At 46.0% G+C, this 72,089-nt stretch overlaps 1 protein-coding gene and 1 long non-coding RNA gene across 4 annotated transcripts in view; both read left to right on the top strand.

Moving 5' to 3' along the window:
- Positions 1-5,851, top strand: part of LOC120518798 — an 11,708-nt gene extending 5,857 nt beyond the window's left edge. The window contains exons 2-3 of one of the 2 annotated variants that reach the window (XR_005631304.1): positions 5,508-5,618; positions 5,752-5,851. This is a non-coding gene — a long non-coding RNA (uncharacterized LOC120518798). Of the gene's footprint in view, positions 1-5,507; positions 5,619-5,748 lie in introns of both variants that reach the window. The other variant, XR_005631303.1, reaches the window with a different exon arrangement.
- Positions 5,852-36,845: 30,994 nt separating this feature from the next.
- egln3 (egl-9 family hypoxia-inducible factor 3) lies at positions 36,846-66,332 on the top strand. 2 transcript variants are annotated; one of them, XM_039741368.1, is made up of 5 exons: positions 36,846-37,537; positions 59,942-60,061; positions 61,881-62,017; positions 64,758-64,831; positions 64,950-66,331. In XM_039741368.1, the coding sequence occupies exons 1-5, from the start codon at positions 36,977-36,979 to the stop codon at positions 64,979-64,981; spliced, it is 924 nt and encodes a 307-aa protein (XP_039597302.1). In that variant the 5' UTR covers positions 36,846-36,976; the 3' UTR covers positions 64,982-66,331. The 2 variants fall into 2 exon arrangements, with proteins under 2 accessions (XP_039597302.1, XP_039597303.1); XM_039741369.1 differs by lacking the exon at positions 36,846-37,537 and adding an exon at positions 38,370-39,258 and having other exon boundaries at positions 64,950-66,332.
- The last annotated feature ends 5,757 nt before the right edge of the window (positions 66,333-72,089 follow it).

Raw genomic sequence — 72,089 nt, 5'->3', positions numbered from 1 at the left:
ATTCATTGTATTTGAACAATTATGCATAAAATATTCCCAGACATTTTAACACTGACTTGATGTTAACACACTGTACACGCATGTATCGGTTCAAACACTTTATAAACATTAATCGCATTGCAATTTTTTACAGTGCTAATTAATACAAAGTGAAAATCTGGAGTTTTCGGAAATTGGTCAGTCCGGATTTTCCGATTTCATGCTCGGGTGTCGGTGGACTGTCTGAGGGGGCTGGAATACCATAAAGTGACCCCATGAACGGCGGGGTGGTGCAGCACTTACAGAACACTTCGGACGTGCTTCTCCTGGCTGCTAAAGCCCACCAACCGACTCGCGAAGCAGACCGTGGAGCTCACAGAACCAAGGAGAAGGGTGGCACGTGGGTTGACCCCAAGTGAAAGGCGTGGGGTTCGCGTCTCCACTTGAACATCCGAGCGGCGGGCGGCTGAATCGCTGGAGAAACCCAAGGTCCTTTTCTGGGCGCCTCTCCTGCGATCGGCCTAAAGAGGCCAATTCCATTCCTCCGTCTCCTGCACGCACCCCCCGGGGTCGTTACAGTATTATTTATTCGTTCCTTTCCACGGCTTCTGTTGTGGGTGGAGCACTAGTTTGATATGCAGACGCTTCTATTGTTTTCTTTAATAACTTTCCATGTATCGTCGTATTTATGGCTTTGTCATTTCTTTGCGTACGTGTGGTCCGTGCTGTTGCTGGTGGCAGATGCGCATCTGTAGCGAGCATCCGCGTGAGCGCGCGCGCGCGCCCTCTCGCACACAAAAGCTGTATTAGAAAGCAAAACAAATGTTAAAGAATGACTAACCGAGTCAGAGTAAGGCTCTCGTCACTCGCAGTTCAAAGTCTATTTTTACAAATGAGCATAGAGCCAAGTATTTCACGTACTGCAGTTTAAAATACGGACAGACTCGTCCTAATACCAATGGAGTAACGTTAAAGAGTCCATATCACCCACGGAGCCAGGGAGGAGAGAAACGGGCCCGGAAAAAGAAGTTGAGAGAACATAAGAAATGTGACAAATCAGAAGAGAGCAGTCAATCCGTCGAGCTCGTCTGTTCAGCTAAAACTTCTTCAAACTTCTTCTTTGTCTTCATCTTTTGCCACTTCTATGTGGGGTCGTTGTCCCTGATCAGCCTTCTCCATACAGGTCGATCGCAGCATCTCCTCCCCAGTTAGCCTCTTTTCCTTCAAATCCTCTCTTACTTTATCCATCCATCTCCACTTTCTTGTACTTCCATTCCCATCACTATCTTGCCCACAAATTGTCTCTCGTCATCACCTGTCTGTACCACTTGAACGACTTTCCGGTACTTTCTCAGATGTCTCTCTCCCTCTTTTGTTGAACCTCTGATTTTCTCCTTTCTTCTTTCTTTTCTGGCCCTTTCTTTTGTAATTCCACACATCCATCTCGACAGTCTCATTTCTGCCACATCCGACGTCTTCTCCTGTGCTCCTTTACTGGCTAGCTCATTTTACTGTGGCACAAGTACCAAGTCACTTTTCATAACCTACACTAATAATCTGTATTTAATAATAATCTATTATATTTATATTTTGTATATTTGCACAATTGTCATATGCTTGTTATATGCTGTCGTGTTTTTGTATATTTGCACAATTACTATTTTTCTCTTTTTAAATCTTTATTGTACTATCTTTATTTCTCTTGTTGCACTGAACTTGCCAATGACATAAGAATTTCCCCCGGGATGAATAAAGTTCTTATCTTATCTTATCCAATGTCTCAGCTCCATACATTGTCTTCAAAACCTTTTCATTCACCTTTGCCTTAATTAGTGGGAATACGTGGATAGGTCCGGCGAGCTTTGTTGGGCTGAATGGCCTGTTCTCGTCTAGATTGTTGTAATTTTTCGATCACACGACACTCCTGATACCTTCTTCAAATGATTCCATCCACACTGCCAAAGACGGGTTGTCTCTACATCTAACTCTTCATCTTGGGGCTCCCACTGATCCTTGAACTCCTGAATTCTAATTATCTTTAAACCTCAAACATTCTGTCATCTTCACATTTATCTTCAATTCTATACTGCATCTCTCAAAGTCTTTCTCTATTCTCGCTTCTTCTCCACGTCCTCCTTTCTGGTGTTACACAACAACATCTCATCAGCAAAAATCCGTTACCAGGGTGTTTTATCCCATGAGCTGACACATCATAATCAGATGTAGACCTCCTCTAGCTGGGATCTCGTCTGTTACGCCAACATTGCTCATAACCCAAGTCCTTACTCCCTTATACGTATCCTGGACAGTCCTCACATACTTCTTTGGTACTCCCTCCTTCATCATGCACCTCCAGATCTCTTGACGTGGCACTCCATCATAAACTTTCTCCACCTCGAGCAACACCATATGCTAGCCTTTGTATTATTCTTGATTCTTCTCTATAGGTGGTCTCAATCGCTGGCATAGCAATGGCTTGTGCAGATTGTGCAAAGCACAAGGGTCTACGAGCTTGGGATGCCCAAGCCCAGGGCAGCATAGATTTTTTTAAAACTAGGGGGCTTTGCCCTGTGCTCGCTTCTCTCGCCAACCCTCTGGCGGGTGCTGTGCGTTAGCCTCTTTGTGGTTCAGCCGCTCGCGTATGGTGATGCGGATGTACAATTTAAAGAGGTTTGTTATTTTCAAGGGAATTGTTACATATGCATAATAGAACTATTTTACATTACAGCGAGTAATTAACCATATTAAAAAAAAAAGGAAAATGTAATAATTTGAAAGCAAATTATGTTTCATCTTGCGTTAGAGTTATTCGTTGCGTAATACGATTTCATTCGGTTTGGCTATGAAATTAACACACAAATGTTTTAAACTTACACTTTTACTGTAAAACTTCAGTACAAACAATTTTTTGAATTAAATATTTGTCAATATCGCCTTGAATTTTGATTCTGTGTTTGAACTTTCATCACCATCACCACTTTTGCGTCACCAGTGCACTGCTTTGCCCGGGGGCCTATAAGGCTGTTAAGATGGCCGTGATAGTCGTGTATGCCTGGCGATGGTGTTGTCTACACTGTGAATGGCGCTGTTTTGTGAATCCATCCATTTTTGTGTAAATGTTGTGGTGAGTGGGGCATAAACTGGCAGCATCGGGAAAAAGGCAGGAAACAAACCCTGGGCGTGACACAGTTAAGCACACACCTGCACTGGGCGAAATTTCAAGTTGTCACTTGTCATACTGTCCCCGCATTAGCGTGAGGGGGAAGCACACAGAGATACGCTGACACTGGAGAGCCCACTCACACAGACAGTGATTTCAGCATACTGTGGCCCTGCACCCCTAAACATAAAGGTGCCAAAGGGAAGCCATATTTAGTTCTCAAATGAACCATCTACATCAGTGGTCTCCAACTCCGGTCCTGGAGGGCTGCAGTGGCTGAAGGTTTTCATTCTAACCCTTTTCCTAATTGGTGACCAGTTTTTGCTGCTAATTAACTCCTTTTCCTTTCATTTTAATGGACTTGTTTTTTAAGATTTGAATTTCTTTATCGTTCCTCTGAGTTGTTTCATTTCTTTCCTCAAGTGGCACCCAAACAGAAATGAAATGTGAAGTCAGGGAGCCAACAGAAGACCAACTAAGTCAGGGCCTCAAACTCCAACCAATTTCACCAACCATCCACCAGCATGTTACCTGGTAACGTGACTCTTCTGTTCTGTAGTTGTACTGCCTCGCTCGTCTTTTATCATCGTGTGTGTGTGTGTCTCTCTCTCTCTCTCTCTCTGTCTGTCTCTTTGTCTGTCTGTCTGTCTGTCTCTCTTTCTTTCTGTCTGTCTGTCTGTCTTTCTCTCTCTCTCTCTTTCTTTCTCTCTTTCTGTCTCTCTCTCTTTCTCTCTGTCTGTCTGTCCGTGTCTCTCTCTCTCTTTCTTTCTCTTTGTCTGTCTGTCTGTCTGTCTTTCTCTCTCTCTCTCTTTCTCTCTGTCTGTCTGTCTCTCTCTCTTTCTTTCTCTTTGTCTGTCTGTCTGTCTGTCTTTCTCTCTCTCTCTCTCTTCTGTCTCTCTCTTTCTCTCTGTCTGTCTGTCTCTCTCTCTCTTTCTCTCTGTCTCTGTCTGTCTGTCTGTCTCTTTCTGTCTCTCTCTCTCTTTCTCTCTGTCTGTCTGTCTCTCTCTCTCTTTCTTTCTTTCTCTCTGTCTGTCTTTCTCTCTCTGTCTCTCTCTCTCATGTCCTCAGGCGGGATGGTGAGAAGGCATTACACATATCCTGTACGAGGGTGTTATTTTTATGATAACTGACACAGTTTTGCACTTCGGGGAAGCATTCATTTACATACTGTACATTTAGATCATTTCACAAATGCACAGTTGCGTTTCTTTTTTTGGCAATTCCTCATTTTGCTTGTCCTAAAATAACCTTAAAAAAGGTGCAAGTATTTCAGTTGTTGGTCCAAAAACAACAAAATGCCTTAAAACCAACTACATAACCTTCCCCAAACATCATCTCAACCAGTCGCAGTTGCAGGTCAGGGTCTTGTAGCCCCTGATTACCAATCACCAATAGGCTGGCCCTTGTTTTCCCCCCTTTACCACTTTGATAATGAGTGGCAGCAGCGGTAACACTCCTAGACACAAACCCCCCTCAATCCCCCCCAAACCGACATCAACCACTTTGACACCCACCCTTGTTGGAGTTTCTGGCCGAAGTCCCCTGTACGTGTAGACAGTATCGACTCCCCTGGTCTCAACCGGTCATCAGGTGCCACTCGTATATATGCAAATAGAAAAGCCCAGCGGCTGCACAGCACCTGTGACGAGGCGGTGTATGTGATGACCGACAGAGGGCGCTACTGGCAGCACTTTGTTTAACTTGGCGCATTGACTTGTATTCTTTTATTTGTTACCTGCAAGAATAAGAGCAAACTGTTTAGCCACTCCGGCATTTCCGGAATAGAAAATCCCTTTCATTCGATACGCTTGAGGTAGTTTGTGTTCAGTTAGATGTTAGGATCCTTAAATGGGATTAAGTGCATCCTGCTAAGGGGGGCACAGGGGCCTTTCAGTAAGGAGACCAGGTTTCACATTCTGGTCCTCCCTGAGTGGAGTTTGCATGTTCTCCTTGTGTCTGTGTGGGTCTCCACTGGGTGCTCTGGTGTCACTGGTTTGGTGAACTAGTGTTGCAAAACTGGTCTGAGTGTGTGTTTGCTCTGTCATGGACTGGTACTTTTGTTCAGGGTTTATTTCTACCTTGCACCCTGAGATAGGCTCCAGCACATACTCTGATGCAACCCAGGTCTGGATTAAGCAGATTATTATGTTAAATTAGGGCTGGCAACCGTCCTCATTTTCCCGGGCATGTCCTCATTTTTTAACACGCTATGGACTGTCCGGGAGGAATGTATACAATTTTGGAAATGTCCGGAATTTTTGCACATAAAATTTGAAAATCTCCATATCCTTATCATTGGTAAAAATTGAAAGCCGTACACCCGTCAGCTTTTACAGAAGTGGTCCGCACACTTTTTTTTTTTACCCAGAATCTTCACTTCCATTCTGGTAGTAAACAGCGCAGATATTGACGAGAACAGGCCATGTCTGTCCAACTTGGCCTATTCACTTCATCTCCTGAATTCAGATTTATCTTTTTGGTGAGTAGACGGTTCATTATAACTGTTGTTCCTTTCCTTAATTATTTGTAATCCTAATTCACTGTAACTACAATTGAAATTACAATTTCACGTTTTCTATGTGAGATCTTATTTTCGATTCTTCTTTCAGCAGCTCGGTTAAACAAGAAATGTCACCCATCTGGGTACAGTCCGTCGTATTTAAGTGCGAGGAAGTCCTGCTTTGTAATATTTTAATGGAAAATATTGTTATTACCACCCGTTGTTTCAAAATGGATTTATAATTATAAATGAGTGAGTCAACTATTAAAGTTTCAGTTAATTAAAAAAAAATCACACATGTCTTCTGTCATGTAAATGCAAAATCTTTTTAGCTATCAGTTGATCAAGTAATAAGTCACTTCTTCAAGTCATTTAATAATATTTCCATCATTCTTTCATTTACATAAGTTCAGGAATACCCATTATGCCAAAAAGAAAGTCCGGGATCATAGAATACTTGAACAACAAATCTCTTTGTTTTCGAAAGGGCAGAACAGATTGAGGGGCTAACGCTCCCAACATTCAATTTCAGTAGGTAAAGATCTCTATTCATATTTAGTATCCAAGAACTCAAATTTACTGAGAAAAAAATATTAAAGAATGTAGAGCAGGGGTCTCCAACTCCAGTCCTGGAGGGCTGCAGCGGCTACAGGTTTTCATTCTAACCCTTTTCTTAATTAGTGACCTGGTTTAGCTGCTAATTAACTATTTCACTTTATTTTATCTATCTATCTATCTATCTATCTATCTATTGTAAAAGTCGAATAAGGAGACAGCAAAAAGGTTTGAGGTTTTCCGGCCCCGTATATTGTAAATTCTCCACACTGAAAAAAACTGGTCAAAATATAAACAAAAGTTCATATGCGCGACGCCCTTCAGCGGCGTCGGCGGCCATTTTATAGGGGAGGAGCCGGAAGTGGAGGAATGCTGGGAAGGAACCGTGAGGGATGATGGGACTGCTGACGTCAGGGAAGATGGCGGAGGAAGGGCGGAAGTGGACGTACTGCAGGAAGGTTATGATGGTGAAGCGTCTTTTTTCCTGGAAAACAAAGGAGAAAGGTTAGTACCCCGCCACTCCCTGCTGGCGAATGTCTTTCGAAGCGGTTTAAGCTCCGTCCGCGGCCTCCTACTCGCGCATGCGTGACACGACCCCCCCTCAGCCCAAGACCGTCAGGTCGGGCGGACCTAACCGAGAGGTCGTGGATGCGAGAGGGAGCATCGGCATTGGCCTGAAGGCTGCTGCGGCGATAAGTGACCGTGAACTTATAGGGCTGTAAGTCCAGAAACCACCTGGTGACCCGCGGATTCGACTCTTTGTGGAGGGACATCCACTGAAGTGCAGCGTGATCAGTCACCAGAGTGAATTTGCGACCCAACAGGTAGTACCGGAGATAAGTCACGGCCCACTTAATGGCCAGGGCTTCCCTCTCCACTGCCATGTACCTGGCCTCTCGGTCCAGCAGTTTCCGGCTTAGGTACATCACGGGGTGTTCGACACCATCGATGCTTTGGCTCAACACGGCACCCAGGCCTGTGTCCGAAGCATCGGTCTGGAGGATAAAAGGCAACCCAAAATCAGGGGTCCTTAATACAGGTGCCGACGTTAGGGCCCTTTTAAGGTCATTGAATGCGTGTTCCGCCTTGTTGTTCCATACCACTTGTAAGGGAGCGCCCGTCTTTGTTAAATTAGTCAAGGGTGCTGCCCTTTCGGAGAAACGGGTACGAACGGCGGTAGTACCCGCCAGCCCCAAGAAAGCCTGCACCTGTCTCTTGGTATTCGGACGGGGCCATTCCAGGATGACTTTGACTTTGGAACATTGGGGTCTCACCTGTCCTCGTCCCACAAGGTAGCCTAAATACTTGGCCTCCTTTAAGCCAAAGAAACACTTACGGGGGTTAATGCGGAGGCCGGCTTTAGCCAGTGTCGCGAGGACAGCAGAGACCTGCAATAGATGCTCCTCCCAGCGGCCGGAATAGATGACGACGTCATCCAGGTAGGCGGCACTATAGGACTGGTGGGGCTTCAGCACTCTATCCACCAGACGCTGAAAGGTCGCTGGGGCCCCGTGCAGCCCAAATGGGAGGACCTTGTATTGCCAATGCCCACTAGGGGTGCTAAAGGCCTTTTTTTCTTTTGCAGATGCCGTTAAAGGAATTTGCCAATACCCTTTTGTCATGTCAAGGGTAGTCAAGTATCGAGCCGCACCCAGCCGCTCGAGTAGGTCGTCAATGTGGGGCATCGGGTAGGCGTCGAACTTGGAGACCTGGTTTAGACGTCTAAAGTTGTTGCAGAACCTCCAGGAGCCGTCCGGCTTGGAAATGAGGACGATAGGACTGGACCAAGGGCTATGGCTTTCTTCAATAATGTCCATATCCAACATCCGTTGCACCTCCAGTTCCACTTCGGCGCGTTTTTAGGGCCTCTCCCGGACGATTACTCCGGGGTCCGTGACTATATCGTGCGCAATCAGCGAGGTCTGGCCCGGTTACTCGCTCACTACTTCAGGGATTGCGTAGATAGCCTGGGTTATCTGTCGCCGTATTAAGGGTGTCAGCTCGTCACCGAGGTTAAGGGCAGACGTGCAGGCGAATAGGGAGAGGGATCTGCGAGTGTCGGGAGACTCTTCCCTGTCCTTCCAAGGCTTTAACAAATTGACATGGTAGATCATCTCGCTCGGTCGACGATTAGGTTGATTAACTAAATAGTTGACGAGCCCCTTTCTTTCCTTAACCTCGTATGGCCCTTGCCAGTGAGCTAGCAATTTGGAATGGGAGGTAGGAACGAGCACCATCACTCGATCCCCGGGCGGAACTCCCGGAGGACGGAGTTGCAGTTGTAACACCGGGCCTGTGCTGCCTGCGCACGAGTCATGTGGTCCTTTATTTCTATCTATCTATCTATCTATCTATCTATCTATCTATCTATCTATCTATCTATCTATCTATCTATCTATCTATCTATCTATCTATTATATAGTGCCTTTCACATCTATCTATCTATCTATCTATCTATCTATCTATCTATCTATCTATCTATCTATCCCCGATGTGTGACCTTAATGTTCTTTGTGTAGTGTCTACTTTTCTTGGTGTAATTCTCAGCTGCTGGTACTTACATTTCCCCCAGGATCAATAAAGATCTGTCTATCTATCTAACCTTGTATAAGGAGACATGACGAGTAACAAGTTTATTGTACTACATGTATGTTCACATTATAGTCAGACAGCACTTAAGGTTAGACCTCCAGCGGAGAACGAGATGAAGGGAGGGTTGCCAGGCTCATCTTCTTAACAGTGCGTCCCTCACTACTGTATTAGATAGGATGGCTCCCGCCAGTCATGCCATAGCAATAGATAGAATAATAGAGTTCTTTATTGTCATTATACGTACACATAACAAAATTTTGTTGTTGGTAGGACTCGGCTTCAAGGCAGAATATTTAAAATACACACTACACTATAAATAATAAACATAAGAAGTATAAAAGAGAGGAGTAATAAAACATCATCAAGTCCAGACTTTTCCTGAGGTGGTACGCCTGCAGAGACCAGTGATCTGTGTGCAGGGGTCTACAGGCGAGGAATACGAGTGTGCGTATCTACAGGGGGGCAGGTTAGGTGGTAGATGTACAGTAGATGTATGTGTGTGTATCAGCAGGGGCAGATGGACTTCACAGCTCTGCTGCTACGTGTTTTTATGTTTCTGTACCGCTTTCCTGAAGGCAGTGGTACAAACAGTCCATTTACCAGATGGGTGAGAACCGCAGCTATACATTTGGCCCTCTTCTGCACCCTTCCAGCATATACAGAGTCCAGGTCTAGGAGAGGACTTCCCATGATCCCCTATGCTGTCCTCACCACCTGTGCCAAGTCCTTCCCGTCCTGTGCTGTGCAGCTGCCATACCACACTGTCATACTGTGACAGAGAACGCTTTCTATAGCGGATCTGTAGAGGTTTGTGAGCAACCGAGAGGAGAATCCAGCACGTCTCACCTTCTTGAGGAAGAAGAGTCTTTGTTGGGCCTTCTTTACCAGGTGAGATGTGTTCAAAGACCAGGTCAGATCCGATGTGATTTGGATACCCATCCATCCATTATCTAACCCCTGCCACATCCCAACTACAGGGTCACGGGGGTCTGTTGGAGCCAATCCCAGCCAGCACAGGGTGCAAGGCAGGAACAAATCCCCAGGCAGGGCACACACCACACACTAGGGACAAGTTAGAATCGCCAATGCACCTGACCTGTGGGAGGAAACCCACGCAGACACGGGGAGAACATACAAACTCCACGCAGGGAGGACCCAGGACACGAACCCAGGTCTCCTAACTGCGAGGCAGCTGCACTACCCACTGTGCCACCGTGCCGCCCCATGTGGATACCCAAAAACTTGATATTGTCCACACACATTACAGCCTCCTCATGTTCTGTTCTTCTGGACCTCCTACAGTCCACAATGGCCTCTTTGGTCTTGCTGGTGTTCAAGATGAGGTTGTTGGCTGAGCACCATAGTGCTAGGTGTTGTACCTCCTCTCTGTAGTCTGATATGAGACCCACCACGGTCGTATCATCCATATTTGTGGCATGGATGGCAGAGCAATCGTGCGTAAATAACGTGAAGAGTGCTGGGCTGAGCACACAACCCTGTGGCGTGGCTGATGTACGATCTCCAGTTCTAGCCACCTGAGGCCTGTTGGTGAGAAAGTCCCTGGTCCAGAGACACAACGATGTGGACAGACTCAGATTATGAAGCTTTTGTACCAGCTTGTCTGGGATTACAGTGTTAAACGCTGAACTAAAATTGACAAATAACATTCATAACATAAGCGTTAGGACACTGCAGATGATTTGGATACTGACATCATTTTCAACTTAGAGACATAAGAAAATGTCCAGATATGAAAAGGCAAATAATTCTAAACCAACAGAAAAAAAAAATCATACATGTTGTGAACAGTAGAGGGCGCAACTGAACACCCAATCCCAGACACACAAGACCCAACACAACTCCGGGTTCAAAATAAAAGATTTTTAATCCAGCTAATTCAATTCTAACAATTCACACAGCCAATGCAGAGACTTTAGAGACTTTAAGTGCTCTGTCTCTCTGTCTGTCTGTCTGTCTCTCCTCCAGTTGAGTGACTCCATGAGGTATGACAGCGGGCTCCTTTTAAGGAGTACTCCCCACGGCACCTTGTGTGGCTTGGACTTCTAGGTTCATATGGAAATCAGGCAGGTCCTCCCCAGGAAGCAAACTCTATCATCGCCCAAGGACCCCTGCAGGGCTGCACTTCCGGACTCCAATGCCCATGCATCCCTGTGGGTATTCAAACTGGGACCACTGACGAGGAACACTGCCATCTATTAATCTGGGGGGTGAACTGCTCCCAGCTTCTAGGTCTCATTAGTCTGTTATTCCTCCCGGTTTTGGAATTGTAAAAACCGCTTCGGCCATGGATTTTCTGTTTTTATGAGGAAAAAATTTTTTTGTGGGATCGTCTACCCTTGGGCTGTCTAGGAAGCTCAAAAATGAAAAAACAACAAAAAAAAAATGATCACTATTATTAGACAAAAGCTGCCAGATACTTCAGTCTTGTTGAGGAAATAAAATTGAAAGTGGAGGTACTTACTATGTGGTGCGTCCATTTTCACTTGCGTGTTTCATGAACTGTATGCCAGTCTCTCCAGTCTGGCATAGTACCAGTCATAGTAGCACGTCTGATTCCAACGGCTGCAAACGTATCTGTGCTTTACAAAATGGCTGCATATGTATGTAATAGTAATAGGATGTCAGGGCCAAAAGGGATATTATTATTATTATTATTATTATTATTATTATTATTATTATTGAGCATAGGAAAGGAGTGATATAAATAAAATGTATTATTATTAAGACGCCCCGGCCAGGTAAAGTCTGTAACAAGGCCATCCTCCCATTATGGCTTCCCATTCGTCCTCCTAGGCACTTACAATGTCTACACATATACTCAGCACATAGGAGCAATGGTGGTGGTGCCCACTGCGGCCGCTAGGCTGCTACTGCCCAGCAAAAAAAAAAAAACAAAACATCATCACCTTACTTAAAAGTAAATCATTTTTTTATTTAATTAATTCTGCTTTAATTGTTTTTCAACAAAAGAGTCCAATTGTATAGATTACTGATACAGTCACACATAGTGTGCTACTCGGACAGTGGTGGCGAAGCTATGGCATGCATGCCAGAGGGGGCACTCGGAGTCCTGTCACCCCAGCACAGAGTTTGTTACTAGAAAGCCAGAGGGACGCGGGGTCGTGCTGCTCCCCTCCACCTCTCCACGTGCGCCGGCAGACATTTCTCACATCACCTGCCCAATGGGCGCGCTTTCTCCGTCTCCAGTCTGGGATAAGGCGGGCGGCTCACATGTGGCATGAGGGTGCGACGCGGGCGGCAGCCTGTTGAGTCTGTGGTGAAGGTGATTCCCGTGGTGGGGTTGGAGGGGATGTGGCATAGCGGGTCCACAGCTCAAAATTGAAAAGGCCAGTTTTAATAGATAATCGCCACACTCGCGGCTTAGAGGGGGGCGTGGTAGTGCGGCCGGGGCGGATCCCGGGAGCTTCGTGATGCGGGTGGTTCTCTTTTTAAGTGCACAGGGGGAGGAGTCGTCCGCATCTGTAATTTTTGCCGGAAGCTGCTAATCGCCACACCTGATCCACGTCCCTGTAATAAATAATAGAAGCGCGAGGAGGATGGAAAGGGGGAAAAAAACGAGCAAGAACGGGAACGAAGGTGAATGAGGAAGACCTGCGTGAAACACTTGAGAAGATAGAAGGGATGACCAAGGACAGCACAGTTAGTTCTGAAAAACGAAATCCTTAAAGCGTGGAATTCTCTGCCAAATAATTTTGAAGTCAATGACAGCACCTGGGATTGCTTTCCTTACTTATGCTTGTGAGCAGCGATTTTCAGCTTTGAATTCCATCAAATGTGACAGCAGAAACGGACTAAGAGATGACCGGAGTGCTGCCTGTGCTGCTGTCAGACTTACAAAGTATGAGCCACGGTTAGACAAATGATCAGCATGCATACAACAGCAAAAATCACATTCATTGTTGAAAAGCACGCCAACTTTTACCTTCTGAATAAAACGTTGTTTGTATCATTGAAAGCTCTGTTATTGTGCTTTTCTTTTAAGACAAAAGGTGTTAACGTAGGAGTTGTTTATTTTCTAAACTAAACCTCAATATTCAGGTTAAACTGCCGTGTTGGCACTTTGCGATAAATAAGTGGGTTTTGGGTTGCAGTTTGGGCACTCGGTCTCTAAGACGTTCGCCATCACTGATGTAGGAGATCTGTGTGTCTGCTAGCAGCGCCCCCTGGGGTCGCTTTGACTTGCTGCACTTTTCATTAGCCAGTGAGCAGCTTGTCATTACTTTACATTACATTACATTAGGCAGTAAGGAGAACGCTGTTGTCCAGTTGAGAGGGTGTCGCTACGCGTCATGAAAATCTCACGATAAAAACTAAGCGTTGACGAAGTTCTCATAAAGCAGCAGTTGGGTGAGTTTATTTGAGAATATTGTGCCTGTCTGTGGGCGCAGTGGTAGCGCTGCTGCCTCGCAGTTAGGAGACCCGGGTTCGCTTCCCAGGTCCTCCCTGCATGGGTTTCCTCCCACAGTCCAAAGACATGCAGGTTAGGTGCATTGGCCATCCTAAATTGTCCCGTGTGTGTGTTTGCCCTGTGGTGGGCTGGCACCCTGCCCAGGATTTGTTCCTACCTTGCGCCTTGTGGTGGGTGGGCTGGGCCCTGCCCGGGATTTGTTCCTACCTTGTGCCCTGTGGTGGGCTGCCCGGGATTTGTTCCTGCCTTGTGCCCTGTGGTGCCCTGCCCGGGATTTGTTCCTACCTTGTGCCCTGTGGTGGGCTGGTGCCCTGCCCGGGGTTTGTTCCTGCCTTGCGCCATGTGGTGGGCTGGGATTGGCCCCAGCAGACCCCCGTGATCCTGTGTTAGGATATAGCAGGTTGGATGATGACTGAGTGAGTGACTGACTGACAAACAGGTGAAGTTAATATAAATGTGGTAATAATAATAATAAATAATAATAAAAAACAGGTTAGAATGAAATCCTGCAGCCACGGCGGTCCTGGCGACCCCTGACCTAGAACATTCCTCTCTCTGTATTTCAGCAGTTTCTTTGTGCTACTTCTAAGATAAATGCTATATTTTAATGTAGAACTATATTACCCCGTGGTCTCCTTCATTTTCTTCCAGCGTATGAGTCTTTCATTGCCAGTCACAGCCGGTGGGTTTTGTATTCCCATCTTTGATTGCGTGTATTTCTAATAATGAATTGTTGACCCCTCTTAGTTTAAAAGACCCCCCGTCCTGTGCTCAGTGGTGTCCGCTATACTGTATATATCAGCCGGCATAATTTTTTGTTCAACAAAATAAACACAAACATTAATAAAAGGGCTAACGTGACCGAGAAGGCGTTTGTGCCGAGACGTTTCTGCTTGCACTCCCAGTTTTGTACCATTGCAGGGCTGAGCACATCACAACAGCAGCACTTCACTGGCTTCTTATTTTTATTTTTATTCCAAACAAACTGGTCTCTTTTTCCGACAACAGGATATATTATTTTTTCCTTCCCCTGTCAAGTCGGCGCAGGTGCAACGCAAATGAATGCCAAGCAGGAAACAATTAAATTCATAATAGTAGTTTAGGAAGAGCTGTACATGTACAGCGTACCCAGCAGCACCCTTACATGGCGAGGGGTATTTGACTGTTTCATTTTTGGTTACATTTATCTGAAAATATTTACAAGCCCAAATCGGAAATAGTTGGGAAGGTTTGGAAAATGTAAAAATAAAAAACCAAAACCGCAGTGATTCTTCAATGTACTTTGCCTTTGAATTCATCGCAGACACTATGAGCCACGCTTTATCTTGTCAGCTTCATTTAATTTGCTGATATCCATCCATCCATCCCTGCATTTCACTCCTGCAACACATTCTGAAAAAAAACAAAAAAACCAGCTGGGACGGCAGACAAATTAGGGCCAGTAATGAGGTCAAGTAATTCAATGATGATGGGATTTCAAACGGCTGATGTCAGCAGGTGATTGTAATCAGGATTTGGTGTAATACTAATAATACATTTTATTTATATAGCACCTTTCCATGCTCAAGGCACTTACAGAATTTAGGAAAGAATGGCAGGGTATACAGTATATAGCATTGTACTAAACCAGATAAATAAATAAAGAAGATTACGACAGTGAATTCAGAGAATAGCCTAACAGACAACATCATTGGTGGTCTGCACACACACACAGGTGACGAGCATCTTGACATGGAGGTAAACTGAGAGAAGGGGAATAAAGTCAAGTCGAGCTAAATGCCTTCCTGAACAGATGAGTTTTAAAAGAATTCATGGAGTCAGCTGACCGGATTCATTTCGGGAGGTCATTCCAGAGTCTGAAGGCCCTGCTGTCACCCATGGAGTGTAGATTAGTGTGGGGACAGAATCAGAGGACCTTAGTGGGCAGACAGGCACATAGTGATGGAGAAGGGCACTGATGTACAGTTCGGTCCATAAATATTTAGAACTTTTTTCTAATTTTGGTTCTGTACATTACCACAATGATTTTTTTTTTTCACATGACCACAAAGTGCAGACTTTCAGCTTTAATTCAGTGGGTTGAACAATAAGATTACATAAAAATGTGAGGCAACTAAAGTATTTTTTTAACACAATCCCTTCAACCAATTTTGGCCAGATGGACTCGCCTGCCTGCCTATCATTTTTTCCCTTTGATTTTCGGGGGGTCTTTGAGTTCAGCCCTCTGTCAGTTGATCATCGTCATTTCCATCAAGTGATGTGGTTGCCATCCTTTCGTTCCTAACAAACACATCACCATACCAGCCCATAGCAGTAGAGATGGCCAGCCTTGATGTCTGATGTGTTTTCAAAGTGTGCCTTTAATTTTTTTACGCAGTTTATTTTTTGTGTTCGCCCCTTATGACTCTGAAGTGCTTGCTGGGAAGCTACTGCTTATACTGTACTGGGCCTTGACACACTCCTGAGAATCAGTGTCACTGCGATTGTGTGACATCCTGCGTCTGTAAAAAGCAGCACTTGATCACAGGAAGCCAACTCCTGATTCATACAAGGCCCAGAACACCACGAGGAGCCTGTAAATCTCCCTTTCCTTCATTTTGACTGCCTTTAGATGAAATCGGGGTTGGAAATGAGCAACCAAACCTTAGGTAAGAAGACATTCTTCGTCCTCAAAAGAGAAGTCGGCGCAGAGCATGCCAAGCAGAGGCTCAGGACAGTCCCTCATACGGCCAGTGGCCCGGTAGCCCCTTGGCTTCAGTCCCAGTGCTTCCTGCTCAGGTCAGCACATAGACAGCTGTGTCCTACTGAGGGCCGGGCTTTTGACACATCGAGCCATCACTCCGTGACTACTCCCGCCAGCTGCTCTGCCAAACTCTTGGCAGGTTTTCCACAAGAAAAATAGAAGCAGCTTACAGTTTTAGTCCTCGAGTGAGCACAATCTCACGTACGCACGCACTAAAGAGGAGATTCATCAGCAACTGCCAAATGGAAAGCAGCTGCTGTGTCCACCTCTTCTGATAAACTCCTCCGGAGTCCTGCTGGAGAGCGCTGGGTCACCACGAAGAAATGGCATTAAATACTCTTGACTTCAATGAGAGGAGGACACCTGCAGGGATCAGGAGCGTAGTCGGCGGGACACCCGGTGAGCAGTGAAAGTAACAAAGGCTGGACTGGAAAACAATGAGCGTAGATATCCTGTCCTACAAAAACGCTTATCAGGAGTGCAGCTGTGCTTCGTCCCGGCTGACTTACTATTGTTCCGCTTTTGTTTTGCTTTGTATTTGAAGTTTCACTCAAGTCCCTCAAGTTCCTTATTGTGCCGATTTGGCAGGGGCCAGGCCAGCGCCCCCAGAATCGGACCTGTCGGGTGCAGCAATCGCTTGAGAGGAGGTGTTGCACTTTACAGAGACAAGGCAGAGATTTTTAAGTTCTGGAGATAACAACACGCAAGTCAAAAATCAAAAGAGTCCACTTTATCTTTTACCAATACTAAACTCGGGGGGTGGCATTCAGTTGGGTTATTAACACAAAAATGCATTTTAAAAAATAATAACGAAAATTCTGCAACCTCATCTAAAGTAACAAACGTGCACGGTGGTGAACTGCTGGTGGCCAGTCGCAGACCTGTAACGTCTGGCTCTGAAGTGCTCTCTGAGCAGCGTGAGCGATTAGGCGAACTCCTCTAGCTGGCCGCGCAGAGACCGAGTTCTAATCGCCGCAAGCAGAGCACTTCCCGGTGATGTCTGCTAAATTCTCTCTTTGTCAGCCCCCAGCTTTTACTGCCTAATCTTGCCAGTACAGCCCACCCATCCACAGTGCGAATCCTATCCTCGTCGCCAATGTTGTGCATGAATGAGTTCAAACGAGCGCCTTCATTCAACAAGCTCATTTTTCTCAGAACGGTGAACTTAACGTGACGTATTTGCAAGTGAAGACCTTGAACGTGAGCTCGTTCAGTTTTAGGTGACATTCTGGATCTGTTTTAGGTCCACATTAAACGTTTCGCCTAACCCTGTAATGTCAGGGTGGAGCCGAATCCAAATACGGTATTCAGATAAACACAAATAGTGTTTTTTTACGAATATTTATTTCGCATGAATGTTTTGCCATTTTTATTCGGAAAAAATAACGTCAAATCAGATCGGCGCCGTCTGTGTCTGCCTGCTTGTGCTTAAGTTGCACCCCCGCTGACACGAGCACCCGGTGAAGCTCCACTTTCGCTTTTAGGAAAACGTTGGACTTCGCCAGGCCACTTTATATTTTTCCCCATTGGACGTGCAATATGTGACTTGAATTTTGACCGGCAGCGTAATAAGTTAGTTCACGTACACACGGGTTCCACAGTCATGGTTGGAAACAGAGCGGTAATTAATTTGTATACTTGCATCTATTTAATTTCTTTTTTGACCAGGAGGATATTAACATACCGGTATATGGTTCTATGTGTTTGTTGCTGGTTATAACTCAATGAACTGTATTTAAATAAAAAAGTTTTCATAATTATTGTATTTTATTTAAGAAGGTCACTGTAATAGCCTAATGTAAGACATGCAAAATTGAAATGACATGGGTCATTTATTGTCACTCCTTAAAAAATACAAAATGAACCGAACGTGAACGAGTTCAAAACTGAAATGTGAACTGTGAGTGTGAATGTGTTCATTTTAATCTGTGAACTGAACTTTGAGTGAGTGAGGTGTGAGGTGTGAACGTGCACAACACTGCCATGTCAGTTGCCATGTTCTGTCACCACAAAGCGTCTCAGTTCGCAGATTTCTCTCCATGGTGAGCTGCCGGTGGTCAGCTGTGATCCTTTATAGTCTGACGATTGGATTACAGTGTGTGCTAATCGGAGAAATCGGCCATGTTACAGGACCACAGCTCATTGGAGAAATCAACCATAGTTGGCTATAGTCAGCTGTGCAGAAACCATTTCTGAACTGCTTCCTCGTCTTCTAGAGAGTCAAGGCTGTCAAAAAACTGGGCCTGTTAAAGCCCATTGAGGGACTCCCATGTGATTCTGGGCTGCTCATGAAATGTTGTTATTGGTGATGTCATCCGACCCCTCTCTCTCTCTCTCTCTCTCTCTCTCTTCTGCACCACCTTACCACTACTTGCCAGCTGATTCTGCCCCCCACTACTACTCCCTGTCTCTCCTGCACCACCTCATCTTACCACTACACACACACACACTGGCATCTATATGTGGGACGCCCTAATGATGTCACTCATCGTGCCTTCCCAGAGCATTCCAAATAAAATCACCATAGCAACAGAATATGCTAACATCTGAAGTTGGTGGCACCCATGGCAAAACAAAAATGGCGTCGCAGAAAAACGTGAAATCGTATTCAACTGCTCAGAACGGAGCTTTGTGCTTAAAAGAATTCTTGTCATGATTTGTTTCACTTCTTAATATTAATTTTCATTCTAACCCTTTTCTTAATTAGTGACCTGCTTTTTTGCTGCCAATTAACTTCCTTTATATTCATTTTAATTGAGTTGCTCTTGAAGACTCAGATCCCTTAATTATTTCCTTTTCCTTAATTAGCAGCCAAATAAGCATGAGATACAAAATGATTTTCCCTACAAGTGTGTTTTTTTTTGGGGGGGAGTTTTTTCATGTCTTCTTAGGGAGTTGAGGCAGGAGAGCTGTAAAAAAAAAAGAGGGTACATTAGAGCCCTCCTTGAGTGCTTTGTGCAAGAGAGTCCAGCTGCAGACGAGACAGTCTGACGCCTCAGACCGATTCAGCAATCTGAGACATGCTGAGGCCTGTAAGATGACGCCCCTGTTTGACTCCGCCCACTTTCCATGAGCCACTCCCAGTGTGGCGCCTGTGTGCTACCGCCTGTATCGCATGTCCGTCATATCTATTTCAATTCCCTTTAGTTCCTGTTCTCAAACCTGTAGAGTCGGTAGTTTAGAGGCCTGTGTATTGAAAATTTATTAAAATAAAACTATTGCGTTCTCTCAGTTCTGCAACCAAAGCAAAACCACAGAATAGATGTGTCTTTTATATTTGGTTTTATATAAATATATACCGTGTGTGTGCCATTGTCCTTTGTGACACTCCTCCTCCTCCTCTAACCCTAACCACTTCACATCTCAGTCCCGTCCCGTGTCGTTTTCTCTTTACTTTCCAGAACAATCTGCCAGCTCACACTCCTTTACCAGTTAGATCTCTTTTCTCAATTTTCATGAAGGAGTCTGATCAATAGAGCACATTAATTCACAGCTTCTGATGACTCATAGTGCAAATGAAAGGAAACCCTAGAAGGAAAGATGTGCTTCTAATTTTAGAGTGCTTATTCAGAGCGAAGGTATTCATAATCTGTAAAGCTCATGGGGGCAAGCGTGGCTTTCGCACCAAAGGGTTGTAGCCCAGCCTACGAGAGCTCTTGGTGACACGTGTGTCTGATGGCAGTGGATGCCCTGCAGGTGACCTCGCCGCACAAATGAACAGACATTCGCCTCTCCTACCGTGTACTCCATTATATAAGGTAGGAACAAACCCCGGATGGGACTGCATTCATGTTTTTGAAGAGCAGTCCCCGTTCTTTAGAAACTTGGCTTTAAAACATTCATCTCATCACCACCTACTCGTTTGTCTCTGAATCAACGCCATGCAGTTCAAAGTCAACAGGATCAGAAATCCACAGCGCATGATGGCAAAGTGTACATACACACCCGCCATGCTGCCTCATTATGTCTCTCTCTCTATTATAAAAGGAAATCCTGGGACGAGACTTTCTCGGAGATAATTTCAGGTCCCGCGAGACGAGACTTTTCACCAAGAGATTTTGACAAGTCCCGCTCTCCTCTCAGACATTTCCAAGCAGGCCCACAGTCCACACACTTCTCATTCGTGTGAATGCTATTGTCAGACACACACAGTTCCTGCGCTGTCAGCTCCAAGCGGGGTCAGAAGTAGAAGCCAAAGTAGAACGTCGTAAAGAGGTGCCAAAAACGCCGATTCACGTGCAGAGCAGGTTAGCGATTATGAAAGTACTCAACTTTGAAAGTCTCAAGCTGATAGTAAAGATCACATTTGCACTAACACACAGACATTATTACTCAGTGAAATAACGGAACGGCGAAAAGAGATTGGATATATGGACACAGGTGATGTGCCAGAAGTATGGAGATATTGTTTGGCTTGAAACTTTAAGTCTGAGACTTGTAGATCGTCTAATTCGCGTTGCCATCACAGAGAAGTAGAGTTTCTTCCTAATGAAGAGGCGTATCCGCCAGAATTAAAAGATTTGTTGTTTGGTGAAAGTGAAATCCACGTACGCGAACGGCAGAGACCTGAAGTGGCTGGCACGTAGCACAGGCCGGGGGGTTGGCGAGTGAAGCAAGCAGGGGGCAAAGCCCCCTAGTCTTTGAGAATAACTAGGCTGCCTGGAGGAAAAACCTTGATAGAGGAGGAAAATGCAAACTCCATACTAGGATGACATTTCAACTCCTTGACCCTGAAACTGGGAGTCCCCCGTTGTAACCACCGCAGCAGCAGCCTCTTCAATTTCAGATAAACGAAAGTGTTGCTTCTTTTTACTTTCTCATATAAGCAGGGTGGGGAAAGAATTGTAATCGTCCGAAGATTCGATGTCGAGATTGTGATGAATCTCGATGTTTTAGACCTCCCTGACTTTCTCGTATAGGGAAAGTATTGGAATCCTCCAAAACTTCCATTGCGAGACTTTGATGAATCCCAAAGTTTTAGATGTCCTTGAGTCTGAAAATATCATTTTTGGAATTATGTCTGTCTGTCTGTCTGCGTCTGTGTGTGTAAACGCGATAACTTGAGTACGCCTTTACTTTGGTCAACCAAATTTTGCATGTCTTTGGTAGATTTCTATCAACTTTTAAGCTCTTTCCGTAAACCAGAAGTGGTTCTTTTTATTCATGCAGCTGCAGAGTCCAATCTTTTTCAACTTTTATAACAAGTGTTCAATATATTATTAATGTGATTTGATTTGATCCTAACTTTTATGGACAGAATTTCTAGGCGCAGCCAGGGCGTTGAGGGGGTCCGGTTTGGTGGGCTCAGGATTGGGTCACTGCTTTTTGCAGATGATGTTGTCCTGTTTGCTTCATCAGGCCGTGATCTTCAGCTCTCTCTGGATTGGTTCGTAGCTGAGTGTGAAGCGGCTGGGATGAGAATCAGCACCTCCAAATCTGAGAGCATGGTCCTCAGCCGGAAAAGGGTGGAGTGCCCTCTCAGGGTTGGAGGAGAGATCCTGCCCCAAGTGGAGGAGTTTAAGTATCTCGGGGTCTTGTTCACGAGTGAGGGAAGAATGGAGCGTGAGATCGACAGGCGGATCGGTGTGGCGTCCACAGTGATTTGGGCTCTGCATCGGTCTGTTGTGGTGAAAAAGGAGCTGAGCCGTAAGGCAAAGCTCTCAATTTACCAGTCAATCTACGCTCCTACCCTCACCTATGGTCATGAGCTATGGGTAGTGACCGAAAGAACGAGATCGCGAATACAAGCGGCTGAAATGAGTTTCCTCCGCAGGGTGTCTGGGCTTTCTCTTAAAGATAAGGTGAGAAGATCAGAGTAGAGCCGCTGCTCCAGCACATCGAGAAGAGTCAGATGAGGTGGCTCGGGCATCTGATCAGGATGTCTCCCTGGTGAGGTGTTCCGGGCACGTCTAACCAGGAGGAGGCCCCGGGGAAGACCCTGGACACGCTGGAGGGAGTATGTCTCCTGGCTGGCCTGGGAACAACTCGGGATTCCCACGGAAGAGCTAGAAGAAGTGGCCGGGGAGAGGGAAAGTCTGGGCATCTCTGCTCAAGCTGCTGCCCCCGTGACCCGACCTCGGATAAGCGGAACAGGATGATGGATGGATGGATTTGATTTGTTGTTGATGGTTCTTTAATGTCTATAATGTAAAGATATAATCCTTGTCTTGTTGTTTACTCCTCAAATATCCATCCCCATATCCGAGTATACGAGAAAGTCAAGGGGAGACCACTCCTGATTTTTTTTTTACAGTTTCAGCCAATAAGTATTGTCCATCCATCCATTTTCTACCAATTATCCAGTTCTGGTTAAAAGGGCAGCAGTCTAAGCAAAGATGCCTAGTTGTCCCATTTCTTCACCATCTTCTCCAACTCATTTGAGGGGGGATACGGAAGTGTTCCACAGCCAGTGTGTCCTGGGTCTGCTCTGAGGTTTCCGAGATGGTATTGGTTTGGACATGTGCAAAGGAGAGATGAGGGGTATATTGGGAGAAGGATGCTAAGGATAGAGCTGACAGGGAAGAGGAGAAGAGGAAGGCCTGAGAGGAGGTTTATGGATGTGGTGAGAGAAATGACATGCAGGTGATGGGTGTGACAGAGCAAGATGACGAGGACAGGAAGATATGGAGGAAGATGATCTGCTGTGGCGACCCCTAACAGGAGCAGCTGAAAGAATAATCTTTAATAATTCTTTGCATTTGTATAGCGCCTTTCTCACCACTTAAAGCGCTCAGCAATTTCAGGTTACGGTCTTGCTCAAGGGCCCAACAGAGCAGAGTCCCTTTTGGCATTTACGGGATTCGAACCGGCAATGTTCTGATTGTCAGTGCAGATCCCTAGAAGAAGAAGAAGAAGAAGAGGACATGCCAGAAACGCCTCCACAGGGAAGCATCCAGGAGGTATCCTAATCAGGTGCCCAAAACCACCTCAACTGGCTGCTTTCAATGCGGAGGAACAGCAGCTCTGCTTTGAGCTCCTCCTGAATGTCTGTGCTTGGAGCTCAGACACCTGGCAAGGAAAGCCCACCTTTGCTTCTTGTGCCCGTGATCTACTTCTTTCGGTTACTGCCCAAAGCTCGTAGCCACAGGTGAGGGCAGGCGCGTAGATCAACTGGTGAAGTGAGAGCTTTGCCTTTTGAGTCGTCTCTCTGACCGGCACGATGTCAGCGTAACAGCTGATGCTGCTCTGAACCACTCGTCGATCTTTCAGTCACGTCTTCCCTCTGCTTCAATTAGTAGAGATGTGATCCTGAGGTCACTAAGTTTGACCCCCTCCACTGCTTGGCTGCATCTAGAAAATATTATGAAAAGGGTCATTGGCAAAAGGCAACCCCGCAGTCCAAAAAGAAGAAGCCCCTTCGCATGGAGGTCCCACTTTTGAACTGAAGACTTGCCTCATCCCCTCATTCTCTGGTCAAGAGTCCTGTCTTCAATTCAAAAGTGCAATGGGTTGTGAAGAAGCTTTCTGTTTGTGAACTGCTTTCATTTTCCGTAGGTATTTATTTTTTTAGAATAATCTGGACAAGGACAGGCCATTCAGCCCAACAAAGCTCACCAGTCCTGTCCACAATAACATCAAGTCGAGTTTCGAAAGTCCCTAAAGTCTTACTGTCCACCACACTACTTGGTTGCTTATTCCAAGTGTCTATCATTCTTTGAGTAAAGAAAAACTTCCTAATGTTTGTGTGACATTCACCCTTCACAAGTTTCCAACTGTGTCCCCCCTGTGTGTTCTTGATGAACTCATTTTAAAGTCACCGTCTCAATCCACTGGACTGATTCACTTCATCATTTTAAACACTTCAGTCAGGTCTCCTCTTCATCTCCTTAAGGCTCAGCTCTTTTTATCTTCACTCATCACTCATCCCCTGTAGCCCTGAATCAGCCTCGTGGCTTTTCTCAGGACCACCTCTAGTGCTGCTATGTCTTTATGGAGACCCAAACATCACCCAGGACTCCAGATGAGGCCTCACCAGTGTGTTATAAAGCTTGAGCAGACCCTCCTGTGACTTGTACTCCACACATCAAGGCGTTATATAACCTGACACTCTGTTTGCCTTCTTAATGGCTTCTGAACACTGTCTGGAAGGTGATAGTCCACTACGACTCCTAAGTTCTTCTTATAAGGCGTACTTTTGATGCCCATTGTGTATTCAAAACTCTTGCTTTTACTTGCTACGTGTAATACTTTATATTTACTGACGTGAAATATCACTTTGGGCCCATTAGTACCAACTGAGCATCGTTTAAATGCCACAGCCTACCTGAGTATCATCACTGACCATGTCCATCCCTTTATGACCGCCATCTTCTGATGGCTCCTTCCAGCAGGATAACACGCCATGTCACAAAGCTCCTATCATCTCAAACTGGTTTCTTGAACATGACGATGAGTTCACTGGCCTCAGATGGCCTCCACAGTCACCAGATCTCAACCCAGTAGATCACCTTTGTGATTTGGTGGAACGGGAGATCTGCATCATGGATGCGCAGCTGACAAAACTGCAGCAACAGCGTGATGGTATGATGTCAGTGTGGATAAGGATGTTTCCAGCACCTTGTTGAACGAATGCCGCAGCAGTTCTGAAGGCAAAAGAGGGTCCAACCCGGTACTAGCAAGCTGTACCTAATAAAGTGGCCGGTGAGTGTATTTGTTTGCGGAGGCAAATTTTCCTTTTAGTTTTTGTTCAAGTGTATCTCCATTATCTGGAGGCTCTGTTTGCAGGAAGATCTACTTTACGTTGCACGTTGAAAAAGTGAACATTTCTCATGGGGTGTACTTACTTTTTCACATGACTATACAAATGGGATGTCATCCCTCCGTAATGCTCCATCCAAGGCTCACAGTGGTTGTGTCTTCAACAGTGGATGGCTGCAGTTAGACTGAATATGGGAAGGGCCTGACATCTGACCCCGCCCACACATCTGTCTCTACCTGCAGCACGGCGCCATTTGACTTCCAGAAATGGAGGTGCACTCTCCACGGCCCTCGGTCTCGCCGACTTAACGTTCATTTTATTGGCAGATTTGAATCCAGGCACCTGATTTTTTTATTTTACTTTTCTTTTCCTCGATGGCCACCCATCAAAAGGCCGTCTTCGTCTGTCGATGTGTCCTCCGCTGATCCCACCAGTGCCTTAATAAGGAAACAAAGCATTAGGATGAGCAAACAAGCTGATTCAAGTTTCCAAAACTGCTCCGGGCTGATTTCCTCAAACACTCGGGAGGTCGTTTCTCAGTCCTCGGCTCCACCCTGCACACCCAGGACTGCTCGTGCGGTTTTTGTTTTTTTTTTTTTATTGCCTTTGCTCTTGGGAATGACAAATGTGGAAATTTTGAAGCGTTTGCTTACATCCTGTACCTTATCTGTTGAAACTCCACACCCTGGTGTAGGGGAGGAAACGGTGGGAAGAAGCGCCATCGTGTGCCAACGTGACAGGGAGAGCGCCGTCCTCTGTAACATCAGCTGCAAGGCTGGGGCTCCCAACCAGTGACTTTACTGTTTGAACTGGGAAAATGCGGCCCCTGCTTCAAGTTCACTTCCTAGCACCTCAGAGCCAGCCTCTGCTGCCATCTGTCATTCGCTGTGTTATCTATCCATCCATTTTCAAACCCACTTATGCTGAGCGGGATCACAGGGCAGCAGGCTCCTTTCCCAGTTAGCATTAGGGTGCAAGGCAGGAACAATCCCTGGGCATGGTGCTTGTCTATTGCAGGGAAAAAAACACAAACACACACACACACACACACACACACACACACACACACACACACACACAAGGGCCAATTTACCAACACCAATCCACCTGAACTGCATGTCTATGGCCTGTTAGAGGAAACCGGAGCCATGCGTTAAGCTCTGGACCTCCAGCCTTGAAGTTGTGGGTTCAAATGCCACTACTGACACCACTGTGTGACCACAAGAAAGTCACTCCACCTGCCAATTAGCAAAACAAAAGACCTGTGGGCAGTTGGACCTCGAATGTTGAAAGCTGCCTTGAATAACTGAGTACTTTTACTACCAGCAGCCATACCACCTGCACTTCAGAACAGGGCATCCGCCTGAAGCTAAGTACGTTTGGGGCCGGCCAGGACTTGGTTGGGAGACCAACTAGGAAAAGCTTGGGTTACTGCTGGAGGAGGTGTTGGCGAGGCCAACAGAGGGCACTTACCCTGTGCTCTGAATGTGGTCCCCAATGTCCCAGTGCAGGGACAGGGGGAACACTGTGCTGTCATAATGGTGCCATCCTTCAGATGAGACGTAAAACAGAGGTCCTAACTCTCGGTGGTCTTAAACATTCCTGGGCACCCTTCATAAAGAGCAGGGTGTATCCCAATGTCCTGCCTAAATTATCCACACTATCCCTAATCAGTCTGGCCCCATATTTGACTTGACAGAATAAAATATTACTCGACTTTCCACTTTTGTATTATTAATATGTAGCCTTTGTCAGAATGCCTCAAATCTCCCAGACTTCCCTCTGTTTATAAGGTACCGTACCATATAACTTCTCCCCACCTTCCCTCCTACATTTATAGTCTGTCACTCAGTCATTTTCTAACCCACTATATCCTAACCACAGGGTCATGGGGGTCTACTGGAGCCAATCCCAGCCAACACAGGGCGCAAGGCAGGAAACAAACTCCCCGTAGGGCACACACACACACGAGGGACAATTTAGAATCGCCAATCCACCTAACCTGCATGTCTTTGGACTGCGGGAGGAAACCCACGCAGACACGGGGAGAACATGCAAACTCCACACAGGGAGGACCTGGGAAGCGAACCCGAGTCTCCTTACTGCGAGGCTGCAGCGCTACCCACTGCGCCACCGTGCCACCCGACTTGCGTTCTGTTCTGTGTATTGTATTGTATCGACCTCCTTTTTGTTTTTTGACACCCACTGCACACCCACCCTACCTGGAAAGGGGTCTCTCGTTGAACTGCCTTTCCTTGTTTTTAGGAGTTACTCCTTGTCTTCTTAGAGAGTCAGGGCTGGGGGGCTGTCAAGAGGCAGGGCCTGTTAAAGCCCACTGTGGCCCTCCTTGTGTGATTTTGGGCTCCACAAATAAACTGTATTGAATTGTATTGTAATGCGTTCAAGAGGCGCAGGCCTGTCAATCGTTTCATTTTTTTAGCCATGTTGATGTCTTCCATGCTATTATACAGGGTGAGCCAAAAAGAAGTACCACAATTCAAACGTTTATTCTACAAAAATTTCAGTAGTTTCTATACATTACACAGATAGTTTCTAGATATTAAAAATAGCAGCGGCCTCAGCACTGCCCCCTGCTGGTCACCACTCTGATGAGCTTCCTCACACCATCACCCTCCACTTCCTGTGTCTGAGCCAATTCTGCACCCACCTGCACACCACACCCTGAACTCTTTTACCAGCTCTTTTAGTTTGATGCCCACCTCTCATGTGGCACCTCATCAAATGCTTTCTGAACGTCCACTTCAAGATCATCGTCTGCTCCACTCCGTCTTCCTTTCTTGATTCCTCATAGAATTCCAGCCTGTCAGTAAAACACGACCTTCATCTTCTGAGCCTAAGCTGACTGTTCAGTTAAACTCCTGCTCTTGCCACGTGTTGCTCAGTTTTTTTCCTTAATGATTCCCTCCATTAATTTACCTGTGAAGGGTAAGATAGTTAGTTAGATAGAAAGGCGCTATAAAAATAACAGATATGAAATACCCTAACCTAAAGGATTATTAGGAACACCTGTTCAATTTCTCATTAATGCAATTATCTAATCAACCAATCACATGGCAGTTGCTTCAATGCATTTAGGGATGTGGTCCTGGTCAAGACAATCTCCTGAACTCCAAACTGAATGTCAGAATGGGAAAGAAAGGTGATTTAAGGAATTTTGAGCGTGGCATGGTTGTTGGTGCCAGACGGGCGGTCTGAGTATTTCACAATCTGCTCAGTTACTGGGATTTTCACGCACAACCATTTCTAGGGTTTACAAAGAATGGTGTGAAAAGGGCAAAACATCCAGTATGCGGCAGTCCTGTGGGCGAAAATGCCTTGTTGATGCTAGAGGTCAGAGGAGAATGAATGGGCCGACTGATTCAAGCTGATAGAAGAGCAACTTTGACTGAAATAACCACTCGTTACAACCGAGGTATGCAGCAAAGCATTTGTGAAGCCACAACACGCACAACCTTGAGGCGGATGGGCTACAACAGCAGAAGACCCCACCGGGTACCACTCATCTCCACTACAAATAGGAAAAAGAGGCTACAATTGATATTAGCTCACCAAAATTGGACAGTTGAAGACTGGAAAAATGTTGCCTGGTCTGATGAGTCTCGATTTCTGTTGAGACATTCAAATGGTAGAGTCAGAATTTGGTGTAAACAGAATGAGAACATGGATCCATCATGCCTTGTTACCACTGTGCAGGCTGGTGGTGGTGGTGGTGTAATGGTGTGGGGGATGTTTTCTTGGCACACTTTAGGCCCCTTAGTGCCAATTGGGCATCGTTTAAATGCCACGGGCTACCTGAGCATTGTTTCTGACCATGTCCATCCCTTCATGACCACCATGTACCCATCCTCTGATGGCTACTTCCAGCAGGATAATGCACCATGTCACAAAGCTCGAATCATTTCAAATTGGTTTCTTGAACATGACAATGAGTTCACTGTACTAAAATGGCCCCCACAGTCACCAGATCTCAACCCAATAGAGCATCTTTGGGATGTGGTGGAACGGGAGCTTCGTGCCCTGGATGTGCATCCCACAAATCTCCATCAACTGCAAGATGCTATCCTATCAATATGGGCCAACATTTCTAAAGAATGCTTTCAGCACCTTGTTGAATTAATGCCACGTAGAATGAAGGCAGTTCTGAAGGCGAAAGGGGGTCAAACACCGTATTAGTATGGTGGTCCTAATAATCCTTTAGGTGAGTGTATATGAAACGGTTTACGTAATGGATGCCCACTCCAGCACTGTGTGTAGCATTTACTATTAAACGTGATAGTTGTACTGCACTAATCATCGATCACCTGTCCTGTGAAAGGCACTATAAAGCTGACGTTTTCTGATAGGGCTTACATTTATCACTCAAGGATATTGATTCCTGCGAAAGGCACTATATATTGTCACACATGTACGCATGGGAGGCAGCTAGAGGGCTTAAATAAGAGTAGTGCCATGCCAGACCAGGGGGTGGCGAGCTGCACTAACTCTCTCTCTCTCTTCGTCCTCTGAAGACTCTCCTTGGGTGCCGGTGCCATTGATGACATCACTTCCTGTAGCGGGGCTCAATCAGCACAATGAAAAGAATGGCAGCGGCTAAAGCAGACAGCATCATTTTTGGGACTCTTTTTATTGCCACAGCCCACAATCAGATTCTTTTATGTGTCACGCAGCCAGACAACATTGTCACATCAAGTGTCACGGTGGGCTCCTCCACCAAAGGAAAGCGCTGCTGAGCCACCGCACACACTCGATACACATGACAATAAATTTGAACTTGAGCACTGAAAGGGTTGGAGGGGCACAGGGTGGCATCAGCTGCAGTGGTGGCTCTAATATTATCAATGAACGATGCCAGCAGTGACACATTTCTAATAAGTTCTCACCCTGCCAGTCCACTCACGTAGGCACGAGCCAAAGACGCCACCCAGCTTATCTGGCATTTACTTCATGGGCGAGACACAAACAAAACTAAAGCTTTGGACCCCAGTGTTGTGTTGCCGCTGATGGACTGGCATCTCTATAAAGCACCATTCATTCTTGCCCATGGCCTTCACATTAAGTAATATCTAGTTAGCATTCTAGTCCATACCCGTCAAGCAGACACAGAGGGTGAGGTGCCCGCAGAAACTCCCCTTTTTCTGGCACTCCTATTTATAGCGCATATTTTGAAGTCTGTTCGTTCTGCCCCCTTCCCACCTTGCCCCGTTCTCTTGCCAGTATTACTTTCCAAGAACTGGCAAAGGGAGCACCTGAATGAAAAAATGAGAGCGCCAATCCCAGCTTAATGTTTCACTGCGCTGCAGGGCAAAAGAACAAAAAGACTTAAAAAAACAAAAAAAAAAAAACTCTGATGCCAGTCGGCACACATAAGACGACATTCTCAAACCTGCTCAGTCCGGTTCAGGGCTTCAGGAGGTGGCGCCTATCCTGGCTGGCAGCCCTTGGGTACAATGCAGAGAACTGCCTTGGGTGGGTTACCATGCCCTGGCAAGGCACACTCAGTTTCTGTGTGATGTTTGCAACTTTTTCAATGCCAACTTTAGACTAGGCCAGGCTGGCGCATATCCTGGCACAGAACACAAGTTGGGAACAAACCCATGACTGGGTGCCAAGTTCATGTATAATGCAAATACATTTGCAGCGTCTACTGTATGTGGTGTTTGCATGTCCTCGCTGTGCTCATCATTTGTGTACTGGCACTTAACTCAGCAGCATTGGGTGCCAGGCAAGAATAAACCCTGGATGGGGTGCCAGTACATTAAGCGGACCCATGTCCTCTGGCATGCAGCATGGCGCAGTGGTTAAGGCTTTGGAATTCAAACACTGAGATTGCGGGTTCAAATACCGTCACTGACACCCCGTGACTCTGAGCAAGTCACTTCACCTGCCTGTGTGCCAATTGTAAGTCACTTTGGATAAAAGTGTCACCCAAATAAATAAATTGGCATGACTTTGGGGTTGTGGGAAAAACAAAACTAAGCTAAATGCCACATAGATGGCAGGTGGTAGGACTAGGACTGGGATGCTGTATCTGTAAAGCAAGGGCACTAACTGCTGTGCCACTGTGCTGCCCAAGTAGAATTCCCTTGACTAAATTCCACAGATCCATGGCTGAAAGACACCGTACCCCTGTTCCTCTGCCATCTCTTGGTTACCCAATTTTCAATTTTGTTGAAGTGTTGTCTCAATTGAAAATCCAAAATCAGACTGGTACCTATCCAGGGCAGCACTGGCCACAAGGCTGGAAAAGACCCTGGATGTGGTGCCAATCCATTAAAGGATGCACTCACACACACTGTGTGATGTTTACATGTTCTCCTTGTGCCCACATCTACTTAGACCAAGCTGGCACCCATTTTGGCAGCAATAAGTACAAGGCATGAAATTAACATACACACTGTCCTAGAAATGTCTTTGCTAGGCTCGTATGTTCTCCCTGTGCCCACATTAGTAGGCATGTCTAGACCAGACTGGTACCTATCATTGCAGCATGTGCCACAAGGCAGGAACAATCCCTGGAAGTTGTGCCAATTCATTACAGGACAAACTCGCTTGCACTATCTGTGATGTATAAACGTATTCTATGTGCCCACATTTATACAGACCAAGCTGGCACCTATTTTGGCAACAACTGGGGCCAGACAGGATCAAATCCACAAAGGTGGTCTATGAGAAGACTGTGTGATATTTATATGTTCTCTCTGTGCCCTCATTGGGATGTAATTTATGCCAGGAACAGACCCTGGACAAGGCGCCAGGTGCCACGATGCCCTGACATAAACTGTCAGCATGATGTGCACATGATCTCCCTGTGCCCACATGAATTTAGATTAAGCTGATGCTTGCCTCAGCAGCACTTGGCATGAGTCAGGAGCAAACCTTGGATGGCACTCTAATCTATTACAGGGCAATGTCACACTCATTCACACAATACCTGTGATATGTCTGTGTGACATTGGCATATTCTCTGTATGCCCACATTGATAAGTGGTGCCTATCACTGCATCATTGGGCAAAAGGCAAGAACATACTCTGGAAGAGGTGCCAATCCACTGCAGGATACCCTCACAGAAACTGCCTGCATGTTTATATATTCTCCCTGTGCCCACATTAGTTCAGATTTGGCATGATCTTCTACAGGGCACCATCACACATACCGTGTCTGAGATGTCTGTCTGTGTGATGCTTGCATGTACTCTCTGTACCCACAATTATACAGACAAGGCTGGTGCCTATTATAGCAGTGGTAGATGCCAGGCAGGAACAAACCCACATCCACCATCGGTGAGATGCGTATACGATGTTCACATTGTGAAGGCTAGGGGGTGCCACAGAGCACCAAACCCCAAAGCACGAACACACAAACAGAGTCCTGGGTTCAAATTGAAGGGGTGTTTATTATAAAATGCTTAATATAAATGATTAACCCCGCATTTCTTCTTCTTCTTTCTCTTGCCCTCTCGCCCCACCGCACTGCTACTCCACCAGGTGAGTGGTGCCCGTCTCCGCTCCCAGCTCCGACTCGCCTGGACAAGACAGTGCGCTCTCTTTTACTGAGGACCCGGGTGTCCTTACTGTGATGTGGTGGGTTATAAGAAAGCCAGGGAGATCCTCCCCTGGCAGCGCCCCCAGTCATCTGCCAGGGATCCCAACAGGGCTGGTCCTCTGGACTCCAACTCCCATTCAGCCCTGTGGGTGTCCAAACTGGGACACTGTCACCCGTTAAAGTGGGGGATGAACTGCTTCCTGCCACACCTTCCTGCCAGTTCTTGTACTCTTCAGGCATCCCACCCAGGACGGGGATCATAAGGCATCCCAACTGGGCATTGCCTCCTTTTAGTCCATCCTTCTGGGTAAGGACTCCACCTCTCTGCCCAGGTCGGGAGGCTCACCCATCCTCTGGGGCAGCTACAGCCTGTTCTCCCTGTGCCCACATTGTAAGGCACATCTAGACCAGGCTAATGTCTGTCCCAGTAGAACTGAAAACAAAGGGGTGCCAATCCATCACAGGGCACCCTTGCATATACCATCTGTGGTGGTGTTTCCATGTTCTCCCTGTGCCCACATTGATGTTCTCCAGGTACTCCAGTTTTCCTACCACACCCCCAAAAGAAGTTCAGCTTAGGTTGACTGGCAAGGAGTGTGCCCTGTGATGGACTGGCACCCAGTTTAGGGTTGATATGTGTCACGTGCGCCCAGTGCTGATAGGAAAGGTTCTGGTCTCCACAAACCCTGTACTGGAATAATCAGACTGGGAGGCTTGATCTAAATGTACAAATGAAGGCTTGAAGAAGCAAAGGGCATTTCTAAAGTGGCAGCACAAAACAATTTGTCATTTCCGCTCCCCCTGAAAGTCACCAGCTATGACCTTTGAAACAAAACAAAAAGCGTTGTCGCCCTCCCACGCCTCAGACTGTAAGCCATGTGCCCCTTTCAGCTGACAGCGTGTGACAGACTAATGAGCCGTTATCACTGGTCGACCTTTACAGCCTGGCAAAACGATTGGCCGCTCACTTCCGCCCAGCGTGACTACCGTTGGTGGTGGGTGGGAAAACTTCACAGGGGCCACCATTCTGTCCTTACGTAGCACATCTGTGACTGACTCCAAGTCAGGAGGTCTCTCCTGGGGGTACGGCAGGAACCAACCTTGGGTGGGGCACTACCAGCCCATGACTGGGCACGCACACACATCCAACCATGCCCATTCTTGTACAAAGTTTTAAGATATGAGAGGAAAAACAACAACACAAGACCCAGGTAGAACATGAAGACTCCACACACACACAACCCTGGACCTACACAGCCACAGCACTCACCCCTGTGCCACTCTGTGTTCTTTTGTAAGCAGAACACTGGTAATGGGACATTTCTAAAGACACGTGTGACACGCTAACTGACAACCGTTGTGTTCCTGCCTTGTGCCTGCTGCTGACCGGACAGGTGGACCCAAACTCAGTATGAGGTGTTGAAATGGACGAATGGATGGCTGGAATTGCATTCAGTACCACCCTGGCGTGACACATCAGGTAAACATGTCATTTGGTATCCTAGTGGTGTGGGCAAAGGTGGTGAAATCTGGGGAGTCCATGCTGGGCTACGTCATAAACAGGCCAGGAGGGAGAGAAGGGGGAATTGAGTCTCTGAGCCAGGCAAAACGAAACCAGAATGTAATTCAAGAATCGGTCGTCTTAAGACGCTGTGCCAGTCATCTTAAGACACTGTGCCAGTCGTCCTGTGCGCTACTGAGGAGGTTTTCAACAACTAAACGATTATCTCAGACTCGATTGAGCTCGTCGGGTGTCACTGTACTCACGGCTCTCTCAATGCGATTTCGGAGATCATCCAGTGTTCTTGGAAGTGCTGACAGTCAGAAACTCTATGACCCCCCTTTTTCAATTGGCATGTGATTGCCTCCTAGGCACCTCGCGGTTGTAAAAATATGGCACTTTGAAACGGAGTTTGGAAAATCCAAGAGCTTGGACGCCATGTGCAGAGTGGCAGCAGCATGAAACAGAGGAGGATCTCCCGAGGGATCATCTGGGTAAATTAATATAAACAAATCAGAGCATGGCAAGGTGGCAAGTGGTCCCTACAAGGCCTGGCACTTGTGCTTCCATGAACTTCTGCCTCCTTCCAAAGTCCTAATGTGCATAAGGTACAGTGGATTGAGAAACTATTTGGGCATCTTCAATTTCTACAGCCTTTATTGTGCAGTACAGGGTGGTCCAGATCTAATTATGCAATTATGAAAAGGCGAACACATCGCACCCGCTGTCCGACTGACAACCGTCTCCCCGCCATTTTGGAATGCAGGGCAGGTGCTGCCATCTATTGGCAACAAAAAGATTTTTTTTGTGCATTCTCTATTTAATAAACTTAATAATTAGATCTGGACCACCCTATAGATTTCATTTCAAATGGGTAAATGTGCCCTGTTTGCCCATTAGTCTACACCCAATAACCCATAACGATAAAAGTGTCCAGAGAAAGGTTGGCAAATCTATTAAATATCGAAAACTGAAATGTCCCATTCCTAGTCGTATTCAGAACCCTTTGCTGTGGCACCCCAATTTGTGCTCTGATCCCTCCTGGTTGCTTTAATTGTTCTTGAGATGTTTCCAGAACCTGATTGGAGTCCAACTGAATTGACTGGACATCACTTACAAAGAGGGTCCCACAATTCACACTGCATGTCAGGACTAAAACCAAGCCATGAAGACCAAAGGAACTCTCTGTAGCCCTCCACCAACCAAATTGTGCTGAGGCACAGATGAGGGCAAGGAGATCACAACCTTCTGTAAAGCTGTGCGTGTGCCCAGGAACACAGTGGCCTCAAGAGCCACCAGGACTCTTCCTAGAGTTGGCTGACTGACCAAACTGGGTAACTGGGCAAAAAGGGGTTTGGTGAGGAAGAACCCAATGGTGCCCTCTAAGAGAGCTTCAGAAGACAGTAGGACAACCATCTCAGCTGCACTCCACCAATCAGGTGTTTACAGTAAAATGGCTGGACGGGAGCCACGCTTGAGGAAAAGGCATTTTGAGAGCATGAGGAGAAAGACTCTCTGGTTTGATGAGACGTAAATGGCACTCTCTGGGCAGAAATCCAAGCACGAAGTCCGGTGAAGACGAGGCACAGCTCATCATCTGCCAAATGCCACCTCTACTGTGAAGAATGGTGGTGGCAGCAAGGAGACTTAGGATGGAGGGAAGGATGAATGCAGCGGAATACAGAGAGTTCCTTGAAGAACGCCTGCTCCAGAGTGTCCAGGGCGACGGTTCAATGACCTGAACTATACCGCCAAGACAATGCTGGAGTGGCTCTGGGACAAGTCTCCGAGTGTCCTCGAGTGGCACAGAACACGTGTGCAGCGACCTGAAGATTGACGTTTACAGACGCTTCCCATCCAGTCTAATGGGACCTGAAGAAATGGGATCAACTGCCCAAATCCAGGAGTGCAAAGCTCGTAAAGACTTGGCCAAGAAGAACGGGAATTCTGAAACCGCTGCTAAAGGGGCTTCTACAAAGTGCTGAACTGAGTGAGGGTCTAAATACTTCTAGGAATGACAGATTACAGATTTTGATTTCTAACAAATTTGTAAACCTTTCTGAAAATGTGTTCTCACTGTCATTATGGGTTATTGCATGTAGATGGACGCAAATGGCAAATGCATCCATTTCAAATGAAACCTACAATACAGCGCGATTCACAAAGATTCATCCGATTTCAAAACAATTTATTTCACTTGTAAACCATTGCATAACAATGCAGTAAATTGCAAGTGGTTTCGGTGAGCATAAAGTTTATTATGTCATTTTACAAGTGCTCAACATGACCTTCACCAGCTGTACGGATAACATCAACGGGATAGTCAAATTCATCTCAGACTCGATTGAGCACGTCGGGTGTCACTGTCTCAATGCGATTTCGGAGATCATCCAATGTTCTTGGGAGTGGTGACAGTCAGAAACTCTATGACCCCCCTCTTTCGATTGGCATGTGATTGCCATAGGCACCTCACAGTTGTAAAAATATGGCACTTTGAAATTGGATGAATCTTTCTGAATCACCCTGTACAATAAACTAAAGGTCGTAGGGAAGTAAACAGGATCTCAATACTATCTGACCCCACTGTATATTATAGGTATTATTGAATATTTTATTTTATTGTGTTGCTGCTCGACCGCACGCTTTCTGGGCTAGCTGTCCCAGTACTGAGTCTTGGGATGGTGGAGCCTGCCCCGGCAGCACTCTAATCTGGCATTGTGTAAAACGGTTAACTTAATTCCACTGTTTGTTTGCTAAATATCGTGACGCCTACCGTGAAATTCTTACCTGTATTGACTAATAAACACAGTCGAACCCGCGCTTACAATTGTAATGAAAGGTTGACTTGGCCGGCATTTTGAAAAGTCAGTTTCGTTGTTTTTTTTTTTTTTATTGCAGAATTAGTTTGAAGATGAATTCCGCTTAAGTACTAATCAATACTTACATAACTTGTGAATAATATGTGGTAATGATCACGTCACTCACGCCCAACAGCACGCGGTGCTCCGACTTCGTTAATCATCTGCAGAGACCATGTGGGGTACCTCGACGGCGCTCGTACTCGAGCGAGGGAGGGAGGAGGGGCGCGCCCTGGCCACTAAAGCCAAAGGCGTGCACGCGCCGGGAGGGATACACTTTAATAGACTGTATTAGGCTCGTACCATGGTAGCTTCCACGTCTCCTTAAACTGTACTGATCGAAGCATGTGAGGAGCGATCACCGGCAGGCGGACAAATGGCAGCCGCTTCGGAGAACGAACCGGCGGCCGGGGACAAGATAGGAGTTTTCCTAAAGCAGAAGACTCACGAAGCCAGCGACCGCTCCCTCGGGAAAAGTCCGTCGGACGAGCCGCATGTCCTCCGCCTGGCCAGGTACTCGGAGGAAGCCGCCCTCAATAGCGGCGAGGGGAACCCTGGTGCCTTGAATAAAGCGCACGGTAAAGCCGCCGCTAAGGAGCACCGGAGGACGAGTTCCCATAGACTGGTAGTACAATATATAGTGCCGTGTATGAAGTCTTACGGCTTGTGCATCGTGGACCGCTTCCTCGGCAGTAAAGTCGGGGACAGGATTTTGAACGATGTTGTCACTCTGCACCAATGTGGCAAGTTTCGGGCCGGGGAGTTAGTCAGCAAAAAGTCGGATCAAAGCAAGTCGATTCGAGGGGATGAGATCCTCTGGGTTGAGGGCAACGAGCCCGGCTGTGAAAGTATCGGCTACCTTCTCTCCAAAATGGACAAACTCATTCTGTACGCCGACGGCATGCTGGGGCATTACAAAATCAGAGGCAGACACAAGGTGAGTGTTCTTGTCACGCAAAAAACTGAATGCTAAACTCGTTTTACGTTTAAACATGACAAACTGATGTCACATGAAAGAAGACGCCCCCAATCCCCCCCCCCCGGCGACCCCGAATTGGATTATGCGGGCTTTAGAATGTTGTGTTATGAAACAAGTCGTGGCCCCTTGAGCAGCCTCCCATTCTGTTATTGTGGTGTTTATATATATATATATATATATATATATATATATATAAATCCCCTTGGTGGCATTTGAGCTTAAATGAAAGTAAACCTGACTGTCGCCTTATATGCTAGCCCGCTTTTTAATTCCACGTTCCGAGTTCTGTCCGCTTTCTTGCAACTTGGACAGGATTTCAAATCCACTTTTGCCGATTTCTGTGGATGAATTTAACGCAATTCGTTTTTTTCAGACGCGAGACATGAAAGATAAAGGCCCACCTGACGGGCACATTTCATCAGTAACTCTGCTGCGTTAAGCATTCGAGCATCTCGATCGCCGCTCGCGTACATGCTGTAAAGGGTGTACTCAATGGCGGATACCACGCCCACTGTAGTGTTGGTTCCGCCCATTCGGTTCAAACAGGGTGTGTGTGTTGGGACATTCCGAGGGACCTGCCTTTACCCCAAAGCGCAATAAACCGACCGGAAAACACACACACATATATATATATATATATTGTTAAAAGCTAAAACAGTCTGAGCAAAAGAAGGAAGGTTAAGTCCTCTTTAAACGAGACATTGCTCTCTTCGTGTTGTTCTTACTTTTGGCGCGTGGAAATCGGAAAATCGTGGGTCGCTGTCATCCGAAGGATACGATGTGGACCCGTACTGTAACCTATGACATAAATAATAAACGTCACTTTCCCAGCGATAATCTCAAAACATTTATTTGGAATTGATACTGAAGAATAGAGCAAAAGTACGCTTCGGAGAGAAAAAAAAACAAACATGCTAGCCCAACCCCTTTTGGTAAAGACGAGCACGGGCGGGGGTACGTTTGTCCAATCAGCGTCGCGCCTGCGGTAGGCCACACGAGAGTGGTTGCTCCGCCTCCCGCAGTTACCTCTAGTTCGGCACGTTCACGCGGTGTCCAGCTGAGCTACTGAAGACTGTTTGCGTCTCGGCGCACGTACAGACGGGCATTATAGAAAGCGCATATATAAGGATGCACGTTTGCGTTTCCACTCAGACGTTAACAGGTTTGTGAACAGCGTGACACGATCGTCACCTCCAAGGTCTGTTGTAAGTGAAGTTTTTGGCTAATGGAATATCTCCGCGTTATCTCCAGCGTGTGAGGATTTGCTCACTTTGTATCTGGGACTGAGATTAAGCCGTGCGTGAGTCGTTTTGGGCACAATGCCGCTATTGCAGCACGTAATGCAGCTGGATCTGGAGAAACTGGCGCTGCAGCATATAGTCCCCTGCCTCCTGGAACGCGGCTTCTTCTATCTGGATAACTTTTTGGGGGACCTGGTTGGCCAATGCGTGTTGGACCAAGTGAAAGAAATGCACGCCTCGGGTCTTCTCCATGACGGACAGCTGGCGGGTCGCCGCACTGGAGTGTGCAGAAGACACATCCGCGGGGATAAAATCGCCTGGGTCAGCGGGGTAGAGAAAGACTGCGAGGCGATCAACTTCCTGCTTTCGTTGATTGACAAGCTGGTGATTCTGTGCGTCGGGAGGCTCGGCAAACACGACATTAAAGAGCGCTCGAAGGTAAGCTTGAGGGTGGGGTGGTCGCACAAGGTGGCGAGGGGCAGGCGCTCAGCTAAAAGAGCTCCGTGCCTGTTTAAACGTAAAGCGCTTCTGCATACTGGATAGAATACACGCGAACGAACGAAGTCTTGGCAGTACACTCTTAATAATTGTGCTTCTGTAAAGGCAATGTACAGGCTCTCGTGGTTACTCCTAGGTCCATTGCTTGAGAAAGGAACACTTTATTCTGAGAAAAGGTTCTTTGTATGTAAAATTGGATCCTGAGGCTTTCAAGAATATGCGGACAGAACAGAAATCTTTAACGTGATGTAGTGAAGGCAACCAAACCGGATCAAGAGAGCCTGAATTTACAACTTAAAAAAAGGTGTCAAAGTTGCTCTTCATAGGGCAGGGGTTCCCCATCCTGGGTATATTTTCCCCCACACTCTTACTGTAGGTTCTTTAATGGCAATTTATTGGGTTGGATCATGTCATTTTTGGAAAGGGTGGTTTGGCACATGATATTGACCCATTGAGCTTTGAGAAGGTTCATTATATGTTAGGCAGGTCTGGTGGTCAAGGCTTTGGAGATTTGTGGGTTTGGATCCAATGGTCATGACCAAGGATAACTCGATTCAGCTACCTGTGCTGCAATTGGGGAATAAAAAAGAAATGTGGCCAATTGTGCATCTCTAATGTAAGTGACTTTGGATAAAAGGGTCAGTCGGATAATGATGATGATGTGGACAATAGAAATCTTTGTTGTTTAGTGCAGGATACTAACTGGTAAAGAAAATCTGAACGTAGCCTGTATGCTATTCTCATTTTAAAATCCCGAGTCCATTTACATTTTACAAATATATTCTCAATTCATTTTATGGATTGTAAGGTTCTTTCTTGAAGAGAGATAACAATGCAGGTATAACAGACAATAACTTTGTATAATGTTAACGTTTACCCCCCGGTGGAATTGAAGAGTTGCATAGTGTGGGGTCTGCTAAGTCCCTGAAGCTGCTCCTCTGTCTGGAGGTGATCCTGTTCAGTGGATTCTCCATGATTGATAGGAGTCTGCTCAGCGCCCGTCGCTCTGCCACGGATGTCAAACTGTCCAGCTCCGTGCCTACAACAGAGCCTGCCTTCCTCACCAGTCTGTCCAGGCGTGAGGTGTCCTTCATCTTTATGCTGCCTCCCCAGCACACCACTGCATAGAAGAGGGCGTTCACCACAACCGCCTGATAGAACATCTGCAGCATCTTATTGCAGATGTTGAAGGACGCCAGTCTTCTAATGAAGTATAGTCGGCTCTGTCCTCTCTCATCAGTACAGATCATCAGTTTATCATCCAGCTGCACCCCCAGGTATTTATAGATCTGCACCTTCTGCACAGTCACCTCTGATGATCACGGGGTCCATGAGGGGCCTGGTCCTCCTAAAATCCACCACCAGCTCCTTGGTTTTGCTGGTGTTCAGGTGTAGGTGGTTTATACAGTATATACAGTAATAGACTTCTTTGTATGAAATCTTCAGTTTTGTGGCAATAAAAGAAAATAAATTGAAACAATAGTCAGACATGCTTGGATTTATAAAAAAAAAAAAAAGAAAAATCCAGGGTTATGTGGAGTGACAATTCTAAAGCAGCGTATGTGACGGACTGGCGTCCTGACATCCAGGGATTTTTTCCTGCCTTGCTATCCTATGCTTGCTGGGGATGGACTTCAGCATCAGGAGGAAACCGTTTGGAGGATGGATGGTATCTTGAGTAACAAATATCCAAACTCGACTGCCATCCTCCATTTCACCTCCACATAGCTCTTTGTTGCGGAGTACAAACATATATAATGTACGCCCTTTTCTAGCGACAATCGATTCACCACCATTCTGTATTTGAACACCGCAGGGGTTGCCCGGTGTAGCACATCGTTACTCCCGTTCTCGGGCTACACAGTGGTGCCGTTTTAGACACTGTCCACGCACGCAGAGATTTTAAATGCTACACCCTGTGAAACGTCACATACATAAATATGATTAAAGAACCCATCCATTCTCCAACCCGCTGAATGAATCCAAACACAGGGTCACGGGGGGGGGTCTGCTGGAGCCAATCCCAGCCAACACAGGGCACAAGGCAGGAACCAATCCCAGGCAGGTTGCCAACCCATTCCACTGTGGGTTAAAGAACCATCAACAGCAAATCAAATTAACCCTAATCCATGAATGGTGGTCTCCAAGACCCCCAGTTGCAGATTTTTCAAATTTTTTCCCTTTCAAGGTAATACGACAGCCATGAAATTTTCGGACTTTTCATTTTGTTGTCTTGAAAAATGTGCTGCAATCAATTAGATTAATAGATATGATAGATATGAAAGGCACTGCACGATTGATTGATAGACTCTTTATTAATCCCAAGTGGAAATTCACAAACTCCAGCAGCAGCAGCATACCGATGATAAAAAAACAATATTAATCTGCTTCTCAATAGCTTAGTGCAAATAAGTGCTACAGTAGCACAAAGTAGTTGGGGGTCTCCGAGACCCCCTTTTTGTATGAGTGTTTTTGCTTTGTTTTATATTTGAATTTGTATTTTCTTTAGTTTAGATTTCCTTAGTCCATTTCCTTAGACATTGCTGGTGTGTAGTTTGTTGAAGATCAAGTCCAGTTGATGTGTTTTATGAACAAAAAGAGTCAACGACCAACAAAGAAATTCAATGCAAGTGAAGCCCTGGCTGAAAAAATGAAGGAGTTGTTGGATTTCGATACATCAGACAACTCAAATGACGAGGACCATGATGATGTGTCAAGTGATGATGAAACAGCCCCTTGGAGATGGCAGCAAATGTAGCTTAGAAGTGATGCCATCACATGTGCCCAAGGGCAAAGGAAAGAGAGAAAGATAAAGGCCGCTTGCTCCCAGTGCAAACTTCCGGTTTGCCAGGAACATTCAGAGCATTCGTTCCCTTGCAAACAAGTTGAAGTCGAGGGAGATTGTGAGTCTGACGTCTTGTTTTAGCGTCACTAGGACTGTATGTTATATGACTTGGTGAACACTGAAGACGCATTACTATTACAAAGGTAACCATTGAAAATTTACATCACATTTACTTCATTTCAGAGGTAAAAGGAAAATGGCATTCATGGATGAGGGTTAATCATATATTGAACAATTATTATGAAGGTAAAGTTGAATAAATCAGACTCGGCAGCTGCACGAATAAAAGGTCAAGTACCACTTGTGGTGTTAAGAGCCAGTCATAGATGATAAAGCTGTAAGTTAAACTCCTACTAGTGTTTGCTTAAAACTTTATCCTTCTAAGATTGGCTTTTACTTCTGGTGAGCAGAAAGGGCTCAAAGGTTAATAGAAATCGACGTTTTGTACATCATACTTGTTTGCAAAATTTGGTTGGCCGAAGTGAAAGCGAACTCGCAGTACCGTGTTTATACACACAGACACTCGCACTCGGCCATAATTCCAAAAGTGGTATTCGGGGACTCGGGGAGGTCTAAGACGTCGATTTAGCAAAATCTCCAAGTTGCATTTTTGGACAATTCCGATACTGTCCTTGTACTTTGTATATGAGAAAAAAAAGGGTACACCTGGAGAAGTAGGGTCTGAGCTGCCTTGAAAGTTTGCCTGTTGTAATCTGTCCAGTTAGCCATTATGGATGCAACGGGAAGTCAAGCAAAAAAGGACCCTCATTTACTGGCTAACGCGGTACATCACCCTGCTGCTCCAGTCAAACGCGTGAAAATGTCTGGGTGACTCCAAACGTTTGACTGGTTGTGTATTTATGGATCAAAAGAAAAAGGTCCTCTCTGGATCCTCCATGCAGACCAAACATGGTTTCCCCAATGGCATCGCTCTGAAGAACCAGTTTGGTGCCTTCGATTTATAAGAGGGTACACTCCTAAAAATAAAGTGCTAAAGCGGATCTTCAGAGCGGTGCCAAAGGGGAACCATGTTTGGCCTGCATGGAGGATCCAGAGAGGACCTTTTTCTTTTGATCCGTACAGTAAACCAAGTGAAATCCCAGTGGGTCCTGATTTTTAAAAGGACTCTCAATGCACACAATAACTTGAGGGAAGTTCACGTTTTCTTAACCTTTTGGTGTCCTACTGGGTAGCCCACTATACATTACAGGTTTCATTTTTTTTTTTTTACTTTCTCGTATACAAAGTATTTGGTACAAAGTACAGACTTCTATTAACTCTTGGGCTATTTCCGTTAAGTGGACGTGGAATGTTTTATTCATGCAGCTGCAGAGTCCGATCTTATTCAACTTTTACAATAATTGTTCAATATATGATTAATCTGATTTGTTGTTGATCGTTCTTTAATGTACAAAATAGAATCCTTGTCTTGCGGTTTACTCCTCAAATATCCATCCCCATATCGGAATCTGTGAGAAAGTCGAGGGGGCACTCCTGATTTTCCAATTTAGGGGCTTTACCCGCTACTCGCTTCGCTAGGCCAAATCAACCCCTCCCCCCGCACTAAACGCCCGCAACTTCACGTCTGTGGATTTCACTTTCGCCAAACAACCAATCTTTTAATTCTCGTGGATAGGCCTGTTGATGACAACACGAATTAGACGATCTACGAGTCTCCGACTTGAAGTTTAAAGACCGACAATCTCTACATACTTCTGTCATATCACCTCTGTCCAGATATTCGATCGATTTTCACTTTTACCTTTTCGTCAATATCGCACTGAATTTTGATTTCATGTCTGGCGTTCCATCGTGACAACGCAACGTATAACTGCCCGTGAGTGAATTTCAGTTCTTTCTCTCTACACGAGCTGTGCCTGACAATAACATTCACACAAATGAGAAATGACTGGACCGCGTGTGTAGTTGTCAATGTTTTAGATGTGCGCGGAACTTCTCTAAATCTCTTTGCATAAAGTCTTGTCTCGCAGGGCTGGAAGTTTTCTCTCGCGGGATTTCACTTTCACCAAACAAATCTTTTAATTCCCGTGGATACGCCTCCTCATTGTGAAGAAACACTACTGATGGCAACAGGAATTAGACGATCTACAAGTCTCTGACTTGGTTTAAATCTGATCTCTTTTCACTGTTCAGTTATTTCACCGAGTAATCCTTTCCATTTTTTTTTTTTTTTGCGCTAATGCGATCTTTACTATCAATTTTTTGAGACTTTTCAATTTTCATATTTCTGTTATCTCTAACCTGCTCCACACGTGTATCGCGCCAGCGTTTTTGAATTCTTTACGACGTTCTACTTTGTCATCTACTCTTTGTCTTTTATTTCCGGCCCCGGGTGTTTGGTTAAATCTCTTGGCACAAAGTCTCGTCTCGTGGGACATCTCTCTGAGGAAAATCGCATCTCGTCTCTCTTCCCAAAAATTTTTTTATTATAATAGGGAGAAATATTTTAAGTTTTTTTTTTTTTTTTCCTTAAGCACAACTTCACAAGCACAGAACTCGTCCCAGAATGGAATGGTGTTCAGTCAGTGAAGCACTGGAGCTACGAGGAAACGCACAACTCGGTAAAGAACCGTAAAGTGCCATTAAAGAAGCCGCGTTTTTAAGGAGGTGGTATTGGGGGCTTAAACCTGAAGCAGGAATGCAGGCGCAGTTTCCTTAGGGTGGTTTGGGGGTCTGGGGTGGGTGCCAATGACAGCATTCTCATGGCCATCCGAAACCAAAAGAAGTGGGACGTTGCAGTGTTTGTGCGTGTCACTCGCTTATAATATGTGTGATAATGGAGTGCACACATTTAGCGTCCATTTTTACACTCCACGTGTTTAGTGGCTCTTTGCTTTAATAATAACAATACAGTTGAAACAAAAGATTTGAATGTCTCTGCTCCGGGTGTTTAGCTCTGCAGTGTTTTTGGAAATCTCTTTTACTTGCATGGTGGCACGGTGGGCTTCACGTCATGGGGTCCTCCCCTGTGTGGACGTTGCATGTTCTCCTTGTGTCCATGTGGGGGTTTTTTTCCCCCAAACACATGCCGGTCAGGTGGACTGGCGATGTAAATTGGCCCCTGGTCTGTGTGTGTGTGTGTGTTCACCCTGGCGTCCTTTTCAAGGGAATTGCCCTGCTTCCGATTTGTTTGCCCGGGGATGTGCTGCGGCTTCCCCCTCCACACCGCTCAGGCTAAATCGGCTTTGAAGATGGATGAAGTGACCTTTCACCTGCCACCATTCCGCTTTGCATTTACTTGTATTGAGGGGCTGTTGACCACCCACCCGATGCAGTGCGTGACAGGATAGCGGTCACAATTGCAATGAAGAGGCAGGATGTCAATGCCGTGGCTTTTTTAAACACTGTAGCTTTCCTGTCTTTATCTTAAAGCACGTTTCTCTTTCTCTCCCCCCCACCCCGCCACCCCAATTGCCAGTTACAAACGTAAGACCACCACGTAGAAGCTTTGACCGACGACACAACCTACAAACACATGCCAGGCTTAATGCTGGCACTCTGACTCGGCGGGTCTGCTGTTCGTCTGTTCCTAAGAAACTGAGACGCTGCGTTTGACTTTTTGTATTCCGCACGCGACTTGAATTGATGTGATTTTTTTTTTAAAAAGGCAGAGTGGTGCAGTGGGTAAGGCTAATCCTGAAGGTGTGGGCACAGACTCCTCTACGGACACTGTGAGACCCTCAGCAGGGCACTTCACCTGCCTGGCAAAGACTGGAAACACAAAAGAAAAGGATCTGCTTGTACCTCAAAAGCCGTAAGTCACCTTGGATGACCGCGTTGACCAAATCATAAGTAGTAACAAATAGAAAGAAAATATACGTGAATGATTGGGAGATGGAAGGCACTATAAATAGCAGGCAGGAAAGGCAAGTCTGATGGATATCTTGGTAGATACGCAGGCAGTGTGGCCCAGTGGTCATGGGTTTGGACTTGTGGGTTCAAATTCTGCTACGGACCCTGTGAGACCCTTAGTGGGGCACTTCACCTGCCTGGGCTGCAATTGGAAAAACGAAAATTGGGAGTGGACTTTCTCATAGACTCGGATATGGGGATGGATAAACTGCAAGACAAGGATTATTTTTATATGATGTTAAAGAACCATCAACATCTATTCAAATTAATAATATATTGAACAATTATTATTAAGGTAAAGTTGAATAAATCAGGCTCTGCAGCTTCACGAATAAAAAGGTAAAGTGCCACTTCTAGTTAGCGGAGAGAGCTTAAAAGGTGATAGAAATCTACGTCTTGTACCTCATACTTGGGTCAATCAAATCTTGAAAAAAAAAGTGAAAGTGAAGTCAAGTTATCGGCTTTACAGACAGACAGACAGACAGACACAACTCAAAAAATGGTATTTTTAGATGCGGGGAGGTCTAAAACGTCAAATCTCGACCTCGTACTTTACCTAAACTTCATATACAACAAAGTAAACATGTAACCACTTGTATATCAAATTTCATAAGTAGCCTTGAATAAAGATGTCCGCCAAGTAGTAATAAGTAGACAGACAGATAGGAAAGGCACTATATTGTAGGTAGGTAGATTGAGAGAGAGATGGGAAAGACACCATGACAGAGCTCTTCATCGGAGCCACATTAAGACCTTTAGAGGCCCGAAGCACTTCAAAGATTTTGGTGCCCCACATATATGAGCTGCACAGTAGACGACTAAACGGGACAGCCGAGATGACCAAGAAAGAGAGAAAGATCATTTGAGCCTCAGTGGACTGATACCACATTCACATTTTGTTGTATTCCCAAGATGAATATATTTCATTAACCTCTATTATTACTATTTTTTTAGAGCCCAAAATCACACAAGAAGTGCTGCAATGGGCTTTAACAGGCCCTGCCACTTGATGGCCCCCCAGCCTTGACTCTCTTAAGAAAATGAAGAAAAACTCCCAAAAAAAAAATCCCTAGTAGGGATAAAATGGAAGAAACCTCGGGAAAGGCAGTTCAGAGAGAGACCCCTTTCCAGGCAGGTGGGGCGTACAGAGGGTGTCAAAAAAAAGGGGGGGGGTAAATACAACACATTACACAGAACAGAACAGAACACAAGTCATCCTCAATACAATAGTGCAACAGAAATATTACAAGTACGGAGCAGAATAATATATGTGTATATGTAATATTATGTAATTATTGTAATTTAATGTGGAAGCCCCTTTTTGTGGACCCTGGTTCAGCCACACTATTTGCAGTTTTGCACCATATGTTCCATGGGAAATCCGGCAATGGAAAAATTTCCATTGTGCCCCCCTGCCCTTGATGCCCTAAGCACGTACTTATTTTTGCTTAATGGTTAATCCAGCCCTGATCTAGATAGATATGCAGGCAGTGTGGCGTAGTGGGTAAGGCTTTGCACTTCCACTTGCCTGCGCTCCAGTTGCAAAAACAAAAGAAATGGAACCAATTGTATCTCAAATGTTTCAAGTCGCCTCGGATAAAGTTGTCAGCCAAATAACAAGTAACAGATCGAAAAATGTACTTGCATGATAGTTAGAAGGGACTGTATAATAGACAGATAAGACACTATAGTGGATATCATGATAGACGAGCAGGCAGCGGGCCGTAGTGGACTTCTAATCCTGAAGCTGCAGCTTCAAATTCTGCGACCCTGAGCAAGTCGCTTCACCTGCCTGTGGGGCAACTGGAAAAAGAAGCAATGGAAGTGACTCAATCACAAATGTTGTAAGTCGCCATCAGCCAAATAGTTAAAAGTAATTACAGATAAATAGACTGATAGATAATATTCGTAGAAGTATAAAACAAGCGGCACTATATAATATAAAAATCTGGCCCCGGACCAAATAATAGATTCATATGAATAGTACTTTACTTCAGACCCGGAGGTTGCGAGTTGAAATTCCGCTACTGACACTCTGTGACCCTGCGCTCCATCTGGAGAAAAACAAGACAAAAGGAACCAATTGTATCTGAAATGTGGTTAGTCGCCGCGGATAAAGGCGTCAGCCAAGTAAGTAAATAAACGTTAATCATCCCACCACGCACGTACTTGTAATGCGCAGATGTTTTCTGCATACTTTGCGATTCCCGCAGTCGGTACCTTAACGGTTTGCTATTGATTAGATGCAAACGCTAAGCCATTCGGGAAGCCCCCTTTTTTCCAGTTCATTTGTTATCTGAGCCGAGCCCTGCGCTCCCTTGAAATCGATGAGTCAGTCTGTCGGTCGGTGGCGCTCAGCCCGTCTCAAGTGTGGCACTTCGTGTTTGACTTCGGCGGCCTCACGCGCCGCACGTAGGCCTGTCATTAAGAGCTCAGCGCGCTGGCAGAGAGCCAGCTGGAGTGCGCGGGCCGGACGCGCGTGCATGTTTGCGTTCGAATGCTTGTATACACTGACGTGCACGCGCCCCCGCCGGCTTCTCTCGCCTACGAGAATCGCATTGGATGACCTGCCCCGCAGGGTGTCTACGCTTGACTGACAGAAAAGGGAAAAGATGACATTTGATCGGACTAAATATGTCTGCAGTTTTCTGTAAGGCAATCCATTAAACTGAAAGTAAAACAGCCAGTCGTTAAGCAACCCAGACGAGCTGTAATTTAAAAGCGTGACGATAAGGTGGACAGTTTTGTATGCGGGAACGCAATGCGTACGAGGAGAACGTGCAAAGTGGGACTCTGTGCAGGGCGCCGCATGTGCGCGGATTGCACGTTCTCTCGGTGTACGTGGAGTGCGGCAGTTTTAAAAGAAAGATCTCCTCTACCCCCGCCCTTCAATGCAATTATTTGTTTCAGGTTAATCCTGAACTGTCAATCACTTCAGCAACACGCCTTCAATGGAGGACCCCAAACCTTACATCAGTGATGAATGAATTGAGGTGTGCAAAACTTCAAGAGGGGGAAGAGAGTCCGGAACCACAAAGTTTTAGAATTTAAAAATGGCTTATGGCTTACTCACAATTTAAATTTAATCTCTGGAGCCTCCACCTTGGTGGTCCAGTTAGGTGGAGTGGGCACCAATAGAGTCTATCTGAGCTGCAGAGCTTCACTGTGGTTAACGTTAGGGGGTGTGGGACGGTCATTGGAATCAAAAAAAGCAAAAAGGAACTGGGGACGGGGGCTTCAGTCTGTGGAGATCCCAGATGCCGGTTTCTGGCTTCACCTCTGCTCTGAATTTGACACTTTTATCTGCAAGTGTGGGTATCTTCTGGGTTTGCTGGTTTCCACTTTATACCAAAAATGCTGCCAGGGTAAGCAGCAGCTCCCTGCAACCCTGAACAGGATAAGCGGAGCTGGAAATAAAATGGATGGATGAGTGGAGACTTGCACTCTGGGTGAGTCATAATTACTGAATCTATTTATATATTATACTAGTTACGTTAATATAAATAGATTAAATAATTAAAACTCGCCCAGATTACAAGTCTCCACTTATATATATATATATATATATATATATATATATATATATATATATATATATATATATATATATATATATATATATATATAACACACACATACAGAGTCATATGAAAGAGTTTGTGTGCAATTGGTTTCAAAGTAGCAACTTCCTTTTAATATATGCCATGCCTTACAGACACAGTAGTATTTCAGCAGTTTATTGGAGTAACAGAAAATTAGCAATATGCATCATCACAAAATTAGACAGGTGCATAAATGTGGGCCCCCCTACAGAGACATGACATCAATACTTAGTTGAGCCCCCTTTTGCTCCTTTGAGCCTCCAGACGTTGTCCTCCTATAGCCTGTGATGAGTGTCTGGACTCTGGACGTTGGTATTTCTGACCATTCTTCATACAAAATCTCTCCAGTTCAGTTCAATTTGATGGACAGCCTGCTTCAGATCATCCCATAGATTTTCGATGATATTCAAGTCAGGGGACTGTGACGGCCACTCCAGCACATTGTACTTCTCACTCTGCATGAATGCCTTTGTAGATTTCCAACTGTGTTTTGGCTCATTGTCTTGTTGGAATATCCAACCCCTGCGTAACTTCAACTTTGTGACTGATGCGTGAACATTATCCTGAAGAATCTGTTGCTATTGGGTTGAATTCATCTGACCCTCGACTTTAACAAGGGTTCCAGTCCCTGAACTAGCCACATGGCCCCACTGCATGGTGGAACCTCCACCAAATTTGACAGGAGGTAGCAGGTGTTTTTCTTCTTCTTCCGCCATGCAAAGCACTTTTTGTTCTGACCAGATAACTCCATTTGTGTCTCATCAGTCCAAAGCACTTTGTTCCCGAATGAATCTGGCTTGTGTAAATGAGCATTTGATACAACAAGCGACTCTGTTTGTGGTTGTGAGTGCAGAAAGGGCTTCTTTCTCATCACCCTGCCATACAGATGTGCTGAATTGTAGAACGATGTACAGATACACCATCTGCAGCGAGATGTTCTCGCATGTCTTTGGAGGTGATCTGTGGTTGTCTGTCACCATTCTCACAATCCTGCCTCTCATATGCTGCTCCTGTATTTTTCTTGGCCTGCCAGACCTGCTGGGTTGGTTTAACAGCAACTGTGCCTGTGGCCTTCCATTTCCTGATTCCATTCCTTACAGTTGAAACTGACAGTTTAAACCTCTGAGATGGCTTTTTGTAGCCTTCCCCTAAACCAGGAGACTCAACAATCTTTGTTTTCAGATCTTTGGAGAGTTGCTTAGAGGATCCCATGCTGTCTGTCACTCTTCAGAGGAGAGTCAAAGGGAAGGAAGCACAACTTGTAATTGACCACCTTAAATACCTTTGACCACTGATGATTGCACACTCCTGTCTATGAAGTTCAAGGCTTAACGAGCCAATCCAACCAGTTATATATATATATATGTGTGTGTGTGTGTGTGTGTGTGTGTGTGTATGTATATATATATATATATATAAAATATTTATTTATTACAAAAAAAGTTTCATTTTTACATGTTTATTAGTGCCAGCTCTTGTAGCTGTCCAATCTTGTGAACGTGTTGTTTTTAAGTTGACCAGATACGTTCGTATTCATCAGTAAAATTGGTTCCTGGGGCCTTCTGCATAACGGCGTGTGTAGAACTCACACTATAACATGGCGTGTGGACAAAAGCGGAAATGTGCTTATGCACAAAAAAATCCAGATGAATAAATCTGTGTTTTGCCAACTTCCACGTTCTTCTAAATAAATAACGGTCAGTGTGAAAAGTAAAACACGTGCACGCGCCTGCTGTCCCGCCCCAACTCCTCCCAGAATTACATCTCTTTGAATATGCAGATCTAATATAAATAGCCCTTAAGCTCAGCGTTCTGTGAAAAGGCAATGGCCAAGGCACCGGGGGGAAATAGAAGAAGTTTAGTGAATACCAAGTGGAGGCAAAGAAAACGTCCTATTTGTTGGTGTAAACAGTGGGATGATAAACAACAAAAGGAAGTTGATCAAGTGACAGAGTGGCAGAGAAACTCAAAATAAAAAAGAAGTCGCTGTGAAAAGGCGAGTTGTAGCCCACCGTCTGAGTGTCATATGAAAGCTTATTAGGGTACAGAGAAAAAAAAAATAGGCACACAGTGGGGGGAAAAAGTACAAAATGTCAACTTTAATCACGTAGTTTATTTTGTTATTAAAGTAGAACATCATAAACTTCATAATCATTTAATTGACTAGTTTCTCAAATCCCATCATAACTAAAGTAGCACGTTAAATGCTCTTCTTTGTTGTTCTTTTATGTGCTCCATGTGTGTCAATCACTACGTGCTTCTTAAACGGCTCTCTTCCTCCAACAGCACACAGAATCCGTGACATTTGTGATATTACAGCTCTCTGAATAATTAAAATACTGAGATGTACACGTGATACATTTTCATGATGACAGGAGTTAAAGCCGGTTATTAAACATAGGAACACGGTGGCACAGTATTAGTGACGAGCTGGCGCCCTGTCCAGTGATTGTTCCTGCCTCACACAAGAAAAAAAAAAGAAACGTCCTCTGACTTTCAACTGTTTTTACTTTCAGTAAACTTTACGTGTAAATATTTGTATGAACACTAAAAGAGTCAACACCATAAGACATAAACTAAAAATGTTTCACAATGTGTCCCTGAATGAAGGGAGGCTCAAAATCAAAAGTACCAGTCAGTATGTGGTGTGGCCACCAGCTGCTTGAAGTACTGCAGTGCATCTCCTCCTCATGGACTGGACCAGATTTGTCAGTTCTTGCTGTGAGATGTTACCCCACTCTTCCACCAAGGCACCTGCAAGTTCCTGGACATTTCTGGGGGGAATGGCCCTAGCCATCGATCCAAATTGATCCCGATCCAGGGTACAGGCCTCGGTGTAACGCTCATTCCTTCGACGATAAACACGAATCCGTCCATCACCCCTGGTGAGACAACACCGTGACTCATCAGTGAAGAGCACTTTTTGCCACTTCTGTCTGGTCCAGTGAAGGTGGGTTTGTGCCCATAGGCGGCGTTGTTGCTGGTGATGTCTGGTAAGGACCTGCCTTACAACAGGCCTACAAGCCCTCAGTCCAGCCTCTCTCAGCCTATTGCGGACAGTCTGAGCACTGATGGAGGGATTGTGTGTTCCTGGTGTGACTCGGGCAGTTGTTGTGGCCATCCTGTACCTGTCACGCAGGTGTGATATTCGGATGTACCGATCCTGTGCAGGTGTTGTTACACGTGGTCTTCCACTGCGAGGATGATCAGCTGTCCTTCCTGTCTCCCTGTAGCGCTGTCTTAGGCGTCTCACAGTGCGGACATGGCAATTTATTCAGCAGTCCTCATGCCTCCCTGCAGCAGGCCTAATGCACGTTCACACAGATGAGCAGGGACCCTGGGCATCTTTCACAGTCGGTAGACAAGTCTCTTTAGTGTCCTGCGTTTTTAGAACTGTGACCTTAAATGTCTACTTTCTGTAAGCTGTTAAGGTCTTAGCGACCATTCCACAGGTGCATGTTAATTCATTGATTATGGTTAATTGAACATGCATGGAAAACATTGTTTAAACCCTTTACAATGAAGATCTGTAAAGTTATTTGGATTTTTAAAACATTATTGTTGAAATACACAGACCTGAAAAAGGGACGTTTCTTTTTGTGCTGAGTATAGTAGCACAATAAAATAAATATGCTATTTTTTCTTTTTCTTTTTTCTTAACACAGCAGTGGTTCACACACATTCTGTAAGGTAAATGTAATTTATTTTCATTGATTGGCAATTCTGCATAATCCCACCGTTACTGTAACTGCTCTGTTGTCTTGGAAAAGGTGTTGTGAGGTGTGTGCTGTGGGGTTCCTTTTTACATAGAAAGTTTTCAGCTCTATGAAGGATACGTCCCGTCACTTTCTATATTCCAGATCGGCGTTGCTGCCAAAGGGGACCCCCTGAGAGTCTGAAAAATGTGCCACCCGTAGGCACCGCGTGAGGTGTGTGACGCTACATAAAGTGAAGTGCAGACGAGTATTGGGGGCAGTGTGTTCCAGAATTATTTTATGTTACTTCCCGTTGAATGAATCCTTCTCCATGGCTTGTTAGTCAAGGACAGAGCCTTCGCAGACTGTGCCTCATTTCTGAACACGACTGAAATGACAAACGTTTTAATGAGCCGGCACTTTCTCAAATGGCCCACAAAAAATAATTTTTTTTTCGTCTTCTCTGTCCGATATTTAACAAAGAGAGCTTGTTGCCGTCTGTTTCTGATTGCCACAATGAGAGGGGTCTTTTAGAATTTGCCATTGTCCGACAGGCAGACAAAGGTCACAAATGGCGGGCACGCTGTCTTAATACCTGAATGTAAAGGTCACCGTTGGTTTATTCCAACATATGGCGCTCTGACTAACAAGCCCTTTGGCTGAAAGGACCGCCGTGTTCACTTTGTGTGTTTTCAGTTTTTCTGGTTATTCTACTGACTGTAAATGGACAGTCATGTCTGCTTAAGACCCCTTTAAGGCACCCAGCTTAATCAGATTGAATATTTTTTTGGAAACTCCCACAGCTTGTTTACTGTGAACTGCATAACAGACATTTAGACACGAGAAGTGCACTTTACCTCTTCTTTCAGCTATTGTAGGTTGGGAGCAGGCTGTGCTGAGTTTGTGGGTGTGTCCCCTAGTTTGTGGGTGTGTCCCCTAAGAGGCGGGGTCACCTGTCAATCACCATCAAGGGACTCCCCTACGCCCTAGAAAAGCTGAGGAATACCCACAGTCCCTTGCAGTTCATTGAGTGGGCTGGCATTGGGCAGTTCTGCTAATTTTTAATTTCCATTATTGATCTGTGCTCTCTTTTTACTTTCTTGTATTGGAAAAGTAAAAAAATCAACCTTGAGATTTTGATGAATCTCGATGTTTTAGACCTGCTAAAGACCAAAAATATCATTTTTTGAATTGTGTGTGTCTGTGTATATAAACACAATAACTTGAGAATGCTGTGAATGAGGTCAACCAAATTTTGCATAGATACATACATACGTACGTACATTACATTCAAAAGTGAAGTTTCTATCAACCTTTGGGGCCCTTCCGCTAACCCTTAGCGGCACATTACCTGAAAACTTAATACAGTAGCAAGAAACCATAAAATGATCAAAAATAACCTCTTGTACATATAATAGTAATCATGACGACTGTTGCTGTTTGGCTTACCTGTATGAATGACTCCTCCCAGTGTCCGAGGGGACGTCGCTCCCAGTTTTATTTATTTATTTATTTTCCCTTTGGATTTGTGCATTGGGACATTTGCTTTGCCTTTGCTCAACTGTTGCTGTTGCCCTGTTGTGCTTATTTTGTGCCACAAACTATTTTTGTTAAATCAATCAAATAAATAAATAAATTAATTCTACTTTTGTTCTCCGTGTGTAACTAGCCGGTGTTTGACTCTCCCCAAAGAGGGCATTTTGAACCTTTTTTGTTTTTTGGGGGGAGGCTAATTGTGCTCAGAAAGCCCAAGTTCGCACCATGAATGTTTGGGAAACGGGTGTGACTTTGTGGAAGTTGGCCATTTGTTCCTTTTAGGGTGGCATTGTGCTGCACTCTCAAGGGTAGACCCCCAGCCCCCCCAAAAAATGTTGACAGTGGATGCCTGCTGGAGAAGTGTGTGGTGTTTAGTGAGCAATGCTGGCCCACATGCATGAAACCTGACAGAATAAAGTGTGTGCCTGTATGGCGTGGGTGTGTGTGTATAATATCCATGGTGGTATCCATATAGATGGATAGAAACACGTACTGTATGTTGTATTTTGTAACAATAACTTCCATCCATCCATCCAGCCCGCTTTATCCTAACTACAGGGTCATGGGTTTGGGGTTCTGCTGGAGCCAGTCCCAGCCAGCACAGGGCGCAAGGCCAGAAACAAACCCCGGGTGGGACAGCAGCCCACCGCAGGACGCACACACCACTAGGGACAATTTCGGATCGCCAGTCCACCTAACCTGCATGTCTTTGGACTGTGAGAGGAAACCCACGCAGACACGGGGAGAACATGCAAACTCCACGCAGGGAGGACCTGGGAAGCGAACCCTTAAGGGTCTCCTAACTGCGTGGCAGCAGCACTACCCACTGTGCCACCGTGCCACCCCCTATACTTTTAACCTCAGGCAATTGGGTATAGTAAAAGACAAGCAAGAGTTAAGATACAAACGAGCTCATACTTGTTTTTTGTATTTTGTAAATGGCCATTGTTCTTTATCATCATCATTTCCCAACCTGTTTTTGCTGGCATTGCGCAATGCATTCAGGAAGCAATGGGGGATTCCACTGAATGAACTCCGTTTCTGTAAAGCCGTAATGAAACGGGCTAATGTTGGCCATCATTTACTGTGCATACACACACCACTCTTCTTTGGAGAAGTTGGTTATTTTAGACAAAAGTGCTGACATTTTAGAGGGGGGATTGTGTAGCACTGTGTGCCAGGGGTCGTGAGGGGCCGTTTTAACGCTTTACAGGATTGACGCACATTCAGAGTTTTGTTTTTGTGAATTTGAAAGTTCAGGATGTGCTGGTTGGCCCTTAATGACGTGATGGCGGCGCGCTGGACTATTCAAACCCGTTTTGACTCCTTGTATAGAGAGGCGACACAATGGCGTAGCTTCCTCGTAAGACCCCCGTGTCCAGTGTTTTGAGTCCTGTCGTCATCCTTCTTCCTCTGTGCCTGCTGTCATCCTCCCAGATCTCCACAGACATGCAGAAGCTCTAAAGTGGGCCTTTGTGACTGTGAGTGGTCCCTACGATGGACTGCGGCGATAACCTCCTCTGTGACCCTCGCCTGGATTAAGTTGTCTACGGTGGGGTATACACGAGTACTTAACAGAACAACCTGTCTGTGCTGTGGAAATGCCTCGGGACCCTGAGCTGATGGGGGTCTTGGCCCCGGCTAACTTGGTGTGGAGGTCTGAAAAGCTTACAGGAAATGGGAGGGTGGGCTGTGGACATTTTGTGCTTTGGTGTCACCTCACTTTTTCTTTCTTTAACCACAGAAGACATCTGAGCAGTTGATATTTCTGGGTGGGGTTTGTGGTCTGGACAGGTTAGTCGGGGCACCTGTTGCTGCTGCTGCTGCTGCCTGCTGCTGCTGCTGATGATGTTCTTCCTCAGGGGGTCATGTCGAGGCGGCGGGTGTTCTGCTTTGGGCAGTAAAAGTATTAGTGCTTTTTTTTTTTTTTCCTAAAGCGGATGCCGTGTACACGTGACAGTAATGACAGACGTGTGTGTGTGTGTGTGTATGGGGGGGCAAATTTGTTGGTTCCCCTCCACAAAAAAGAAGAACCCCCAGTGGGTCTGTGAAGCTGACTCAAGTCCTCGGCACCCACTTCTCTGCCTCACTCGGCACGTCCTCATCAAAACGACAAGGGTGGGCTTTCTTGAAGACCTTCGCTGGCCGTACCTCGTTGTTGTAAACTGAAATTTATACAAAAGAAACGGACAATAAATAATAATTTACAAAGCAATACACGGCAGACAATGTACGTTAAACAATAAAGCTTTACTAGACGCTTACAAGGCGAGTGATGACCACGGTTGGATCGAGACAAAGAGAAGCGCGTAGACACTGCGTACCACAACTGACCGGACCGAGGGGCTTATATTCCTTAAAGATACGCTTTAGATGAGACCGTTTTGGGGCCTACGTGAGACCCATGGGGTGGGCCGACATGCTTCACATGAGCTTCGTAGACTTTTATGACAGCACTGCGAGTGTGGGACGTGAGTGACCGGTGTGTTAATAAATGACGAGGTAAAGGGGGGCACAGCTCAACAAGTAACAGCTAACAGCACGAGGGGCAGAACACCCACCATTGATTATTTCAGTTGACGGGACCCTGCACCTCCTATTTCGTTGCACAGCAGCCATTCCTGGAGGTCTCCGCGAGACGTTTGGCCCACTCGTCCTGAACAAACCGCTCCAGCTGAGTCAGGTGTGTGATGGGGGTCTTTCACACCTTTCAGTTCTTTCCTTAGATGTTCCACACGTCTTTCTTTTCTGTCTTCTGTGCTTCCTTTATTTCCATCCTACTTGGCGTTTTTAGGTCTCCGTTACGCACCTCGTGAGGTCACCTCGGGTCGCAGACGTCTGGGGAATTTTTTTTTGCCTCGCTTCTTGTTGGCTTTCTTTTGAAACAATCCTGACCACAAGCGCCGCCATCTAAGTCACTCCAGTCGCTCGACCAGCCCAATGCCTTATCAGTAGCAGGTGGGGGGGGGCTCGTCCGCCCCTGCGGCTTTTGGCTCCTGCCTCGTCGCACGTACCGCTTTGCGGAAAATGGAGGCGCGCGCGCGCCGCACAACCCAGCGCCTGTGGACGCCGACCTCATTTCCTGCAACGTGAACTTGCACATTGAGCGCTTGTGAAACCTCGGGCAGTGTGGGGATGGCCGTGTCGGCGTAGCCATTGTGCACCCTTGTGAGATTTTGACTGCACCCTTCATTGTGCCTTCTTGCCTTTAAAACTTGAAGACTTTTATTAAGAATTTTTTTCTGTCTTTTTCTACACCGCGTCGCTGGGGTGTGAAGTTTGAGGCCTCACAACTCTACTAAAATCCTAAGCGATGATTAATTATAAGACGGTTTAGGGCCCCCGCCAGGGTAGCCCCCCGCTTAATCAGTTCTATACATACATACATAAAATCCTAAGCCTAAAAGTGCAACGTTTTTATGTCACATTTTAAATCGGGCTTATTATATACGTTTTGTATCATTCTTTTCAGAATTTATTGAACTTTAATGTGATGATGTTAGATTTTCAGTTTCTTCTTCTGTTTTTAAATTCTAAACTAAAATATCAAGAAAGTTGTGGTTTTTCCTCAATTAAAACGAAAGGATCGTTTATTTCGTCTCTTAGAAATACTCGAGCACAGCGGACCTCCGTTTAACGGGAATACTCCAATTGGTAAGAGAGTGAATACTTTATTCTCATTTCATGATTTTTACTGCATTAAGTAATAATGAAGTTTTCTTTTACATATTTATAGAATTTCAGGATTTTGACTCCAGTACATTTTTGTTTTGTACATTTACAGATTTTACTAATAGTTGCAACTGGGGGTTGCTCCATGGGGTGGGGGTTTGCCCCCCTAGTAAGAAAATAAAAAAAAAAAGGTTAATAATGGTGGACAAAAAAAGTGAAATACAAGTTGACTCGTAGTTAGGCGATGGACGCGACCTGTGAGTTTGTTTGTAAACCGCCTTCGAACGAGCTTCTTCGTGTTTACCATGCATAATGGGTAGTGGGCATCTGAACTGAGAAAGAGAACTCGGCGTGGCGTCGCAGAGCAGAAAAATATTTCACTTTCAGTTTTATTTTCTTCTTAGCCACATTTTGGAAAACGTTATTTTAATGAAAACTAAGGCTGCTCACTTTTCTCGCCAACCCACGGGCGGGCGCTACGCACGAGCCACTAAATGGCTCTGCCGCTCACGTGTGGGGAAGCGGATGTACAATTTAAACAGATTGTTATTTTCATGGCAATTTGTTACATATGCATAATAGAAGTAACTATTTTACATTACAGCGAGTAATTAACTGTAGTAAAGGAGTAAAACGTAATAAATTGAAAGAATGTTATGTTTCATGTTGCGTTCCAGGTATTCGCTGCGTTATACGTTTTCGTTCTGTTTGGTTTTGAAATTAACACGCAAATACTTAAACTTTTACTGTAAAACTTCAGTAAAAACAATATTTGGAATTGACTTTAGATCGGGCACTAGGTAATAAAGTACATCTACAGTATCTATCTATCTAATCCTGCCTACTATACCAAATTCTCTCTCTCTCTCTCACCAAATTCTGTTGCCTCTATCTATCTACTCACTGATTGGTTCATACTTCTTACAAGGCCCCTCCCTCCATTGGATTTGGCTCTTTACCACATCTCATTCCCTGACTGGTCACCCTTCACAGAAGATCACCAGACTCCCAACATGGCGGACACAGAGGAGTTGCCTTCCAAGAGGCGTGTTGTGTTGCGTATGCATCTTAATGACGTCCTGTTCAGTTTGAATGCTGCCTACTTGTGCAAAAGGCAAAGAATTTAAGAGTTGGTACAATTTTGAGATCGATCCCATCGTTGGTACCCGTTAGCACCCCTTTAAGGACCTTACCTGCCAGTTTGTGTAGGCAAATCGCTATGTCGTGTTTGTTTTCGGTTGTTGTTTTTATAGTGCGAGTATAGACGTGAAAATGCTGGTGGGGATGAAGGTCGTTTTTTGATAACGTAGCGGTGTGGACGCAGCGTAAGGCATCCTTATTTATACCTTTTTGTTCTCTCCGTGTTCACATCTTCTCACTTTTTCTCTTTTGTTTTGCAGGCAATGGTCGCTTGTTACCCGGGTAATGGCACTGGGTATGTGAAACATGTGGACAACCCGAACGCTGATGGCCGTTGTGTTACCTGCATTTACTACTTGAACAAAAACTGGAATGCAAAGGTAAAAAAATAAAATGTCAATTTTCTTAGAAATTTGCTCTCCTCCTCCGCCTTCTGACTTAAGCTCTGTAATTCTGGAGCCCAGTAGTGTGTGTGCACCGTGGCATTGGACTGTGCCCGTCTGCTCAATACACACTGCGAGTGCTACACAAACTAAAGTCACGACTCTGTTAACATCCCAGTTAGTGATGCTGGGCTTTAGCCTCCATAGAAGTGAAATAAATGAAACTGAATAGCATCCAAACACTGTCTTAAGTGGTCATGCTGCAGTATTAATGTTTGTTATTATTATTGTGCTGCAATAATTGGTATCAATTTAGGTGATTTATGTACGTTATACTGTCAGAAGTATTGGGACGCCTGCCTTTACCCACACATGAACTTTATTGACGTCCCCTTTTTAATATGGAGTCGGCCCACCCTTCGCAGCTCTAACAGCTTCAGCTCTTCTGGGAAGGCCTTCCACAAAGTGTAGGAAGGAGTGGCTGATGGGAATTTGAGAGCATTTGTAAAGTCGGGCACTGATGTTGGACGAGAAGGCTCAGCTCGCTCGCCGTCTCCGCTTGAATTCATCCCAAAGATGGTCTATCGGAGGGTCTCTCTGTGCAGGACAGTCAAGTTCCTCCACACCAAACTTGCTCCTCCATTTCTTTAGGGACCTTGCTTTGTGCACTGGTGTGTGCCCAGTAGTGCTGCCATCCGACAAGCTGTTCTACACAAAGTTGGGAGTATGAAATTATTCAAAATGGCTTTGTATGCTGAAGCATTAAGAGTTCCTTTCACTGGCACTAAGGGGCCGATCCTAACCCCTGAAAAACAACCCCACACCATAAACTAACGTTCCACTTGGCACAATGCAGTCAGGCGAGTCCCGTTCTCCTGGCCAGACTTGTCCATCGGATCATGTGATTCGTCACTCCAGAGGACACTTCTGCACTGCTCTCGAGTCCGGTGGTGGGCTTTACACCACTGCATCCGACGCTTTGCATTACACTTGGTGATGTCCGGCTTGGCTGCAGCTGCTCGGCCATGGAGACCCATTCATTCCTTCTGTGAAGCTCTCTTTGTCTACACTGCAGAAAGTTGGCGACTTCTGCCCACCTCAGCATGCGCTGTCCCCGCTCTGTGTCCTACCACTTGGTGGCTGAGTTGCTGCTGTTCCCAATTCCTTCCACTTTGCTATAATTCCACTAACAGTTGTCTGTGGAATATTTAGTAGCGAGAAAATTTCACAAAAGGACTTGCTGCACAGGTGGCATCCTCTCACAATGCCAGGCTTGAATTCCCTGTGCTCCTGAAAGTGACCCGTTCTGTCACAAATGTTTGTAGAAGCCGTCTGCACGTCGAGGCGCTCGATGGTCTACATCTGTGGCCATGGAAGTGATTGGAACGCCTGAATACTTTGGGCAATTGAGTGTATTATGGGAATGTTAACTTATGTTACGTAAGGTTAGGTTAGCTTTGGGCAGCTTATGTCTGATCAGGGGGATACTTGACGCGTCATCGCTGAAGGTGACACCGAGCGCGGCCCCTGCGTGTTGCTGGTGTGGGGAGGTTTTTACCGTGTGCTGTGCTGCAGGCGCACCGCCTCGTATCCCCAAGTCGGTGCAACGAAAATGACTACCAGACTCTGAGGCACAACCCCAACCCTTGATATTCATCAATGTGTTGACTCGCGACGCCCTGATCAGAGCCGTATGTCATCGTCGAGTGACACGCGACTGTATTTGAAGAGGCTTGAATTGAGTAGCGTGGCGGTGGTTTTATTTTGTTGTTTGCTTCAGTCTTACTTTAATTTGTACTCATTTTTGTCTTTACAGGATCATGGAGGAGTTTTACGAATATTCCCAGAGGGCAAGTCTTACGTAGCGGATGTGGAGCCGATCTTCGACCGGCTGCTGTTTTTCTGGTCAGACAGACGAAATCCACATGAGGTGCAGCCGTCTTATTCCACAAGGTGTGTGTGCCGTCCGACCACCTGCTTGTGCGACTTACTGCACATCTCCGAGAGAGCTGCTCTCCATATTTGACTGTTCAGCCGTTGCAGTAAGCGGCGTGACTTAGTGAGGCTTACATATCACAAGCCTGCCCATTGATCCCCGTGTCCAGTTTGCTCCTTGACCCTCAGCAGGGCGCCTCGCCTCCATACGTTCCTTTTTTTACTTTCTCGTGTACAAAGTATGGGGACAATATTGGAATCGTCTAAAAATTCCATTTCAAGATGTTGATGAATCCCAACATTTTAGATCGACCCGAGTCTGAAAATACAATTTATGGAATTGTGTGTGCGTGTGTAAACGCGATAACTTGAGTTGGCTTTCACTTCGCTCAACCCAATTGTGCATATTCGGTACAAAACATCGGTGTCTATCATCTTTTGGGCTACTTCCATTAATCAGAAGTGGTACTTCACCTTTTATTCATGCCTTGTGTGTTTATGGATCTAAAAGGTCCTCTCTGATCTGCAGACCAAACGTGGTTCCCCAATGGCATCGCCTGAAGAACCAGTTTGGAGCCTTTATTTTTTACGAGTGTCCTCTCTTCAAAATCAAAGTGTTAAAGCGGATCTTCAGAGCGATGCCCAAAGGGAACCACGTTTGGTCTGCACGGAGGATCCAGAGAGGACCTTTTTCTTTCGATCCATAACGGGCTCCATACAATAAGAGTAACCAAGTGAAATCCCAGAGGGTCCCGATTTTAAAAGGACCCTCACTGCACACAATAACTCGGGTTCTCTTAACCTGTTAGTGTCCTACTGGGTAGCCCACCACACATTACAGATTTCATTTTTTTTGTCCAAGAAATTCCATTTCAAGATTTTGATGAATCTCAACCTCCCTGAGTACGAAAATACAATTTATGGAAGTGTGTGTGCGTGTAAACGCGATAACTTGACTTCACTTTCACTTCGGTTAACAGAATTTTTGCATACAAGTATTCAGTACAAAATGTCCATTTCTATAAACTTTTAGGCTCTTTCTGCTAACCAGAAGTGGAACTTTACCTTTTATTCATGCAGCTGCAGAGTCCAATTTATTCTACTTTTTTAATAATTTAATTTGTTGTTGATGGTTCTTTTAATGAACATCCTATCAAAATCTACTCCTTGTCCTGCGGTTTACTCCTCAAATATCCATCCCCATATCCGAGTACACCAGAAAGTCGAGCGGAGAGCATTCCTGGTCCCCAACCTCCCAAATCAGTTGAAATTCAGGGGAAGTGATTTAGGGCTGAAGTCGGAAAGTCCTTCATTTTGCAGAGAGTTGTGGGAATCGGCAACACAAAGCCGAGACGCGGACATGAAGCAGAAACCTCGAACCTTTATGAAGGATCTGGAGGAGATGTCAGGCGGCTTAGCTGTTGGCTGAACAAACCGACCACTGGTATCTGGAATGTTGCTGGTCCGAATCCTATTACTGCCAGAAGGGCTCTTAACCTTAATCACTCCAGGGTGTGGCACTGAACAATGGCCGACCCTGCACTCCGACCTCCAATGGCCATGCAGAAAGACAATTTCCACCTCGGGGATTAATAGTGTTACCCCAAAAAAAAAAGGCAAGCTTACCAAATTCTTCTATTAAGGGACTCTGTGCATGATGTTGGTTTTGCCGCACCAACTTTGGACACAAGGTGGTGTGTTTGCATCACTGCCCGACCCACAAGCACCCCACCAACGTGTGCGTCACATAGTTGGCGATCTGCCAGTGCCTCGAGGGTCGTGTCCTTTGTGTCGTGTTTGCTGATGATGTGTCAGGCTTACTACACCTGACCTGACAAAGCCATGCTGACTTACTAAAGAGGCCTGTGCTATGAAGTGGGCTGTGCCCGTTACTACTACTCGCCTCTCAGGAACTGAGCTATGCCAGTGGTCCAAGACTTCATTCACCTCTGTGCCCACGTCCACCCACCCATTCTTTTTTTTTTTTTTTCCTTGACCTAGTTATCCAGGGGGCGGCACGGTGGCGCAGTGGTAGCGCTGCTGCCTTGCAGTTAGGAGACCCGGGTTCGCTTCCCGGGTCCTCCCTGCGTGGAGTTTGCATGTTCTCCCGTGTCTGCGTGGGTTTCTTCCGGCGCTCCGGTTTCCTCCCACAGTCCAAAGACATGCAGGTTGGGTGGATTGGCGATTCTAAATTGGCCCTAGTGTGTGCTTGGTGTGTGGGTGTGTTTGTGTGTGTCCTGCAGTGGGTTGGCACCCTGCCCAGGATTGGTTCCTGCCTTGTGCCCTGTGTTGGCTGGGATTGGCTCCAGCAGACCCCCGTGACCCTGTATTTGGATTCAGCGGGTTAGAAGATGGATGGATGGATCGATGGATAGTTATCCAGGGCAGGGTAGCAGGAGTCTGCAGCAGGCATCGGGCACAAGGCAGGAACATCAATGGAACAGGATGCCAGCCTGTCATTGGTTATATACACACACACACGTGCACACATGGCTAGTTGAAACAGTGAGAGAAAACCGGACCACCCAAAGGAAAGTCACAGGGAGAACATGCAGACTCCATGGATTAAACTAATAAAGGGGAAAAAAAAGAGAATCTTGGTTTACAGAGTCTTTAATGTCGGCGTCCAGCAGGGGGCGGGCGCGTTAAATGAAAAGCTGGCCCCTCCTCACCTTGACGTTCCCAAATATTTTAGACAGGTTGCCGTTTTCTTGACGCCTTTCTTTATTTTTCCGACTCCTTTCTCTCGTCCCTGCAGATACGCCATTACGGTGTGGTACTTTGACGCCGAGGAGAGAGCCGAAGCGAAAAAGAAATTCAGAGACTTGACAGGTGGGTGAAGCGGCTGGTGTCCTGCATGTCACAGCGCTTTTCACGGAGGTCAGTCGATGGCCCCCCGCTCTTCATTCCTTTTTTAATATTTCTCCATCCCCCCCTTGTGCCTCCACAGCTTCTTCACAGGAGCCGAATTTAACCGCATGATGCAAAGTGGGCAGCTGGGATCCCCCCCTGAGGACGCCTCCTGTGCTCCAAAGATAACCCATCAGGATGTTTGGCCTGAGAAAAGACTTTTTTTTTTTATGGACTCGTGACCCACTTGGTACTGATGGAATGCGGGGTGACAAGCAGAATGCCGTCCGGGGGGGGTGTTGCCAAATGGGGGGAGAGAGAGGCGCCCCCCGTTGAGCACTTTAGGACTGCGTCCACTCCACGTTGAGGAAAGGTGCATGGTGGGTTGGCATCACCCCGATTACTGGAGATGGCAGCAAAGACGCAAGGCCTTGCCATATTTAAAAACAAAATGGAGTTGACGTGGACAGTTGTGGTCTTTTAATGCATTGGCTTCCCTATCCAATCCTGATTGTTGACTTGAAAAAGACGGAAATGACGAAGGGGAGCCTCTTTGTTGAGCGAGTGCCAGTGAGGACGCTGAGATAATTAATGATCTTGTTTTTACTAAATTATTAACTGAATTATTTTCTAAGAAAAGACAAACAATTTTTGGGTCTTTTTTTTTTGTTTTCAATTTGCAACGTTCGCAGCTGCACTTCCTTGAAACTCCGCTCTCGGGAGAGCCTGCCGGGTTTTGGTGCTTAGTTTTGAATTTCAAGGCTGGGCTTCCTGCTGTTATTCCTACTTGAAATGCTCATCTGGTGTTCCGGCCACTCTTTTGAATCGGGAAAGACGCCAACAGATTGTCGCCAGCAGCCATTTTGTTTCCCAGAGTTCATCACTCTTTTGTGACATTTGCTAGGGAATTGCAACTCCTCCTGCCTTGGGCCCAGTGCTGCCAGGATCGACCCCTGGCTCCCCACAATCCCTCGCTGATCAGTAGCAACTTGTGGGCGGGGTCTCGCGCTATAATATGCAAAATAGAGCTTCGTTCATTCGATACAGTGTAGCCAAGAAACCGTTGGGACTCATGAAATCAACATCGAGATTTAAGGTCGACTTTATACCGCGGTGTGGAGTCTTCGCCGTCAAAAGCGGTTTCTAATTCTGCGGCCCACCGCGCTGATGGTCCATGACTGCACGCTAGGCGAACGTTTTGGCTCCTCCCATTTCTCCACTTTTTGTTACCTTTGCCGACATTCTCACCGATGTTGGCTGATTATTTTGTATTTATATCTGATTTGTAGCATTTTGACAAGCGGGGATGCCACGTGTGCAGTGAAATGGAGCTACTTTTGATACTGCGGTCGTGTGGAGAAGCGAAACTTATTGTTGGTTTGGGCGACCGCACCTTTTTAGCACAAAACCACACACCATCAAAAGACACCAATTTCTCTCCCACCCATGATGTTGACAGGGGCAATACTCCCCTGGGGGAACTCCAATTGGAGGGGGGTAGCCTAGGTGTCTGGCAGTAATTATTTAGGGTGGTCCACCGCCCCCTTTGGTGGGTTGTCTGCTCTCATTGAGCTGCAGATACCCGGCTGATGAGGTTTCATACCAACGGGCGTATTTTTGAAATTCTTTCCTCCGTCTGTTCCATGTTTACTTCTGAATAGTGGAAGACAAACGCAGATGCCAACCTGGCCCGTCGGAGTCTCGTAGGGGTTTAGGTGTGGTCCGCACTGCCAGGACACGTGATCACACTTTTGATGCAATTACAGTGTAAGCCTTACACCGGATTATAAATCTGCTTTTTAAAGCCCCATCCCATCTCCAGTTGGAGATCCATTTTAACCAAAGGCCCACGGGAGGTGTGGTGAAGGAAGAAATGTTTAGGACACCAAGCCCCCCCCGGGTGGTCCCGTTTTAATTCCTACAAAGCGAGATTGCTGCAGAGACTCCAGACGCTTGCCTTTCTTTGTCTTCAGTGCTGGTCTTAGTGGAGCTCCGTGTCTGGCGGGATATGCGGCTTGACAGGAATTTCCTCGGAAAGGGCGGAGTCAACCTCTCTGGGGGGGTGTGGTGTTTTTTTTTTTTTTGGAGCTGTGGTGACGAGGTTAGCAGCAGCGCCCCCTCTTCCTTTGGGGTGGTATCACAAACATCAGCAAGTGGACCCACTGGCGTGTCTGCTGCGCTATAAAGGCCCCTTCCTCGATTTGCCGCTTATTACGTTCTGCCCCTAAAACGACTTCTCCTTGCAGGACTCATTTGTGTTTTATGCTTCGATTTTATTATTGGGGTGGCGCAGAGGTTAGGCTTGCTGTCTTCCTAAATTTTTGAACCCCATGCCTGGTCGTTTGTCGGTGTGGGCTTTCCTTGCACCTCCTCATGTCTTAGACTTGAGACCCATTCTAACCTGGCATTAGGTGGGCACTGGCCAGGACCGGTTTGATCCTCGTGCTGCCAGGAGAGGGTTTGTCCACCCACGGCACAGGATCGTGTCACGCAGATTTTTGTCACGTAAAACCTGCACCAGTTTGTGGGATCTCTTTTAACAGCCATAAGTAAGAAGAAAAGTCGACCCCGGTACAAGTGGAGGCCAGCGCTGCCCCAATGGAGAGCCTACTGCCTCGCCTGAGTGAGCACTGGGCACCTCTCGGTTCACTGCCAGGATCCCCCACATGTAAATGTCAGGGTGGGTGTTCCTGCTAGCCAATAAAACACGGATACGTGTGGAGAGAAGAAGGCCTGCTGAGGACACATGCATGAGGCGATTCTCCTTCAGTGCCAGGCCGGGCACACACACCGCTGTGCTATAAACGGAAGGTGGCACACATCCTCCAGCGGTGGCTGTCTGGGTCCAGTCAGTTTGAGTATAAAAGAAGTTGTGTGAAAAAGTAAGTGCACCCCGAGGAAACTGTTGACTTGTTCAACCATTTTGAGAAGTTGATCTTCATGGACACACAGGCTACCGATGAAGGTGACCTGATGGAGTAAAAACTCGAGGGCCATTGGCTCTTGTTGCAAAATGAGTGAAAACGCACAAGGTGGGGCTTTGGGCTCGGCCTCGGAAGCTGGCATTGCCCCTTTAGTAGAAAAGGCGTTTTGCAGTCTGTGATGTTTCTGGCCCCCCGAAGGTCATGTGAAGGGGGGGGTCAGGGGTGCACATTTTAATGGGGTTCAAAGGGGGGCTTTGAGGTTGCCAGTCCATGGCCCTCCCATTTCTCCTGTCTGAGCCATTCCTTGGTGGATGTGCTGGTGGGCTTCAAATCATTTATCACTGTTCACTTCACCGTGTGGCCCAACGTTCTCCACAGGCATGCTTTGGTATGATGGCGGACTCGTCGTTGACTCGATGCCTGCAAGCTGCCCTGATCGGACGTTTCACCCACCAAGCTTTACAGTCGCTGTGAGGTTCTTCTCCTGAACTGCTGTCACACTGGTCTGCTGTTACTTTGGTCAAACCGTCTTCTGATTCCTCTGACCAGAGCCCATTGTTCTAGAAGGCCTGGTCTTTGTGTAGATGTCCTTGTCCTCAGTCCACCTGGCCTGAAGGTCAGGTTGTTCCCACCTCTTCCTGATGGTACAGTAGATGTGTGCACTTGGACACCAACTAACCAGCAGATCCCACGATGCCCTGCTGGGGGCTCTGGAAGGCTTTTAGTAGCAGACGGTCAGCTCTTGGTCTCAATTTGCTGGGCCGGCGCGTCCTGCGCAAGTTAGCAGTCGTTTGAAATGTACGGCAGCTGTAGGCGATTCTCCTTAACGGTGGCCGCGATTGATTTGGAGATCCTCGCCAGACTCCAAGGCGGCCATGGCCTTCGGTTTGAAGGTCTCATGACGGCACACATGTCTCTAGCGAAGAGGACACTAGACCCTCAGTATTTATAAGAGACGGTCGGGCGACAGTCCGGTCCACCTGCAGCCTCCCCGAGGATTGGCACCTCATCCCTGATTCTAATTTGATGGATTTCAAAGGGGGTTTGGGGTGGACTTCCTTCTTCCCAGTGACAAATCCCCATTTTACGTTGAGAATGTGTCACCTGTTCAAGGGGGTCACCTCTGCGGATGTTTGGCTGATCAAACCTGTCCTCCCCTTGCGTGGGGTGCACTTACTTTTTCATGCAATAGTTGGCAATTTCAGGTCGGCATCGACGGAGGGTCCTTGTTGAGTTTGTGTTTTTTTTTCTTCTTGAGTTCTCCTGGCTTTCGTTACTGCATGTGCCCCGATCTCCCTGAGAAGTTTCCAGAAGTTTCTGAATTCTCGTCCCAAGTTTTATTAGGTTTTCAATGGGATTTCTACACGGTGGATTCTTAATATTCTGGCTGTTTATTAGGCCGGGCACACCGGATGATAATCGGAGATAATAACATTAAAAAAGGAACGTAACGTTGAAACCTCGTGGGACAAACTGCATAAAATACTCGAACGTGGATATCGAACGCGCTGCTGGGGCACAGCGGGCAACACTGGGTGCAAGGCAGGAGACCCCCCTGTGGCCAGGGCCACCAATCCATCCCAGAAAAGGGCGTCTTGTTAAGTGGCTGAAATGGGTGACTGTGGCACGGCACTGGACACCTCGACGCGCAGATGAAGGAACTCCAGAGGTTTGGCCGGTGGTGGTGGCGGCGGCGCGACGCTCGATTTTTGACTGATTTTTATTTTTGTTCGGTAGCCACGTTGACACAATGAGTACAAAGTGAAGCACACATTTTGAGCAACTTTTAACAAACCGTCTCGGTATACAGCAGCTAATCCTACACAATTGGCCGTGTGGAAGACCCCCGTTCAGGCGGAGGCTCTAAAGGTCTTCCTCACTCCGTGTGTGTGTAAACGTGGGATACGACGGCCGGCGCACTCCTTCATCAGCCGCCTGTGACGTGCGGTGGTCCGTCACAACTTGGTAAATGCCAGTTCTGCATGTTAGGCGGGTCTTTGCTTGATGCCAGTTTGCTTGCTGGTCAGCAACTCTGGTTGAACTGAATTGTAAAGTCTAATAATGTAAGACGAACACAACCTGTGGTGGCGAAGCGAGTCTCGTTTTGGAAAGACGACTTTGAGAATGTATCACGGCAATAAAGCGAATAAAAAGCCCCTGTGCACGCAAGGGTCGACGTGTAGTTGTGTCTTGTGTTTCTGTTGGTTTGTCACAACGCAAGTGTCACCGCAGCTGTGCCCTACTGGCTGGTGAATGCCAGCCACTGCTGCCCGTCCATTTCTCTCCCAAGGAGTCGACTCGTCGCTCTACGGCTTTACAGATCTTGACACCGAGTTCAAGTCGATCAAATTCTTACTTGCCTTTCACCCCTTCCTGGCACCTGCTTTGCCAATGTGGCACTCGTCCAGGAGCCTCCAGTTGTTCAGCTGACCCTCTTCTTCATCCTTTCTACCTTCTCACTCCCACAGCCTTCATCAGTGTTACCCTCCAATGGCGGCGATCTCTCCCATGACCGTCACCTCTGTCTACTCAACATGTCACTTAAGTGGCACAACTTTAGTAGTCTGAACCCGTGCTGCTCTCTCAAAGGCAATCGCTGATATCTTGGCGTGAAGTTCATTTCCAGCCCCTTCAGAACGCATTCTTTGACCCTTTCAGATATCCTGGAGGGGCTGCCTGCTCGTGTCAAGACGTCACAAATCCATTTTGAGGTCTCGCAAACTGATTTTCCCTGCATTTTAATCCTTCATGAAGTGCATTTCAGAGATCAGAACGTGGATGTGAAGACCACAACCCCTCCGATACCCCAGCAAAGGCTTCTTTAAGTTCTTCTTCTGTCTCTCTTCACCATCCACTCCTCCCAGGCGAGCTTCGTCCATCTTCTACCACCCAAGTCCAAGTCGCCTCGGTGAGGTGTGAGGAGTGCCTTCCTTTTATCTCGGACCCCGGGAGTATTTTCTGCTGCTGGCGGCGTAACCTGCGAGGAAGCACTTTGGGGTCAAACCAGAAGTATAATGAAGTGGGGATTGTAAAGCTACTGCAGGTCCCAGCATGCCTTGCGGGTGTCCCATAGGGGAATCCTAACCCAGAGATGCTGCCATCTAGTGTTATCAGTGGAGACCACAGCCGTGTCCCATTGTCTCCACAGAGTGTGACTGCAGCCCACAGTCGGTCATCACGTAACGAGATGGGGTCCAGCTGCAGACCACCGTAGCTCCGCTGGACAGCCTATTGGATTGCAGGTTTTTGTCAAATGGTTTAAGTGACCGAGTGTAAGCAGGTGATACCACTGACATGTATGACACAAAGTGACAACCTCCTCAATGGAGTCCGTGAGCAACACAAAGACCAGCGGCACCCAAGGACCCTCCAAAGAGACACATGAAGGAGTCCAGTCTTCATCTCAGGTCACTGGATGGCGTCCATGTCTCACAAGCGGGGGGCTCCAGGACCCTAAAGACTTGGACTGTCGTCCTTCTGCTGAGATATCGGGAGGGAGCGCCACACACCCCTTTATGGTGACCTCATGACCACCCATGCTCTCCAAAACCGTGTACTGACTTCATAGGAAGAGTCAAATGAATCTATATAAATATAGACAGACACATAGATAAAGTGAAAGGCACTATATAATAGATATCTATCAATCATATAGTGCCTTTCACTTTATCTATCTATTATATAGAGCCTTTCATCTGCAGATCTACAGAGGACAGGCACAATATAATAGATAGATAAATAGGAAAGGCACTATATGATTGATAGATAGATAAAGTGAAAGGCACTATATAATAGATAGATAGATAGACAGAGTTAGAGTTAAGGTCCTGATTATTCGCCCCCTATGAGAAACTGCCCCGTTTCTTACATTCGTGTTCGATTTGTTCGCTTCATCTTGAGATTAAGAGAATAATAAAATATTATCAATGAGACTGAAGGGTTCGTCCCTTTTGGTAGTAATTAGTCGACAGACTGGTCAAGATTCGCATTTGTAAGATAGAACTTTGCCACGTATATATTTGTATCAGTTTTTAAACATTACAAATGGGGTAATTTTGACAGATGACACACACATTACCTTACCTAAGACCTGTCAAACAAAATTGTCAAAAAAAAAGGTCAAGTACTGTACTAAACATTATTAAAAAGTGCCCCCCTCCCCGGGGTGGGCTGTCCCCTCTAGCTACGTCAGTTTGTCGTAGTGAAAAATAAACGTTTATTTCTCTAATTTGTTTAGAAGTACGACATAATAAAATCGTTACACAATGAAATGCACCCCGAGAATAAGCCTTACGATTCAATTTTGTGAACACGCT

Source organism: Polypterus senegalus, chromosome 18 (genome assembly GCF_016835505.1).
Source record: "Polypterus senegalus isolate Bchr_013 chromosome 18, ASM1683550v1, whole genome shotgun sequence".
NCBI lineage: Eukaryota > Metazoa > Chordata > Cladistia > Polypteriformes > Polypteridae > Polypterus > Polypterus senegalus.
This window is presented reverse-complemented; position numbering and strand designations above follow the sequence as displayed.

Coding starts and splice junctions, on each gene's coding strand:
- egln3 (XM_039741368.1), top strand. CDS start 36,977: ATGGCAGCCGCTTCGGAGAACGAACCGGCGGCCGGGGACAAGATAGGA. Junction 60,062..61,880: donor ACAAAAACTGGAATGCAAAG/GTAAAAAAATAA, acceptor TTGTCTTTACAG/GATCATGGAGGAGTTTTACG. Junction 62,018..64,757: donor CAGCCGTCTTATTCCACAAG/GTGTGTGTGCCG, acceptor TCGTCCCTGCAG/ATACGCCATTACGGTGTGGT.